The sequence below is a fragment of the Lynx rufus genome, unplaced genomic scaffold (assembly GCF_022079265.1).
Source record: "Lynx rufus isolate CCGP_SWC_20201006 ecotype Redwood Valley unplaced genomic scaffold, mLynRuf1.p SCAF_5, whole genome shotgun sequence".
In the NCBI taxonomy this organism is placed as follows: Eukaryota; Metazoa; Chordata; class Mammalia; order Carnivora; family Felidae; genus Lynx; species Lynx rufus.
In genome coordinates, this window is record NW_025814867.1 from 36,113,873 (window position 1) to 36,185,961 (window position 72,089).

Consider the following 72,089-nt stretch of genomic DNA (forward strand, 5'->3'; position numbering starts at 1 on the left):
GCCACTAGCCCCAACATCTCACCCACCCAGCATGGTGAGACATGGTGGGGAGACAGGGATTGTGACATAAGCAAATGGCCTCAGGCTGATATAGGTAAATGCCAACCCAGGAGCTTCCTAGTAGGGACGCCGCCTGTAAAGGTCTCATGACAGCCAACCTCTTGCAACCTCCAAGCTGAGGACCTCATCAGAAGGAGGAGGGACTCCTGCCTGGGAGCCCACAGGATTCTGGTAGAGAAGGCGTCAAGAGCTCTGGGCAGCCAGTAGCCATCATGTAGGCACCATGGAGACTGCCATGTGTGTTTGCTCTCCATGTTGTACATGGCAGAGATGTTGTCCTCAACTATGCTCCTGTCTGTGCTGCAAGTTCCTCTTCACCTCAGAGCGGAACTGCACCTGCTTCCCCTGCCCTTACAAAGATGAGCGCAATTGCCAGTGCTGCCACTGCACCTGCTCTGAGAACCCCAACTGCCACTGGTGCTGCTGCTCCTGGGCCAATGACCCCAACTGCAAGTGCTGCTGCACGACCAGCAGCAACCTCCAGTGCTACTACTACGAGAGCCGCTGCTGCCGCAATGCCACCATCACGTTCCACAAGGGCCGCCTCAGGAGCATCCGCACCTCGTAAGTGCCGGGCGCCCGACGGGGCCCTTGCCAGCTGTGGGCTCCATACGTACCCCCGCCCCAAGTCCCTTTCTCCCTCTGAAAAAAGGAGGCCAAGAACTTTGTAGCAATTAAGGCCTGTCCTAAACAGCCAGTGACCACATCTAGCCCTGAGTCCCACATCCACGCCCCACCAGCTGTGTGAATAGGCACTGGGCTCTCTCACCTGCACTAAATAGTAGTGGCTAATACTCAGCGTGTAAGCCACTTGCCAGGCACTGTGTGCACCCCAGCAACCCTCACAGCACGCCCACCACACCAACGAGGAAACGGAGCCTTTGGAAGGTGAAGTTGCCCAGGATCACACAGCTAGTAAGACGCAGCCAGATTTTGAACCCGGAATCTGTGTCTTAATTTAAAAATGTTGCACTGCAAAATGGAGAGTATAGGATCTGTTGTGATTCGGTGGGTTTGGGGATTAACGTATGCACCTTGTAATCTGTTACGGGATTTAAAAATATAAGTTGCCCTTTCTCTTCCTCCTCTGAACTTTTGATACCTTCAACACTTATTGGAAAAGTAGTAACTTCCACAGGCCACTTTTGACCCCTATGTCCTTTATAAGTACCCCGGACCAACTCCTGCCAGCCTTCTCATTCTTCCCACCTGGAAGTCATGCATCTCAGGGTCTCAGTTACTCACGTGGGGCATGAATGCTCTGTGACAAGCAATTGCATATTCTCTTCCTGCTCTGACCAAGGCAGTCCTTTTATGTCACATGTGAGGGGAGTTTGGAGTAGCAAGGGCAGACTTCTTAGAGAAGGAAAGATCACAGCTCAGAACCATAAGAGGAGAGCTTTTGGAGAGGCAGAAAAATGAGACGCAGGTTTGAAGCCTTTCAGGCTGGAAAAACAATTCTGTGAGTAAAGTTTCAGTGAATTCAGGAGAAGGATATGATCCATCTTGCAGTTCAGCACTTAGGAGATGCTTAACAGACACTACTCTCCATTCAGGGAGCTCTTGTGGTGTTTGCATGAGTAGAGGATCCAGGGGTTCTGGATGCAAGTCCAGAGGTTCTCAGGTGCAGAAAGTAGCATCCACATTCCTCTCTCCTGACTCAACGCCCCATTTCCTGCATATCAGCCATGGAGAGTCACTGGCCACAGTTCAACGGAGGAGGGATGACATTGGTGTTGTGGGAAGATGCCTTAGGTCAGTAACTCCCAAACTTTGCTTTACAGGAATCACCTGGGGGTCTTTACAAAGGTCCTCACTGCCAAACATTCTGATTTCATTGGTCTGGGGGATCACCTGGACATCAGAATTGTAAAAGCTACCCCAAGTGATACTAAAATGCAGATGGCCTGGAGGGATCAGAGGGAAGCCAGGAGACCTTCTGGGTGACACAGTGAGAACCCAGGTGCTAGGGGAACAGGCCTGAATTGAAGGGAGGGTGTGTGCAGAGGAGGAGAGGCCAGATATCTCAGCAAGAAGGCAAGGCTGCTGGGTCTGGTGGCTGTTTGGGCATGGAGCCACAGCCACTGAATGCCCGGGTCCAAGCCTGAGGCTTTCAGAGGATAGTCAGAGATGCTATTGCAAGTGTCAGGAGGTGGGCAGTGGGAACACTGAGGCTTGTCTTCCATCTGGCCTCTCTCCTGGTTTCTGAATCCCTGCCTCCCCCTGCTCCTCATCACCACTTCCTGCTCAACACCTTGCTCATCCAGCCCACTCTGGTCTCAAGCATCTCTTTCTCACTTTCTCATTTCTTTCCCACTTCCTTTTTGACCTCCACCCAAACTCCCTGGGCTGCCTTTCAGCCCTGCTGTTTCTTCTACCAATGTCACCTTCCCTCCCGCTTTATATTACACCATGCCATCTCCCTTTTTATATTACACCATGATTCTCAGAGTCCTACCTTCTCGAACTAAAGAGGTTCATCCAGCTACCACGTGTACAACTCACTGTCGCTCCAGTGACCCCTTTAGGGCCCAGGCAGGAGACTGAGAAAGCAGAGAGGGAATGGGCTGAGAACATCGAGGCCAGCAGGCCTAGGACCCAGCATCCAAATCCTTAAGGGATGAACTTTTCAGGAGCCTGAGTGCCACAAAAGGCATTCTCTGCCACCACAGGGCCATTCCCATTCAGTATGCTTTGGCAACACCTTTGACTGTCTGGGCTCTGAGACATAGGTCCATGGGGAAGGAGATAGGAGCATACAGGAACCTCAAGAAGTCAGAAGCAGAAGAAAATACAGCCACAATGTCAAGATCAACACCCAAATATCACTAATGTGAACAGAAAATAAGAGACAGGATCAGTCACAAATTGTATATCTGTTTACCTCCATCCCCACAGCTAATTCATTTATTTTCATAAACTGCTTTTGCCCTGATTGTAGCTTCTTAAAATATGCATTTGAATTTTACAAGTATGCTTTTACCTCATCCATGGTTCCTACAATTAAATACATGAAATCCACCTCAGACAAATAAAGAATCAACACACACACACACACACACACACACACACACACACACACACACATACAAATAATAGAACCATATACTTCTCATGGGCGTGACCACTCTTTTCCTCTACTGTGGACATTAGCTGGCCAGTACCAGAGGGGACTAATTGCCGAGGCCACATTTATTGAGTCCTTACTATGTATCAGCAGTTAGTCACTTTATCATGTCTTTATCATATCACTTTATCGGTCTGCTGGTTCTAGGCTTGGTTCTAGGGACTGACCTCCTGGTGTCCTGAGGACACTTTACCCAGCCTCTTCTGTGTTCTACCCTATATACCGTAATACTGATGATGCCAATGCCTGCCAAGCAAGAACATGCTTGTAGGTGGACAAGATTGGATTTACTGAGTCACTGCACCAAGTGAGAACATACACCATGGTGAAGAGTAAGGTGTCTCAGTAAGAAGGCATCTGCAAGTTATTATGAAATTTAGGCTCATTTCAGGTGAGGAAGTGGGGGTAAATCTCCTATCAGATATCTTAATAAAAATCTGGTTTACAAGTTGGGAAGGTCACAGGGCACCAAATGCTGCAATCGGTGAAAAAGCAGCAGTCGCTCCCATGAACCAGGATAGGCGAGAGATCTGGTCGTTTTGTGGTTTGGACGATGTTCTTGTCTTGCCTGCGTTCAAACAGGAGGAAGTGGTCTTATTTCTGCTTTGCTCCATCACAGTCCCAGAATGGCTTTGTCGGGTGTTGGTGTTCTGTACCTTTGCTGATGGGCAACAGAGCACTGAGGCCCCACTGATGGTGCCAGACCAGTCTGTCCTGCTTTCTCTTCAAAATTCACAATGTGCAGTCGTTCAACACTTACTGTGTTCCCGGGACTGCTCTCAGTCAAGCTTTGTAGGTATTAAATGTAGTTTTAGTCCCCTCAAGAAACTATAATGTGACTACTAATTTTATAACAAGGCAAAAGGCAGAGAGAGGTCAATTAACTGCCCTGAGGTCACCCAGCTAAAGGATGTTGGAGGCAGGCTTAGAACCCCAGTGCCCTGGCACAGAGCCTGTGCTCCCCACCATCACACTGGCCTGCCTGGCAGTGACCCCCAGTTCTTCCAGAGGCCAGAAATGGGGTGAGCTCTGGAGCCGACCTCCTGAAGTCCTCCCGTGTCCGCTTCTCCTTCCAGCTCCAAGACCGCGCTGCGCATCGGCAGCAGCGACACCCAGGTCGATGAGGTGAAGACGATGCCCGCCAACAGCAACCTGGTGCACCATCTCTCCTGCCCCCTGTGTAACCGGCTGCACCTGCACTCGTTCATGCTGCCCTGCAACCACAGCCTGTGCGAGAAGTGCCTGCGGCAGCTGCAGAAGCACGCCGAGGTCACCGAGAACTTCTTCATCCTCGTCTGCCCCGTGTGCAGCCGCTCGCACTGCATGCCCTACAGCCACAAGATGCAGCTGCCCGAGAACTACCTGCGCGGGCGCCTCACCAAGCGCTACATGCAGCAGCACGGCTACCTCAAGTGGCGCTTCGACCGCTCCACCGGGCCCACCCTTTGCCAGGTGTGCCGCAGTCGGCGCATCGCCTACAAGCGCTGCATCACGTGCCGCCTCAACCTCTGCAACGACTGCCTCAAGGCCTTCCACTCGGACGTGGCCATGCAGGACCACGTCTTCGTGGACACCAGCTCCGAGGACCAGGACGAGAAGATCTGCATCCACCACCCGTCCAGCCGCATCGTCGAGTACTGCAGCCAGGACAACCAGCTGCTCTGCACCTTCTGCAAGACGGCATTCCACAACGGCCACGACACCGTCAACCTCATCGACGCCTGCTCCGAGAGGGCGGCCGCCCTCTTCAGCGCCATCGCCAAGTTCAAAGCAGGTCCTGGTCCCCTCCCCTCCCCTGCACAGTCACCCCTAGTTCAGGTACTGATGGGGAGAACGGCTCCAGGCAGTCCACTTGGTGAGAGCCTCCCCCACCCGGTGGGCCAGTCCAAGCACTGGGAAACACTGAGCCAGGCTGCCAGGCACTGGCCGGGTGTGCACGCCGGGCAACCATCACCAGCCTCCTAACCTCCCTGGGCCTTGGCTTTCTCATCTATAAAATGGGCATAGCGGTAGTAACTCCACTGGGTGATTGTGAGGATTAAATGGGTTATTCTATGTGAAGCAGGCAAAAAAGTATCTGGCACATAATCAGTGCAGAAAGATTCTATAATCTTGGTTATAATCTTCATGACCTTGGGCCTCATTTCCTCCTTTGGAAAATGATGAGTTTGATCTTCCAGTATCCTGAAGTTCTGCGGGCCTTTCTAAAGGGTTTTGTCACAAAAGTTGAGTAGCCTCGGTGTTTTCCCAATTTGCAGAGGGAAAAAATTAAATCAATGTTGAGAATTATTTCAATTTAAAATTTTCCCCGACAGCGTTTTCCCCAAAACTTGCAAACACCAAAGTAAACAAACTGGTAACAAACACATAATAACAGAAAAACTCAGAAATAGCCAATAACATTCTGGTCAACGGCTGGCTTTTCCTCTGCATGCCTGCTCAAGGTTATTTTATATTGGTTACCTATAAAATAGTACATTTTGGTTAAGGGAAACTGAGCCTAGTTTCCATGCTGGAACCCAGAACAACAATATCTTGCAGGGTTCAGTAAAAAGCCTCATAATTTCTGGGTGTGGATCCACTTGATTAGACATGAGGATCTCCGGCATCCTTTTAGGGCTCTTAGCCCCTGGGAATAGCTTCCTTGAATAGAGGCCTACTTTGCCCAGGCCCTTTACAAGAAGTATGCCTGGTCTCCTCACTCCTCCTGCAGTACAGGAACTGAAATTCCCTCCATGAATAAGACAATGGGGATTCCACTAATTCACTGGCACAAGGCAACTTGTAAATGGCAGACCCAATCTATCTGACTCCAACATCCATGTTAAATCCATAACATTCCTTTGACAACCTTCTCTGTGCTAAACAGCGACCAGAATCTAAAGACTGGAGGACTGGAACACAACAGAAACCACCACCACCACTACCACCCTCACAATCTGTGGTCTATCTCATTTCCTTAAGGACCGGCCTGCATCAAGTGACCAAAGTGCCCCAGATCACCCCAGCCCTTTCCCTTTGTGTCCATGTGTAAATATGCCTGAACATATGAGTGGGACAGTTTTTCTCTGAGCTGCACATAAAGGTCCTATTGGATGTAGAGATGGGTCAGAGATGGACTTTGCTAACTCTGTCACCTAGGACCTCTCACCAGCATGGGTGTTTCAGGAATACCTTCATTTCTCAATTGCTTATACTAGGAAACATTGTTTGTCGATTGATATTTATTCTGTTTTGGAACCACCATCAGGGAAGTCTCTATATTAAAGAAACTCTATAGGAGCCACATTACCAAGCAAATGGGTAGTCCCACTGGTTCCCAGAGGGTTTCTTAAGGTGGACTCACTGCCTGGGCTCGGCTGGATTCTCTGGGGCCTCGGCATGGGAAGGGGTTGCTGCCTATAGTCTGCTGTGGCCCCCATGCAACTATAAGAGGCCTGGGCCTTTAACACAGGAGAAACCTAGGATAGTTTTCTCAGAGTCCAGAGCACCTAGAAGCCAGACAATGAAATTCAATTCAATATGAGGGGACATCAGTTCAAATTCCAAAGAGCCCAGCAATTGGAAGGACACAGGGGTTACCTTCATGGCATATCCATTTATTTATTTTTTTAATTTACATCCAAATTAGTTAGCATATAGTGCAACAATGATTTCGGGAGTAGATTCCTTAATGCCCTTACCCATTTAGCCCATCCCCCCCCCAACACCTCCAGTAACCCTCTGTTTGTTCTCCATATTTAAGAGTCTCTTCTGTTTTGTCCCCCTCCCTGTTTTTATATTATTTTTGCTTCCTTTCCCTTATGTTCATCTGTTCTGTGTCTTAAAGTCCTCATATGAGTGAAGTTATATGATGTTTGTCTTTCTCTGACTAATTTCGCTTAGCATAATACCCTCTAGTTCCATCCACGTAGTTGCAAATGGCAAGATTTCATTCTTTTTGATTGCCGAGTAACACTCCATTGTGTACATATATACCACATCTTCTTTATCCATTCATCCATCAGTGGACATGTGGGCTCTCTCCATACTTTGGCTATTGTAGATAGTGCTGCTATAAACATGGGGGTGCATGTGTCCCTTCGAAACAGCATACCTGTATCCCCTGGATAAATACCTAGTAGTGCAATTACTGGGTCCTTAGGTAGTTCTATTTTTTATTTTTTGAAGAACCTCCATACTGTTTTCCAGAGTGGCAGCACCAGCTTTCATTGCCACCAGCAGCGCAAAAGAGATCCTCTTTATCTGCATCCTTGCCAACATCTATTGTTGCCTGAGTTGTTAATGTTAGCCATTCTGACAGGTGTAATGTGGTATCTCATTGTGGTTTTGATTTGTATTTCCCTGATGATGAGTGAAGTGAAGCATTTTTTCATGTGTCTGTTGGCCATCTGGATGTCTTCTTTGGAGAAGTGTCTGTTCATGTCTTTTGCCCATTTCTTCGCTGGATTATTTGTTTTTTGGGTGTTGAGTTGGTAAGTTCTTTATAGATTTTGGATACTAACCCTTTATCTGATATGTCATTTGCAAATTCTGTCAGTTGCCTTTAATTTTGCTGATTATTTCCTTTGCTGTGCAGAACCTTTTTATTTTGATGAGGTCCCAATAGTTCATTTTTGGTTTTGTTTCCCTCGTATGGAATATCCATTTATATGTAGGTAGAGAATTTACCCTGTCCATCCTTTCTGAGGGAACCCCCTCACCCACCCCTCAAATTTTTTTAATTTAAAAAAATTTTTTTAAATGTTTATTTATTTTTGAGATAGAGAGGGAGAGAAACAGAGCATGAGCGGGGGGCAGGGTGGGGGGAGGGAGGGCAGAGAAAGAGGGATGCACAGATTCCAAAGCAGGATCCAGGCTCTGAGCTGTCAGCACTGAGTCCAATGCGGGACTCGAATTCACACACCATCAGATCATGACCTGAGCTGAAGTCAGACTCTGAACTGACTGAAAGGTGCCTCCACCCCTCAAAATTTTTTAACCAGAGTTCAAACTTGCTTTTAAGGACTCAACTTATTTTGGGGGAAGGTGCCATAAATCTACATTTTAAATAAATCTTCAAGTAATTCAAAATCAGGTGATCTGACAATACACTGAGAAACTCTGGGTCCTGGAGGAAAGATCTAGTTTGGGTCGATTGAAGCTGTGGTGTCGATCCCCAGGTGCACAATGGAACCCCCTGGAGAGCTTTACTAACTAGGGCCAGCAGCAATGACACCATCCAGGAGCCCGGTAGGCTTGCAGAACCTCAGGCCTCACCCATACCGATTTTGTGGGAATCTGCACTTTTAACAAGATCCCCAGAAGATTCCCGGCAGCTGCTAACTGCCTCACCTGGATTCCTGAGCCCCAACTCAGGCCAATTCATAATCTCAGCAAGTGAGGCCAAGAGGAGAGTTTTCTTTAAAGTTCTCCCAGAAGATTCTAGTGCTCACAGAGGACTGAGAACCATGACTGGAACAATTAAGAACATAGGCTTTGGACTCAGATAAATAGAATTAGAGACAGGCCTTGGTTTCTCCCATATACTTGCTGTGTGACACTGGACAGTAACTTAATCTCCCTGAGCCTTAGTTTCCTTATCTATCAATAGGAACAATATCTTCCTCATAGGAAGATACATGTAATGTATTATAATAGAGAGATATGATCCATAATATGTGAATTATATAGATCTGGCCCATAATATTTAATAAATAATAGCTACTTTTAGTGTATTTCCTGAGAGAGATATGGACTTAACTTTGCTCTAGGACCAGCTCTTGCAAAGCTGCCATATTTGTAAGATGGGAGGAGGGGTGCTTCTGGCCTCCTCTTTCTTTTCTCGTGGTGCTGCCTCTTTCCCCCTCACCTGAGGAATTTTTATGCTACCTCTCGGGACTTTACATAAACTTAATTAATCTCTAATGAAGCAAGGAATTTCCTATGCAAGATTCTTTGGCAGTGAATAACTATTGAATAGCCAAAGAAATTAATGAACAAAGTGGAATTTCAGCTGCCATAAGCCACAGTAGGGCTTGCACTGGGGAGGGCAGGAAGCATTTCTCAGCTCCTCTGCAATCACCCTGATAGTTTCCTGTTCAGCCCCTGTCTGCATTGCTTCCTCATCCCTCGTGTGCCAGCCTGAGGGAGGAGGTGGGCAGAGGAAATAGCAGCTTCACAAAATAGGCCGGAGAGTAACACTTACCCCAATGATGTCAGAAAACAGGACAGAATGGCTTTCACTCAATAAATACCTTTCAAGCCCTTCTACACACCCTAGTCATAGTGATAACTAAGAGAGCCATGCTCCCTATTCTCATGGTCTGATAGGACTCCTGGGTTTCTCTTACTCAAATGCACATCATTGTTAAAATGGCCACAACCCACAAAGGTCCAGCTGACTGTGCACCTGGGAATATGTTAAGAACAAAGTACAGAAAAATCTTGGGCACGCCTACTCCTGAGTAAAATCTGATGAGGATTATAGCCCATCAATTCACTACCAAGTTGGCCTATCAAGGGAGGACCTTACCTTTAGACTAGGCCACAGAAGGTTGACATGTCTTCACATCACTGTCACTGCCTGATGCCTAAATCACTGTAAAGCCAACAAAGGTACTCATTTCAGAGAGATGTACCACATACTCCCAATCATAGCATCCTCTACACTATAGTATCCTTGGATTTATGAGTGTCTTGAGCATCGGTGCCCTCTCATATTCATATCTGTATCCCTAGTACCTTGGAAGGCATGTGACATAGGTATCCAGTAAATGTTTGTTGAATGACTGAGTGAACTTAAAATCCAAAAACCATGTAAGAGGATCCAGAACAAACTGGGTTCTCTTTGAAGTGCAATAGCAGACTCTTTTTTAGAAAGAAATGAGGAAAAGGCAAGAGAGGAAGCCCAGCTGATTTCCTACTGTTGTCTAGGGCTGGGTTTTGGTGAATGAGGCCAGGCAGCATTTAGAAGAAGTCATCAGAAATTTAGTTCTTTCTCTTGCCCCTGCAGAAGCTTAGCTTTCACACAGGGAAAACCAGTCACTTTGAGACATCACCTCTTCTCAAGTCCAACATGCTGACACGTGATGTCTGAAACTCATATCAAGGGTGGCCTTGAACTTTCAATTCCAACCCAGAGCCGCAGGGGTTACTATAGCTATAACTATGCCAAGGAAAGAAAGGCTGGGACTCCTGAGGGAAGTATTAGACAAGGAGGCGGCGGTGGGGGGGGAGGGGGGGATCCTGAGGGAGGCCAGATGCATCTCATAAACCTGTTCAGGCCTATTGCAGTTCAACTACAAGTGCCCTCCCTCCCTCTCCACCCACTTTCATGGAATCTGAGGGAATTCCCTGCAGTCAGCTTTGACACCTGGGGAGATGAAAATTTTAACCAAAGTAACTAACCTGGTTGTTTTGCAGTCCGCTATGAGATTGATAATGACCTAATGGAGTTCAACATTTTAAAAAACAGCTTTAAAGCGGACAAGGAGATGAAGCGAAAAGAGATTCGAAATGGATTTCTCAAGCTGCGCAACATTCTACAGGAGAAGGAGAAGTACATCATGGAGCAGATAGAGAATCTAGAGGTGTCCAGGCAGAAGGAGATTGAAAAATACGTGTACGTCACAACCATGAAAGTGAACGAAATGGATGGTCTGATCGCCTATTCCAAGGAAGCACTGAAGGAGACAGGCCAGGTGGCATTCCTGCAGTCGGCCAAAATTCTGGTGGACCAGATCGAGGATGGCATCCAGAGCACTTTTAGGCCTGACCCACAACTCCGGCTACACTCCTTGCACTGCATGCCCTTGGACTTCGCTGAGCTCTCCAATGCCATCCACCAGCTCTTCCCCACAGGGCCCAGGAAGGTATGCTCCTCAGGGGAGTCCCTGCCCTCCCCTTATCCCACGCACTCAGAAATGATGATCTCCAGGAAGGTCACTTTCAGCACTCACAGCTTTGGCAACCAGCAGATATACCAGCGAAGTTCCTCCTTGCTGTCCTTCAACACCACCAGTGGTGAGAAGGCCAAAATGGGTCTGGAAGCCTATGGGCGAGCCCAGTCAGCCACACCTGCCAAACCCACAGATGGCCTCTGTACCTACTGGAGCGCAGGGGCAGAAAACCAGCCTGTGCAGAACAGCAGCAGCTTCCACAACTGGTACTCATTCAATGATGATTCTGTGAAGACCCCAGGCCCAATTGTCATCTACCAGACTCTGGTGTATCCTAGAGCTGCCAAGGTAAGGAAGGCTCTGGGCCCATGAGGAAGGCAGGAGGATGGGCGGTATGGAATGGAGGTGGGTAGTCAGAAAAGGTTGCACTTACCTCTTTGACCTCTGGGGTTCAGTCACTCAAATCTGCTCCTAAATTCCTAAAATCTTAAGTAGCACAATATTGGCTTAAACCAAATAATGTATTTAACTCATAGTCAAAAATCTATCTGAAGGCCCCAACCCCATTTCAAATGCAACCCAATTTGGGAACCAAAGTAATTTGAAGAGACTGCTTGGAGGGTGTAATGTTTCCCAGGGGCAAAGCCTGTAATTGTAGAGAGAACACAGAAAATCCAATTAGAAATATAGGCTCCATTATCTATCAGCAGTGATTCCTCTAAATTGCTACCTTTCCTAAAGAAAGTATTCATACTCTCTATGATTTGGAAAGAATAGAAGGATAATCCCCAATGGAATTCCAATTCTAATCTCATAAGATTCAGTTTTAGAGGGAGGGAGTGTTGATCTCTCACAGACCTCTACAACTGCCATCATCTGACTTCAGGAGACATGACTCCTCCTTGACCCTCTTGACCTAACACAGACAAATAACCTTTCCCTTAACATTCCATTCAAATCCAGCTGAACCTAAATCAAACTGTTTATAGAATATGTTATTAAAGTTCAAGGAAGGAAAAAGATTAACTTGCAATTAGAGATCCTGTTGGAGCATAACTTGCCTCTCTTGGGGTTCCCTACAGGGACATCTCCCAGGCCAGCCCATGGCCTGCTTTCATGTGGCAGAGCCCATCTTTTGCCCTCATAATCTGAAAACATTCCCAAAGACTTTTAGCATCCTTGAAGTCTAAACCATTGGTTCTCAAACATTAATGTGCACCTGGAGGTCTTGTTAAAATGCAGATTCTGTTTTAGTGGGTCTCAGGGGGCCCTGAAATTCTGTTTCTAACAACCTTCCAGGTGCTGCCATTGCTGCCAGTCTGCACACCACACTTTAGTATCAAGGGTCTAAAAACAAGAAAATGAAAGCCAGACACTGACCAAGCTTTACTTTGCTGTTCTCCTGAGACATCATAATCTATGTTTTAGAGTCTATAATCAACAGCAAGAATGACCTTACTCTGAAAAGTAGAATATACCTTCCCATGGGCTATCAGACACAGCAAAGTATCTCTACCCTTCATATAAGAGACACCTACAACTGAGTAACCAAACCTTCATTTCCAAATGATACCTGATCAGCAAAGCCTCCAGTGTATGTGACATTAGCTCAGTGATGGCATTAGGTCTCTCCATGCAACTTAGACCTGGGAGATTGGCAGTTTCTCGCTCTGGTGATGTCTGCCCCATAATTGGGCTTGGAAAACAGTCACCCCATGCCACTGGTTAGTGGTCCCTGCAAGAGCCCAAGAAAGGGGCCTAGGAAAGTCAAGTCATTGCCTGTCAAGAGAGGACACCTAAATCTACGGCCAAATAGTGGTATTTGATGTGAAGATATCAGTGATCCCTATTAGGATCATGGAATGGAAATCATACAGGAATCCTAGTGTTTAGTGATGCCGAAGATGAAATCTGTGCTGACTTCTGTCTCAAATGATGGTTGACTAATAGCCCACTTTAGGCTTTTGGCATAGAAAACATTCTCAAAGTTAGTCTTATAACTTGTCAAATACGTATCTTAAAAATCCTAAGGATTTTTTCCTAAAAACTCAATTTTATTTCTAGAAAACTTTCCCATAGAAATGATTAAAAATTCAGGTGAAGATTCATGCCCCCAAAGTCCTCATTGCATCATTATTTATTGGAGTGTAAAATTAGAAACAACCTAAATGTTCGACTACTGAAAGATTAAATCACTTATGGGACAGCTGTTAAAATGGTGCTTTACTAAGTTTTTAATAATATAGGGAAATGTATAAAATATAAAAAATGAAAGGAAGCAGGAATCAAAGCAATATAATCCAAACTGTATGCATTTCTGTATTTGTGAATGTTCTAAAATTGGAAGGAAATGAATTTTGAACTGAATTTTGGGATTATAAGTGATGTTTATTTTTGTCCCTTGTATTTTTTCTGCATTTTCCAAGTCTTTTATAATGAGTATGTTTGTTTTGATACTCAGAAAAAAATAAGTTAATTTTTACTGACAAGTTATACAAATTTATAAAAAGTTTTAAAAGTATAAATATATAAAAATAACTACAAATTAATTATAAATTCACAAAACTTTATGCACTTAGGAGTAATTTTATTTTTATTTTATTTTTTTTTCAACGTTTATTTATTTTTGGGACAGAGAGAGACAGAGCATGAACGGGGGAGGGGCAGAGAGAGAGGGAGACACAGAATCAGAAACAGGCTCCAGGCTCTGAGCCATCAGCCCAGAGCCTGATGCGGGGCTTGAACTCATGGACCGCGAGATCGTGACCTGGCTGAAGTCGGACGCTTAACCGACTGCGCCACCCAGGCGCCCCTAGGAGTAATTTTAAATTAACTTTATAAACATAATAACATTTAAATTTGTTAAAGCTTAAAGAATACAATATCTGTTTTGAAATATAATCATTTTAAAATATTTATGTGCCAGACACAATCTGCTAATTGATATTTGTTAATATATCTCTTTCCGAAAGCTGATATATTATGTTTTGAGTGTGAATATATATTCTTCATGCCTTGGGTAAGCCATTGCACCTCTCTGGTACTCTACTTCCTTATGTGTAAAATACAGGCTTGGAACAGATACACTTTTCATTGTCTAGTAGTCTGTGGTTCTATTGGAATTTGCTAAATGTAACCTTTCTGAGCCTCAACTGTAAAATAGGATAATAAAATCTCCCTTCCAGGGAGTTGTGATGACTAGGTGAGTTAGGCAATGTCTGACACAGAATCTGACGCATAGAAGGTATTCAATAAATGGCAGCTACCTTGGTTAATGGTGTCAAGAGAACAATGGTCACTGCCATGTTGACTGATGGTAACAGAACCCAGAGGAGCATTCTTCTGTTCTTGAAATGCATTATGAGCATCATGTCAGGTCTTATCAGGTAGCCTTTAAAGACTGCTGCACATAGTCCACATTGAAGTCCTCAGCAGCTAGAGGGGATGGGGTCAGCTTAAATCCGCCCCACTGATAGTTAATGACACAAATCTTTATGGGAAAGAAAACTGAATGGTGTATATTAGTACCACACCCATATGTTCATTGCTTCATAGGTTTATTGGACATGCCCAACAGAAGATGTGGACTCTTTTGAGATGGAATTTTATGAACTCGTTACTACCCCTCCTAACAATGTACAGACAGAGCTCTGTGGGCAAATTCGGGATATAATGCAGCAGAATCTGGAGCTGCACAACCTGACCCCCAACACTGAGTATCTGTTTAAAGTTAGAGCCATCAACAATAATGGTCCTGGACAATGGAGTGACATCTGCAAGGTACTGTGCACATTTTTTTTCTCAGGCTTTCTTTGTAAGCTCTGGATGCAGCTCTGTCAGGATGATCACAAGATCACAGAACCCACAGTGTGACTGCCCCCTCTAATCCCAGAAAACTTGTTAACTCAGAGTCAAAGAGAGGGCTGCTGGCCTCAACCAACTTGGCAAATGAGGCCTAAGAATTGTTAGTTCAGTTTGATTCAAAAAACATTTAGGCCAGGCATTCTGTTAGGATGTAGAGATTCTGAGGAAAATAAGGCATAATCCTTACCTTCAAGGAGCTCAGGGTCTATTAAACAAATAATTGTGATATGAGAAGGACAAAAAAAGAGTTCATTGTTAATCCCAGTGGTGATTCAAAGCAAGCGTAGGGTGCCAGATTTAACAGACATAAATAGAGGGCACATACAACAAATAATTTTTAATGTAAGTATGTCCCATGCAATATTTTATTTGTTGTTTATCTGAAAGTCAAGGAGTAACCACTGAGCATGTCAGAATGGTATCCCCCAGAAAAAGGGACATGATTATTCCTATCTTTCTTTGTGATTTGAAGCTGACTCTTCTTTATATCTCTGGGGGATATATGTTCATGAGTATAATTTTATTGATACTCAAAGGAGAAAAGGAAGAAAAATACCAAGGGCTATCGTACTGTAGAACCATAATGATGTTCTTTGGGATACCAGTAGATTATGGCTTAATCAGGAATTCTTTAGAGGAAAGACAGTAAGTTCATTCATTTCAGCTTTTGAAAAGGGAAACGTATGGTACAGAGAAAGAGGAGTCTCATGAGACCACTTCCAGCCAGGACAAACATCTAATCCTCAAGGGAACTAGAAAGCCATCAGTTTCTTTCCCTTCCTCTGTCCATCTCTCTGTCGCGGTCTCTGTCTCTCTGTCCTCCCTCTGCCCACACTTCCACGTCTGCTTCTGTCTGAATCTGCACCACTTTCAGCTAGTTTGTAGTATTTCCTCCCCTAAATTCAGCTTGCTTGTGGCTTTGGATTGTCCTGGCCCAACTTCTGTGTGACCAACACAGTATAACTAGCAACCCTCCCTTTGTCTCAGGACAAATGTTTGCAGAAGAGAATCTGATTGGTTGCTACTTCTAGTGATGAGGGAAGCACAAGGTAGGGTGGGGGCAGGATTATGCTGTAGGTCATTGTACCAGTAGCAAATCAGCTGAAGGCAGAGGCTCTCTAGTCCGTCTGGACTGCTTCTGGAGCCAGCACCCACATGAACCCCTTCCCACTCTCATGGAGGCCAGATACTCACCTGGGCAGGAGGCAGAAGGAGAAAGTCGGCCTGCCTGCTCCTCTCACTCTACCCCAGCCAGCTACCCTGTCAATTGCCCAATTCTTGTTGCCACCCTTCTTTCCCAAGCATGGAACACCCACAGCTGCTACCATATTTTGCAGCATGTCCTTTCGACTATGGATTTTTCCTTCATCTAATTCCATCTGCCTTCTCATTTTTTAGAAATTCCTCAGGGGCGCCTGGGTGGCTCAGTCGGTTGAGAGTCCGACTTCAGCCAGGTCACGATCTCGCGGTCCGTGAGTTCGAGCCCCGCGTCGGGCTCTGGGCCGATGGCTCGGAGCCTGGAGCCTGCTTCCGATTCTGTGTCTCCCTCTCTCTCTGCCCCTCCCCCATTCATGCTCTGTCTCTCTCTGTCTCAAAAATAAATAAACGTTAAAAAAAAAAATTAAAAAAAAAAAAAATTCCTCAGACATGTCTTGCCCATGAAAGGCACTCAGTGCTGTTACTAATATTTTTAAATGTATCTCCTGTCGTTTTTACATGCTAGGCACAAGGACAGGGAGTGGAGAGACTGAAGTGTGTCGGCCCGTCTTAAGTAGATGTTTTGTCCTCCCTCTTAAGCTCTGAACTCCCTGAGAACAAACTTCACATCTAATTCATCTCTCTTTCTCCCACAATGCTTACCACAGCAATGTGCATATCATAGGTTCTTAATGGTTATTGAATGAATACATGACTGAAAATGTGATCAAACAAATGAATATATGAATGAATGTCTAAATTAAAGAGTGAAGAAATAAATGGATGAATAAAATTAATAATTACAAAGTACCATAAGAAGCCCAAAAGCTAAGTGTTTTATGCAATCAGTCAAGAAGTAACATTCCCCCTAAAATTGTGTTTATGCGATTAATTTGTACTCCCTATATGGGAAGGAAACTCATTCCAGTTTCTTTGCTTTTTAACACAATTTCTAAATGAGCAGAGCACTAATTAATGAGGTTTTCTGGAAGCTTCATTTTTATCTGACTTGCAGAGCTGCAATATAGATTTTTCCTTCAGAAGTAATTCTTCCTCCCTCTTTGTGATTATATTAGCATTCTAGGGGAAACACTGGTTTCCTTAACATTTGTCATGATTTGCATAAGTAAAGGCTTCAATAGCAAATGAAAATAAGATGGTGTGTTTGAATGACATTTATAAAGCTTCATAAAAGTAATGACTTCAGTTCTTTCCCATAAAATCGAAATACTTTTCCTTTGGCATCGGTCCTATGCAGGTATTCCTGAAAGGTTTCATTTAAAATGCTGTAATGAGGTAGCAGAATCATTTCTTATCCAAAATACAATATTTCCATCATACATACTTTTGAAAAGGAAGCGAAATAACACCTTTCATATTTGATTTTCATAGTCTGTGACTTGCTGATTTTTTTAAGGGATTTTATTTGAAGTATAATATACAAAGCATGAAAATTAACGTGAATGCATTTTAAAGGTCCCATTTATTGAAGGCCGACTCCCTGTCAGATACTGTGTATTCGTTACCACTGATCATGCCAACCACTGGAGGTGGGGAATTATTGCCTCTATTTTACAGATGAGGAAACTTAGGCTCAAGAGGGAAAGTGCTCTCATGTAACTGAAGAAAGAGTTGAGTGGGAACTCAGTTCTCATCCAAGGCTGGAGCTCTTTGTTCTCCTGCACCACAGTCAGATTCAGCTAAATCTGGGCCAGTGGGCCCCACCCTGGGGACCTGGCACCTCATTCTGGGAGAATATTGTCAAAGCCAACAGCTGTGAGAGCAGGAGTTTTTTTCTGAGAGGCAAGATTGAGCGTTGGACTTGACCTGGTGTGCCATGGCCCAAGGCCCAACTCCACTAGGCTGTAAGCCCAAGGTGGACAGGTGCCTTGCTGGCCTTCCTCACTCCTCTCGGCCCACAACCTTCAGCCAAGAGTCTCTTACATCCAAGAGCCTGATAGTTTTGAAGGAATGAAGAAATGTGTTTTTAGGCAAGTCATATATCCTTTATCCTCAGTTTCTCTTCCTGTTCTTCCTCTAATCCGCAGGGTACCTCCTGACCACCATCCACGTTTCTGAAAAGAGCCTCCTTACTTTGTCTCCCTCTGACTTCAAATCTCTGCTAACTTCCAGGAAGTCTTCCCATGACAAACCTAACTTTCTATCTGTGCATTGGTTTCCCATTGCCACCATAACAAATCAGCAGCTTAAGCAATACAAACTTACTTATTATCTTACAATTCTAGAGATCAGAACTTCAAAATGGGTGTCACCCAGTAAAATCAAGGTGTGAGCAGGGCTGTGTTCCTTCTGAAGACTCGGAAAAGTTTATTTTCTTGCCTTCTCCAGCTGCTAGCATCAGCCCACATTCCTGGGCTCATGGCCCCTTCCTGCATTTTCCAAGGTAGCAACATCAGGTTGAGTCCTTCTTACACCTTCATCTCTCTGGCTCTCTTCTGGCTCCCTCTTTCTTTGAAGGACTCTTGTGATAACATTGGACCAACCTGATGATTCAGCATAATCTCTGTCTTAAAGCCAGCTGACTAGGAACTTTAATTCCCCTTTACTGTGACACATAACACATCCACATGTTCCCAAGATCACAACGTGGATATCTTTGGGGGCCAAAATTCTGCCTACCTCAGTCTATAAACCAGATATCCTCAGCTACATCACATTTGGAGGTAAAAATTCAGGCCTAACAATAGTCACAAACTGCTACTTTTCTGGGCTTTTCCTGATTACCTCTTCAGGAAATGCACCCATTCCTGCCCGCACTCATCCCCGCAAATTCCTCCCCAGTCTGTATTGGGGGTCACCTCTGGTGTCTCCCATGTGCTCAGGAAACAGCCCTGCCAACTACTCTCAGTCTCTGCAGTGCTGACCCCTTCCTGCCCAGGCTAGAACTCTAGGCACAGAGCCAGGCTGCCTGGCCTTCCTGGGCATCTTACCTGGGTTTCATGAAATCCCCCTACTGGTTTTACCTCTGTCTCTACTTCAGACCTCCTGTCCAGGCTGAGATATGCATCTTCAGGAGGTGGGGTTGCAGGGCAATCTGAGAGACCAACACTATCCCACACTATCATACACTCAGAATAACTGCCCCAAACCTACCTCACCCACCCACATACTCACAGCCACCCCCTGCCCTGAAATGAGAGAAAAATGGTTTGCACTCCCTATCTCCTTAGGATTTATTCTTTTCCAAATTGCTGCTTGATCCTTCATGCAAATAGAGAATCCTATCACCTGCTCTCTACTTGCTCTGCAGAAAGACATGAACCCTGGAGTGAGGATAATTTAGATCAAGCTGGACCTATTACTTTTAACTTCATACACAGAGGGTTGAATTAATCATACACTTCAGTTCATGGTCCATTTTCAACAATGGCCTATGCAAGGCCCTTTTCTTGTCTATGTATGTATTCCCTTCTGCAGCCATTCCTTCCCAGACATCCATTCTAATACGTTTCATGTATATCTTATTGCTTTTATGAGTTCTTACATGGTATGTATTGTTTTGAATGTGCTGGTAATTTGCACAAATAGTGTTGTGCTACTTAACCCTACTTTGTTTCTCACCTTTTCTCCCAGAACACTGTGTTTTTTATGCTGTAGCAATGTAGTTATACACATTTAGTCCCTTACTCCTAATGTGGCCTCATCTTTCACAATGTGCATTTGGGCACCATATTTCACCTGTTCACTTAGCCAAGACAGACACCCAGATGATCTCCAGTAATGATGCAGTGAACAGCCTCATTCGTGGCACTTTGTGGGCAGGATAGGGGTATGAGAATTTCTCTGGAACATTGTATTTGTTTGCTAGGACTGCCATACTAAAATGCTACAGGTTGGCTGGCTTACACAACAGAAACTTATTTTCTCACAGTTCTGGAAACCAGAAGTCCAAAATCATGATGTTGGCAGGTCTGGTTTCTTCTGAGGCCTCTCTCCTTGGCTGGAGACACTTGCCTTTTCCCTGAGTCCCTCACATGGCCTTTTCTCTATGCCAGTGCACCTTTGGCAGGTCTCTGTGTGTCCACATTTCCTCCTTTTATAAGGACACCAGTCAGATTGGATTAGGGCCCTCCCTAATGACCCCATTTTAACTTAATCACTTCTTTAAAGGGCCTCTCTCCAAATACAGTTGACCCTTGAACAACATAGGTTTGAACTGTGTGGGTTTACTTATACACTGACTTTTTACAGTACAGTACTATATTTTCTCTTCCTTATGATTTTCTTAATAACATTTTATTTTACTATCTTACTTTATAGTAAGAATACAGTGTATAATAAATACATAAAATATGTTAACTGACCATGTTAATGGACCAATTGACCAAGTCATCAGTATGGCTTCTGGTCAGCAGTAGGCTAATAATAGTTAAGTTCTGGGGGAGTCAAAAGTTATACATGGATCTTTGACTGCATGGGGGTCAGTGCCCCTAAGCCCTGCATTGTTCAATGGTCAACTATACAGGCACATTCTGAAGTACTTGGTGTAGGACTTCAACATATGAATTTTGGGAGGACATAATTCAGCCCTTATTAGAATATACCATGAGTGAAATTGCTGGATCACAGAGTATGTGCATACTTGATTTAAATGTGTGCATGAATGTGTCCATAAGGAATGAATGAGGGACCCTATAGCCTAAGCCCCACCTGTATGTGGCATGGTCCAGCTTTCTACTATTTTGTTAATCCAGTGGGTACAAAGTGAGATAATCTCCTTACTGTTTGAAATTTCATTTCACATGCTTGTTAGTTTTCAGGATTTCCTCTTCTGTAAATAGCCTGCTAAATATCTTTCACCCATTTTTCTATTGCATTTGTTCTTTTTCTAGGTGATTTGCAGTATGTTCTTAAATATTCCAGATAATGCTTTTAGACATTGCTAATATCTTCTCTGTTCTGACATTTGCCTATTAACTTTGTTCATAGTGTATTTCATGAAACAACAGAAAACTTCCATTTTGATATGACTGAAGTCATCAATTGTTTTTTTCTTCTGGTTTGACCTTTTGAAGTTTTATTTAAGAAAGTCCTTCCATAGGCTTAGTTCACAAAGATAATCTTCCTCATATTCTTTTATTATTCTTTTATTAACTTTCACTTTACCTGTCAAACTTAGGACTTTAATCCATCCAGAGTCCACCTTTGTGTGTAGTGCCAAGTAATGATGCACATTTTTGACCATCTAGTGAGGCAGTTTTTCCAATAGCATCTACCAAGCAATGTCTTTTCCATTAGTATATGGTAAATGTGCCACTGCGATCTTATATTAAAGTGCCATATATTCAAAAGTTGTCTCTGAGCTCTCTATAGTCTCCTGTTGGTCTATTTGTCTGTTTTTATGTCAATACCACACTGGTTTTATTGTTTAACCTTAGCTTTCTGCTTTGTCTTGATGAACTGCTAAGGTAAGTCTACCCATTACCCTTCTTTCTATTTTAAGGTTTATTTATCTAATCATAGGAATTTGTTCCTTCATATAAATTTTGGAGCGAGTAATTGAATTCCTAAAAAAAAAAAAAAATCCAGATAGAATTTGATTAGGATAGCATTGAGTCTCTAAGTTAATTTGGAGACATTTGATATTTTTGTAATAGGTCTGACATTTATTAAATCATCTTCAATGTGCTTTACTAGGGCTTTTAAATTCTTCTCATAGAGGTACTATATGTTCCTGGTTAACCAGATAGTTGACAGACTTTGTAGATATTATGAATGTTATCTTATATTTGATTATATTTTCTAATGTATTGCTGGTTTAGAATAAAAGCCATTGGTGTTTGGAGGTTAATCTTGATTCTAGAAATCCTGATAAACTCTCTTATTATTCTGAGAGTCTATCTGTTGATTTTGCTTGCTTTTCCAGGCTATGGTCCTATCATTTATGAATAATGATAGTTATATCTCTTTCTTACAATCCTTGAACCTCTATTTCTTTTCTTTCCCTATACCTTTGGCCAGGGCCATGAGTCCTACAGAAAATAGAGGCTGAACTACTTGATATCCTTGTCTTATTCCTAATCTTAATGTTTCTCCATTGAGTTATGATGATTTTTAATTTAGTTTTTGTGGTGTATAATTCTCATTGAGTTAAGGAAATTTCCTTCCACTTCTTAATTGCTGAGAGCTTGTACAACCTTATGCAATTTTTTTTGTATTATTTGAGACAATCATATGATTCTTCTCCTTTAGGCATTAATGAAATGAATTACATTGATTTTCTGATGTTAATCTTGACTTGCATTCATGGAATTAACCCCATGTGATCATGCTGTGATTATTTAATATACTTGGTTTTACTCAGCTCATATTTTATTTTGGATTATTGTATCTATGATCATAAGTGAACTAGCCCTATAATGTCTTGCCTATATTGTTTTTATCTGGCTTCAGAATCAATATCTTATTAGCTTAATAAAATGAGGTAGGAAGCTTTTGCTCTTTTCCTGCTTTCTAGAACAAACTTTTCTTAAAAGTGTCTTAGAATTCATTTGGAAAACCATCTGAGCATTTTGGGTAAGGAAGGGGATGTCAATTATTTCAATTACTTCAGTATCTCATAGACTGTTCTCTGTTTCTTTTGTCCTTTTTCATATGATCCCCTTGTTCATAGACACGCCCCAATCCTTACTGCTCCATCCACACATCACACATGATCTTTGTCTCTGGAGACCCTGACTATGACAAAATTCAACTCCCCTATGTTGTATGAGTCAATTCCCAACTCTGCCACAACACTGTTATTCCTTCATTATCACCCACCCCCATTGCTCAGTGTGTTTCTTTAACACTATTTTTATTACCCTTACCAGGGCTGTCTCTTTGTGTTATCTCAATTTTTATCCAGCAATGGGTAACATAAAGACTTACTAGCTTTGTATATAGGGACATTGTACAAACATCGCTCTTTGCCACCCAAACCACACCTCCACCCCATCTGCCCTGTGAGTCCTGATTCATCTAGACAGAGCCTACTGATCCAGTGGGCTCTCATTCCTGGATCTCAGCCTCACTCCCTAACCGCCTCTTCAGTCAATGTGTACAGGGAAGGAACGGGAATGCTGCCAGACCAGAGGCATGGAGAAACCTAGCACCTTCAAAGAAAAGCAGGGAGATCCACGTGTAACGCTGAGTCGGTTAGACTTGTAAGAAACTTGCTCAGTGCAGTCTCCCCTTTCCAGGTAGTTCTGACCACTCACTGCGATCACAGACAGTGTGAACCATCAGAGGGAGGCAACTGGCAGATATACATATTGTGGTTCTATTCACCTTTCATCCACTTCTCTAAGAAGCTTCTCTTTACCATAGCCAATGTTGGGATTACAGAGATGAAAGATGGTCACTTCCCCCACACCCCAGTCAGAATGCTCAGTCTGTTAAGAGTCAAACACATTTGATGGAATTTACAAATGATAAGAGCTACGACAGAAGCAATCTCCAGGGGCTGGGGGTCACCTGGAGAGCTATTCTATGGTGAAGCCCACCTGGGGTCACAGCATGCAGTTAAATGAGGTGTCTTTTAAGGAAATGGAACCTGGTCTGTGAAATCCCAGTCTCACCACATATTAGGTATGTGACTTTAGAAAAGTGAGAAGTTACCCAGTCCTTCTGAGCCTCAGTTTCCTCTCACTCATACAGTGGGGTCAGTGGCACCTGCTTCATGAAGACTTAATGAGATGTTGTGTGTAGGGTCTGGTGCACAGCAGTGGCCAAGCTCCTGGAAGCTGCTGTTTCCCTTGTGACTGGTGCCATGGTTCTCTGCTTCTGATTGCAGGTGGTAACCCCAGATGGGCGTGGGAAGAACCGAGCTAAGTGGGGCCTGCTGAAGAACATCCAGACTGCCCTCCAGAAGCGCTTCTGAGCTCCTCGCAGAGCAGGAAGCAACCTCAGCAATGTACCACAGATAGACATATATACACACATACGTACGTATTTTTCTCAACACATGCTTCAGTGAGGCTATCACTGTAGGCAATGTTCCCAGGACCTCTGAGTCTTCTAAGAGCTAATAAAAGGAAATGCCTGATGTCATGGCTTGCTGTTTGCTGATTACTTTGAAACTAAGATGGAAAACAGTCCACAAGTCTCTATGCCTCCAGTAGCTCTGAGCCTAACCCTTGGCTCAGAATTCTGTGGTGTTGTGTACATGGCAGCCACCGGGCCTCGGGGTGGTAAAAGGGGTGGTCTTTTTGCAGTCAGTTCCTGTGGGTATACATTCTGACCCTAGTCTAACTAGATTTTAGTGTTTGAGCAAGTCAATGGTTGATGAGAAGCTCATTACCTCACCCTGTTGTCTATTTGAACAATAAGCAGCCAACATTGTTAGAATGCTCTTCCTAACTATGGAGTCTGGACTTGCCTTCCCATAACTTTCCCCATGCTCTGAAGCTTGCCCCTGACCCATAAAGAATGAGAGCACTCCCTCCCCTCCATATTTCTGCTGGTCCCCAGAGCAAAGAACAGTAGAATGCTTGGTTGGAGGCTCCTCTATGGTCCTTGAAAGCAAGGTAAGAAAGAATGGCAGAGTCACAAGTCAGCTCCAGCCTGTCAGAACTTGCCCTGGCCCTTCAGACAATAAGAGGCCACCAGGGTCTCTTGACTGACAAGGCCCTATCTGCCTAGAATGACCTTCTCCTGAACCCCACCTCATTTCTGCTGGTAAAACACCACCAGTCTTTAAAGACCCAGTTCAACCATTTCTGGGAAGCCTTTGCTGATTTTCTAGGTAGGGATGACACCTCCTTCCTCCCCTGGATCCTCACTAAACAAATTCTCCTCCCCCACTCTCATCCCCCACAGAGATATCTATTCCAGCCCTTGAAACTCAGGCACTTGCATTTGTCCCCAGTCTGTAGGGCAGAGATGGGACCTCATTAATTCTGTTCTCAGTGCCTGGCTTGGTGAGGCTCACATTGCACATCAGTACTGGGGAGGGAAAGAGTATGGCTAGAAGGCAGGCACATAGAATAACCCTCCTCTGAACCTCCCCACGTCAATCTGCATGACGAGGGTCTACACACAGAAGTGGGAGTGGGTGTGGAAAGGCACATGCAGTCACTGGTCTCCACCTTCTCTAATCCCATCCTTTTCATGAGCTGCTCCATAAAACAGGTGTGGCCATCCCATCTAGCTTCACCCATAGGACCACTGCTTTGCAATCCTTTATTTTGCCCTGAGACTCAGCATCAAAGGCAGAAAAGGCCCTTTCCCACAAGAGGTGCCCTGTGAGGATCTTCTAATAATGTAGGATAAAGTCGAGCAGATTCCTGCCCCGCTCCATAACAGTATTACAAGAAGAAATTCCCCAGGGAGCTTCGTTATGATCCTATTACTGTAAATGATGGCTTGAATCCACCATCAGATTTGGTATTACCATATAATCATTTCTGTAAAAGGCTTCAGAATCATCATTAGCACAGGGAGCAAATTAAATGACATGCCAGCAGGGATTTTACTACTGATAAACTAAAATGAAATTAAACTTAAAAAAACAGAGTGGTATGAATATTGCATTACAATGATCACACCTACACACAGAAAAGCAAGTACAGCCAGAATTGGATAAGCCACGGCACCCAGACCTTCCTTCTCTAGAGGACACATAGCCTTGCCTTCAGTGACCGCAAGAGTTGGCTGGATTCTCTGAGAGGTCCACCTAACCAGTAGCCAAACCATTCTACCAAATGCAAGGTAGGATTTCTAAATGGCATCGAACCCCTTACACGTCATGCAGAGGCCCCCTTCCCAGGACCCTTCCTGAGGTACAAAAACGGAGGCAAGGATCTGGTTTTAACACCAGCTCTTCCTGAACTTGAGGAACTTGAGGAAGTCTCGCTCTCACACTGGGTGTCAGCTTCTTTGTCTGTACAATGATGCGGTTTGATGTGAGATTTTACAAGTGATCTTTAATAAAATGAGAATAATGCTCCTTTCCCTGACTCCTAGGATTGTTGTTGGATTCAAATGAGCAATATAGCTGACAGCATATTACAAAGTGGAAAATGCTGGTAAGAGGAAGAGGTTTTATAAGATGAAACGATGTATATGCACCGAAGTATATATACATAAACATGTATGCCACTTATAAGCAAGAAATTCACAGGTATATGCCACTGTGTTGAGCCATAATCTCTCTGTATATCTACCTATTTCAACATCCCTATTAGTCTTTCCTCAGAGAAGAGTTTAGGGCTACACGAACAGATAATTAGTGGTCACATCTATTCTAAAACAGCTTGTAGCTGTACAGTTGCTAGCTAAGTAAGCCGTGGTTTATTTACACCTCTCCTCTTTTTCCTTTTTTTCTTTTCTCTTCTTTTTTTCCTTTGATATCCACTCTACATTTATTCATTCATTAGGCACATCTGTACTGAGACCTGGGTGCAAGGCATGGGAATACAGTGGTGAATTAAGCAGACACAGTCCCTGCCCCATGTATTTTACACTATAATGAGGGAGGACAGATAAAGATATAGATATGTTGATGACTGGAAATAATGACAATTACTACGAAGGAAAGCAGTATGGAGCCTGGGAAGTACCAACTCTAAAGAGGGTCCAGTGGACTAAGTATTTGTGCCCCCCTCCAAATTCATATGTTGAAACCCTAATCCCAAGGTAATCGTATTTCAAGGTGGGGCCTCTATTAGGTTGTGAGGGTAGAGCCTTCATGAACAGGATTAGTGCCCTTTACAAGAGAGCTAGCTCACTGTCTTTCTACCATGTAAGGGTATAAGAAGCCAGCAGTCTGCAAGCCAGAAGAGGGCCTTGCCTGGATCCTGACCATGCTGGCACCCTGACCTTGGATTTCTAGCCTCTAGAGGCTAGAAATACATTTCTATTGTTTATAAGACACCCAGTCTATGACACTTTGTTATGGCAGCCCTCGCTGTTAAAACAAAGGATGTCAGTGAATGGTTCCCCAGGAGGTAAATTTAAAGTTATTTCCTTAAGAATGGGGAAGAGCCAGCCATATGACAAACAGAGGAGAAAAGCATTCCAGATAGAAGGCAGTAGATGCCAAGGTCCTAAGGCAGAAAAGAGCTTGGCATGTTCAAGAAACAGGAACACAGCTGGGGAAGCTGGTGTGTAGGAAAGGAGGAAAGAGAGACAGGAAAGTGGCCTTGGCAGGATCTATGGGTCATCACAGAAGGTATGTGCCTCAGGAGGCTGTTGAAAGCTACTAAGCTACACAATATAACATCCTATTTATGTTTCAAAAGTAGTAGTACTTTTGATTCTGGGTAGGAAATGAGTTGTGAGGGGCCAAGAGAAAAGGCAAGAGGACTGTTAGTACAAGCATGGATACCTGGGCTGGGGGAGATTCAAGGTGGAATCATAGCCCCTTCTAACCAATGGAAGGGCGGAGATGGGGTAGGTGCAGGTGAGCAGGAGAGAGGAATGAAGGATGGTGCCCAAGATTCTGGATTAAGCACTGAACGGATGGCAGATCCAGGCAGCGGAAATTGGACAAGCTCTGGAGAATATCACAGTTCTGACTTGAATGGGTGAAGATCTTGAAGGACTGGTGAATCAAAGAGCAGCAGCTATGTGTTGTTATCAGTTGGGTTCAGCTTGGAAAACAAACACCACACCAGTCCTTTTAACAGAAAAACTGAACATAGTGGCTAGTTGAACAGACTGGAGGACTGATGATAGGAAAGGGACACTGAAAAGACACAGGCCAAAGAAAAGGCTACCATGAGGATGGCCTGCAGAAGAGCAAGAAGGAATGGCCCCTAATAGGTACAGAGAAAGCGCTCACTGGTTTGGGTTGTTAGACTCTGAATTTGCCATTTATGTATTTCCCTCTTTTTGTTTTGAGAAATAATAAGAAACAGGGTATGTGGGGAAATGTTGATATAATTTAAATCGCTGATATCATTTCAACAGCTGCTCTACCCCAAAGTAAATACGGAGGTATATGCAGAAAACAAAGACAGATAATACGACTACCAACGTGCTGGGAGAACACCTACATACAAGTGTCCCTAATTCTGCCTACTGCCATGACTTCCTAGTACAAGCTATCACCAGTACCCAGCCCCACATACTCAGCTATGCCACATACACACACACTCAGACACACGAGCACATATGTACATATATATCAACATACACATGCACACACACACACACATACACACATATGCTTGTATACATATATCTGTGTGGACACACATATGCTCATGCACACACACACTAGTATGCACACATACACTTGTATGGACACGTATACACAGGTGTGCGTGTGTGTGCATACACACAGACACATTCCACATTCATTGCCTCTGAGCCACATCATCCAATCTGAGGTCAGTGAAAACTTCCTGAACTAATAGGGACTTGCCTTGAGGCCTGAAGGACTAGAAGATCAAATAGACATGGTTCTGAGAGAACACTTCAATATCTGCTACGGGAAGTAGGACAGGGAGGAAGGGTAGGTGACAAGAAGGAAGGGGGTAAGGTGAGACATTTCCGCGGTCACCCTGGTCTCCAAATGATCCGTGACGACATTCTGGTTTGACATCAAAGGGTTTCTTTGCCAGCAAATGACCAGAAGAATCCAGTTTTGTAGAGGTTCTCAGAAAAACTAATACAGTCCAAGGCAAATAATTTACTGAAACCAGGAAAAAATGCAATTTGGGGAAAAGCCCAAGGGACACGTGTTACTGCAAAGCTGAAGTGGGCCCAGAAGCTTGAATTTTTTATACCAAGTTGTAGAAGTGAGCAAAATAGGGTCCAAAACAGAGTTCTTCAGATGCTGTGAATCTATGCATGACTTCATTTCCATTCCCTTAATTCCACCAGGAGCCACAATTTCTAAATTTTCCTTCAGGAAAAAAATCATTTAGCTCAGAAATAATGCTTTCTATATAAAACTGTAGCAGTTTCAGGGTTTATTTCTTTGATTTTGTTTCCTTCCAAGAAAATAAGAATAAAAGGAGTATTTCATCTTAATAAAGAGAGACGTGGGAAGTTTCTCTCTGAGCACCGACGCAGACAACAAATTCACTCAGGAAAACATGACCAAGTGCTGCGCCCATCTGGCCGTGGGCACATGGAGTAGACAGGTGTGCCCTCCATGGGTTTCCACACATGAAACCGCAGGAGAAAATCAAGTCCTACCCCTACGTGGACTTTGGTGTCCAGGCCAGGTTTCACAGAAGGAGGGGGCCCTTCATGATGTCCCTGGGGTGATGAAGATTAAAGGGAATTGAAGTAGCAGAGAATGAAAAGTAGGCATAGTAGGTAGAGGAACAGTGTGAATAAAGGTGCAGAGGCTGGACTAGCATGTCAGATATATGAACGTGAGACAGTAAGAAATATATATCGGTCTCTGCCCTGGGTTCTTGACACAGGGCTCCTAAACCCCTATAGTTTCCTAAGCAATAAGAGCACTAGGAACACCTTTTGTTCTAATATTTGGTCTTGGACCCTGGTTCCTGACACAGGGCTCCTAAATCTCTTGGAATATGCTGGGTGATAGGAATGTCTTTTGTTCTAATGAGATAGTTCAGTGGGCTCCTGGTTGGGGGCTGACCACCAGAAAGACCAAGCTATGATTCAGAGTTTGGAATTCAGTCCCACCCCTCATTCTCCAGAGTTAATAACTGGTCATGCCTATATGGTGAAGCCCCCATAAAAATCCCAATAGTATGAGGCTCAAGGAGCTTCTGGGTTGGTAGACACATCTGCATGCTGGAAGGGTGGCACACGCCAACTCCATAGAACCAGAAGTTCCTATGCTTAGGACCTTCCCAGACCTTGCCCTGTATACCTCTTCACCTGGCTATTCTTTTGTATCTTTTATCATATCCTTTATTATATCATAAACTGGTAAATATAAGTATTTTCCTGAGTCCTGTGAGCTATTCTAGCAAATGACTGAACCCAAGGAGGAGTTGTAGGAACCCTGATTTATAGCCGGTAGGTCAGAGTACATGTGACCTAGGATGTGTGAATGGTGTCTGAAGTGGGGCGGGCTTGTGGGACTGAGCCCTTAAGGCTGTGGGATCTGACGCTGATTCCAAGCTGATCACGTCAGAATTGAAGCAAGTGACAGGACACCAGCTGATGTCACAGAGAATCACTTGGTGTGAGAACTGCCCCACACATGTGGCATCAGAAGTGAAGCGTGGCAGCAGTGTGAGAGAGAAGGAGAAATACACAAGAACATGTTTTTCCTCTTCAAAAGTGATAAGCCTAGATAGGATTTGAGGCACATTATAGGAGTCAATGAAAAATAGATTTTGAGTTTATCCTATCACTAATGAGAAGCATACATAGGTTGTTGGGTTGGAAATGAATAGTAATTATAGTAGTAATGGCTAACATTTATGACAACATTACAGGCACTGTACAAAGCATGTCACATGTACTGGCTATGTAGTTCGCACAAAAGCCCTCTGAGGTAGGCACTATTAGGATCGCCATTTCACTGATGAAAATGAGGCCCAGAGGGGTCAAGTAATTTGCCTGGGGTCACACAACTTCTTAGTGGCACAGAGAGGCTGAGGTAGAATGCAGCCCCTGTCCTGGAGGCTGTGATGGGTGATGGTCCCACTGTACCTTCCCTCTGTGCCCTGTCTCACAGAGAGCTTGTCTGAGGATGAGGCTGAAACACGAGAGAAGCTGAGGTGAGAGGTGGCGGGGGTGGGGGTTGGCGATCCGGGGTCTGGATCAGGATCAGGATGCACCCCTGCCTTCTTGAATCCTCTCTTGTGTCTTAAGCTAATTGGAGTAGGGGTTCTGCCACTTACAATATGCCTTCCCTTCACCTTTTATAAGTACCAGATTGGGGCTTGTCTGTACCTTCTTCAGCAGCACCCTACTAAGTACTTGCTAAGTGCTGGGGACACTAAGATAAGGGAGACAGTGCCCCACCCTCAGGATGGAAACCATGTAGAAAGGGGCACAGCATTCAGGTCAGGGTGGGTCACAGCGGGACCAGGAGGGCCCAAGATGCTCCAGCGAGTCAACGAAGTCTCCTAGGGGAAGCAACATGTGGCAGCACAGAGGGTGCATGGAGTTTGCCGGGTGGCACAGGGTAAAGACGCTGGAAGAGAGACCCAAGTGCTCACCTAGGCTGAGGGACACCCAGCAAGATCCTGTGACAAAGTCCAGACAGCCCCTTCCCTTGCATGGTTGCCTCATGTCAGTAGAGGCTTTTGGGGCCCATCTCCCCACAAAGAATAGTAACAGAAAGGCCACTGATATCCAAGTGCCAGACACTCAGTGTCCCTAACTAAATTGTTTCCCAGTTAAAAAAAAAAAAAAGAAAAAAAAGCTGCAGGTCTTATGCAGTTAAAAGTGAATGGCTATAGTTTAGAGAACTACATAAGCTTCTTTCTGCACCAGCCCAGAACCTCTGTAGGTTTAAAGGCAAGACTCTACCTGTCAGGTTGGAGGGACCTCACCTCAGGCCTCACCTGTGAATACTGGGTTTTCTCAGTGGATATCAGCTCTAACTATGAAAACAAGGTCTTCCCCCTGGCCCCAGCTCTCCAGGAATAGCCAGGAAGGGAAAGTGAAGTCCCTGATGCATTTGCAGCATTGCCAGGAGGACACCTCCTTTGAGCAACTGTCACCTTCCCAAGGTGATACCCCAAGAGAGCACCAGCATCAAGGAAACCAGACCTGGGCCCATGTCCCTTCTCTACCTCTCTGTTCCTATATGACTCTGTCCAGGTATTTACACTCTCTGGGCCCCAGGACTTCACTCTGTAAAAGGGGATATGAACTCCCACTGGGAAGGATAGTCATGAAGACTACAGGGGTGTAAAATGAGAATATATCCCTACAGTCTCAAGCATAGTGCCTGGCCTGTGACAGATGCTCAGCAATTGAGATTTGTTGCTACAATTGCAGTGATAATCCACACGATTGCCATTATTCCGTTCAACTGTGTCTTGATGCAGCCTGCCTCTTTTTTTTTAAGTTTATTTATTTTTGAGACAGAGAGAGACAGAGCATGAACGGGGGAGGCTCAGAGAGAGAGGGAGACACAGAATCGGAAGCAGGCTCCAGGCTCTGAGCCATCAGCCCAGAGCCTGACGCGGGGCGTGAACCCACAGACCGCGAGATCGTGACCTTAGCCGAAGTCAGACGCTTAACCGACTGAGCCACCCAGGCGCCCCAGCCTGCCTCTTTTAAAGCAGAGCAGTTCTAACTTTTTCCAAATTACTGGTTTCCTTTTGAGGATCTGCAGAAATGACAGACCCTAACGAAAGCACGAACACACGAGATTTTGCACAGGATTTCAGTGAAGTCAAGAAGCCCCAAATTCTAAATATTTAAAAAAGAAAAAAAAAATTAACAAGCCCCAAATTCCACATCCATGCCTCACCCTGCAGGAGTCCAGGGCCACAAGTTCTGAGGCCCCACATCTGGAGACCTAGCCTATCTCTGATCTGATTTATTTTGCACTGAGATAAAAGTGAGATGGACTCTGCACTTTCCCAGAGCAGTGCTGGGCGATCGGTTGTTCATCTGCCATGAACAGCTCACAGAGATCTCCTGGCCCAGAGAGGCCCAGCATTGGGCCACCGAGCAAACAAGGAGCTCCAGGAATCGGCATGTACACCAAGCACTGTTTGCAGCCTGTGAAAAATAGCAGCGCCTATCCCATGCATGAACTTGCTTGCGTTTTTCAAATGTGGGAAGCTGCTGCGGCAATGAACAAAGAGTTACTACAAGCACAAGCACCAACCTGTGGAGGTACCAGAAATATTTTGCCATTTATGAAGACCCTCAAACTTGACAAGGTCAGAAATCCCTGCTGTGGTCCAACTGCCCTTCCCCAGCCCCCAGTCCCTGTCAGCATCCATGACAGAAGGTTGCCTAGGCAATGCCTGCACGGTTGGCCTGCTGTGCCAACTAATATGATTAAAGTAGAAATCTTTTCCAGCACAGTTTAAACAGAAGTGAATCATGCTACAACCAAGGGCCCCTTTATTTAGCTTCTGCAAATAAACCCCATTTCCAGGGTCCCTGGGTCACGGTGTCTGCTCAGAGCCACTTGGCCAGTTCTCCACATCTAGCCTCTCACACACAAAGAGAAGGTTTAGGTTGAGTTGTTTGTCTTTGTTTTTTCTTCTATATTGCTCTCTTAAAGTGACAGAAACTAAAGTTAGATAAAAAGAGTAGTTTTGCCTGATTCTCAAATTCAAGAAGCCTGTGTTCCACTTTGCTCCCAACTGCTACTCAATCAAAATAGCAGGTTTAAACTGTCTTCCACCTACTATGCTTTAGCTGATGAAAACATGTTTTTACAACTGTAACAAGTACAGATGCCTTACGGCAAGAGAGGTGAATGAATAAAACTCTTTCAAAGCCCCTCCATCACATCTGTGTTCTTCCTCTGATCCCAAGCCTATGCTTCTTCCCTCCTCCCCCACCCCTCTTCCTCTTACTTAATATCCAAAGGCTTTTGTCTTGAAATAAAGTTGAACAAATCTATCATTCCCTTTCCTTCATTTCTTCCTTTGAAATGATTGGTCACCTGTATAACCTGCAATTCAAGAAGGCTCCACCAGGGGATGATACTCCATTATTACAGACTCAGCAATAACATTTGTCTAAGTCAGAGTCAAAACACCAACATTTAGGTGGTAGGATTATGAGGTAAATATGTTTCTACACCTCCGTGCTTTCCCTCTACTTTTGAAAAAGAATATATTTCTTTGATAATCAGGGGAGAAGTTTATTTAAAACATTTTAAAGTTATTACAATGTAATAGTATTATTCAAATACAAAGAGCAAAATGAATGCTGGGGCATTACCTTTTGCTACCATTAAATATAATGGTGTGCATATGATGAATTCAGGTACTCTGATGCAACCACAGTCTATAGCCTGCCCACCCTATTAAGAGGCTATTTATTATTTGAATGCTCATCCTTGTCACCCCTGCACTCAGCATGTTAATTTGCCTCTGAAGAAAGACACCAAATGCTGCTATTGCAAAGAATGTGAATCCCAGAAACTCCAATGACTGGTGTCACCTTTGGCCTTAAGAAATCTTTTCAATCTGTCACTGTTGGTCAGTGTGTGCACAGCAAAATTAAGAGAAAGGAAAAGGGACAACTGAGATGTCTCTCTTGTCTTTATCTTCTTAACTCTTCTCAGATTTATCATTGGGATTTTCCATTTTCCCATCAGAATTGCGAGTCTGAAAATATTCTAAAGAATAATAATGCTTCTGGCAATAGCAGTTGTAAAGAAATGTTATATGAACATGTTGTGTTGAGTTTTAATTTCTCCACACAAAACTAAAAGACCTTTTTCTGGAGTTTATTGCTAACCCAGCAATCCTGCTTTTAGCAATATATTCTATGGAAATAAAACAAATATATAAAGATGCCTGTCAAGGAGGCTTGTTTGCAAAGAAGTTCAAAATAACAAAATAAATAAGTAAAAGCAACCAAATGTCTACCATTTAAGAGCTTGGTTATTTAAATATATCTTTATACTTGGAAACACTATAAAGTCATTAAAAGGAGTGAAAGTAGCATTTATGTGCTGGCATGGAAAGATGTCCACTGATAGGTATAAGGGGGAAAAACAAAAGGAGCTAATATGAGAGGAACTATAGCATCATCCAGTAGAAAGAGACTAGTTAATTGGACTTTTCCATTGGTTGATGTAAGCTCCAAAGCTGAGAACAAAAGGTGATACATATACATCCATTCTAAAGAGAATTCCTAGACACATCCATACAGGCCTTCCTGAAAGGCAGTAAAGCCAGTCCAGAAACAAATATTCCATCCTGGTTATAAATGAGAAGATGAGGGGCACCTGGGTGGCTCAGTTGGTTGAACGTCCGACTTCAGCTCAGGTCATGGTCTTGCAGTTTGTGAGTTCGAGCCCTGCATCGGGCTCTGTGCTAACAAACAGCTCAGAGCCTGGAGCCTGGTTTGGATTCTGTATCTCTCTCTCTCTCCCCCTCCCCTGCTCATGCTCTGCCTCTCTCTGTCTCTCAAAAATAAATAAATGTTTAAAAGTAAATAAATAAATAATAAATAAATAAATGAGAAGATGAGTCATTCAGATAGAGTTCATTGAACATGAAGTAGGATTAGTGAGTTGGTTTCCTCTCTTCATCTGTAGTGGAGAGGGTGTCCCCAGGAAGAGAACTGTTTGAAGAGACTGGGAGTGCTTGTGAGAAGCAGGGCTACTCATTTGCTTACCACCTAGAAACTGAGTTGTAAAAATGGAGTCCCATCTCAGTGATTGTGGTAAAGGAGATCTCTACTGAGCAAATATTCCCTCCAATCAACCACCTACATGGGAGTGTTCTTTCCCATCCCAAGTGTTGGGCTTGGTCATGTGATTTGCTTTGGCCCCCAGGTGAGCAGAGTATATGTACCGTTAGACTTTGCACTCAGTCATGGGACTTGCTCAGGCCAACGAGATACACAGAGGTTTGACAGGTACATACATGGTTTAGTTTGTTCCCTTACCCTTCTGTCATCTTCTGGGTATAGCTCCCCTAGATAGCTGCTTCTTCTTTAGCTTTGGCCTAGAAGAAACACACATGGAACAAACCTAGGCCAACCAGCAACAAGGAGCCAAGGCCAGCAAGAACCACCACTTAAAGCCAAGCTTCCCAGAAAAGGCCAACTTGTCAATCAGCTGAATTGCAGCCCAATGAGGATGAGAATAAGAACTTATTCTTCCACACCACTGAGTTTAGGGGTGGTTTGTTATATAGTGCTATTGCACCAAGAGCTAAGCAGTACAACAGTGGGTTCTTCAGACCTTTGATAATTGAAGAGTTTGTGACTTAGTAAACCTACAGACTCATGTTTGATTCCTGCCTGGAAACGTATGAGGACAGAATCTAGCAGAAGTTGCCCATAATGTCCATACAAGAAGAGTTGGGACAGAGTTGGACAAGAACAAGGTTGTATGTCCAGGGTAACACCCAGGGTGTCAAATGGACACAGAGGTTAGTGGGTTTGAGCCATCCTGATGGAATTTTACTCAAAAGTAGAGTCTACCAGGTGGGGAAATCCAATGAGAAGAGGCTGTGGGTATATCTTTGAGGGGCAAGAGTAGAGGGCACAACAGGCAGCAATCAGGGATGTGGAAACACAACAAGGAAGAGCAGAAAGGTCATCATTCCCCCTTTTCCACTGTAGATCCCAAGCCTGGGTCATTGTAAACTGGACAAACAAGTGAAATGGGAGATAACGGCTTTTATTTAGATTTGGCTAGACCTTTTAATACCTGAAAACAGAATTCTTGTAACAGAATGACCAGATAGCTATGGAATTTTGAAGTTACATTATGGGGAAAGAAACAAATCTGACAGACCATATGAGATGACAGTGACGGGAACTTTATTCAATAAAATGGTGACACCCACTATATAAATTATGTAATACATATAATATATTAAGCATGTCAATAGACAGATTTATATTTTTATTTCTATTTTGGTAAAACAAATGGCCAGGGGTGGGTCTGAGCCAGGGCTGTTTGTCAGGTAGGGGGCTTCTGCAGTGGAAACAGACTGCAGGCTTCTTCTCTCCTTAGTTCCCTTGGCTCTAACAATACAGCTCATTCCTCAGCAAATTTCCCTTCAAATGTTCAGCCTGTGGCAATGAGATATTTTTATAGCTTTTTATTTAACATCCCCCTGAGAATTATCATTTGCTTTTGCAGTATTATCAAGAAACAAAAGCAACAAAAACGCATTTTAATTGTTCAAACTATTTGGCTCTTCTTTCAGACAATGGACAAATCAGAACCCTGTAGGGCAGAGAACTAAACCCCAGAGGCAGAAGACAGGGATTCTTGTCAGGTCGGTGGCCTGAACTCCCCCATGGGACCTAAAGCAAGGCTCTCAACTTTCTGGGCTTCATTTTCCTCTCATGTAGATCCTCTGCAAGATATGCCCCCAAATCCTATGTGTCAGGGTATCTTTTGTTATGGAAAAATCTGAAGCTACATTAATTAGAACATCTGTGTTCTAGTCCTTCCTATTTTGCCAAGGTGCACTATGATCTAAGCAAAGGATTTAGTGTCATTGAGCATCCGTTTCTTATCTTTAAAACAAAAAAATAAGTTATGCCCTCCTTCTCTCCTTCCCTCCCTCCCTCCCTCCCTCCCAGGTTTTACTGTTGTTTTTATGGTTTGGTTATCTAGTGCTGTGTTAACATACTACCACAAAAGATAGTGGCTAAAAACAACCATCTATTTTGCTCATGATTATATGGGTCAAAGATCTGGGGAAGGATGCAGCTGGATGGTTTATCTTAGCTTTGCATGGAATCGGCTGGGGCTTCTGGGGCTGGAGGATTCAGTTCCAGAATTCTGCTTCATTCATGTATCTAGCACACTTCTTGATCTCTCTCTCTCTCTCTCTGTCTCTCTCTGTCTCTCTCTGTCTCTCTCTCTCTATCTATCTCCCCTCTCCCCTGCCTCCACATGGTATCCCAGAGCCTAAACACAGCAGTCAGGAAGCAGAAACTTCCAGCCAATTAATAGCTACTCCCAGAACTAGCACAACATAATTTCCACTGTATTTATTCTATTGGTCCAAGTATTCACAGTCCCACCTAGAATCCAGGATGGAGAAATCAACTTCATCTCTTGATGGAGGAACAAGAGCATCACATTGCAGAAGAGCAAATGGGATGATAAATATTGGAAAATAGAATTTGTCACATATTGTTTTTGTTATTATTCTGAACAAAAATTATGATATAGAAACTCTGAAAAATAAACCTCTGTGCATCTATCAAGTGCCATTATGATCCCTACTTCAATTTTCCATTTTTAATCTACTCTGGTTAGTGTTACTGTGAGGTAAGTAATAGATCCATTCCAAATCTGGCCACAGTGGCCACCAAAGCATTATCTGTCCCAAAACCAAAGCCAATTAGAGACCCAGGTAATTCCTTCAATAGGAGACACAGGGTTCCTTTGGTTGAACAGAGACATGACAGATATGCCAGATTATGATCTAGTAACTAACAACCCCAAAATCGATGTCTTAAGATAAGAAAGTATAACTCTCTCTTGCTGCATACCTGTCACAGGTCCTCTGGGGTTCTGGGGTTCTGAGACACGGCTGATAGAGCATGTCCTATCTGAGCCTTGTTGGGCACCTCAGCAAAGGGACGGAGCGTGGCTTCCACAAAGTAAGACATGTCACTTCCACTCATATTTCATTGGCCAGTGCAAGTCACATGACCACATGTGACCTCAAAGGGGCAGGTGTGTAAAACCTTGCCATGACTCAGAAGGAGGAAAACCAAGATTACTGGAGAACTGCATTCCTAATGACCACATCTGGATTAGAGTTTTTCAGGATTCTATTCAAGGACATTTTCAGAGCCCTTTCTTAATGCACAAGCACCTATATGAAGATGAAGAGAGAAAATGCATGGTGTTATTCTATATTCTTCTGCTCTAATATGTTGTATTTTTTTTTTGCCAAGCTTTTCGTTGCTCCTTCTTGTAAGGACATTTCCCAGGGAAGTGACAGTGGTTGAAATCCTGACCTTGCCTAGAGATTCACAGAGAACAAAACGCTCCCCAGGGTATTCACAATCATATCCATCTGCTAGCTCCATAGAACACATGGAGATGCCACATGTGACCCATATCAGTAAGTTTCTACCCAGAGGTTCATTGTCTTGGCTTAGACTATGGTGTGTTAGTAAGAGTCAGCACAGCAGAGTGGAAAGAGCAGCGTAGTGGGTATCACAGTGTGTGGGTTGAAAACTATCACTTCTAGCATGTGACTATGAACAACTTTTTCAACTTCTTTGAGCCTCAGTTTCCTCAGCTGTAAAATGACAATAGTAATAGTATGTCAGAGACTGTCGTGAGAATCAAAAGACATAATATGTGTAAAACACTTAGAACAGTGCCTAGGACTTTTTACATTGCTCTTCTTGCTGTTGTTGGTGTTGTCATTTGGCCTGGCTCTGCAAGCCTCTCTGCCTGCTGTTCAATCTCGTGCAGGAACTAATGGTCATACTCATATTGCCAGGTGCTCGGTGCTCACAAAGGAGCACACGGCCAGTAAGTGCTATAAGAACAAAATGAAAAAAGGTGTGAACATCAGAGATCCCCTGCATTTGTGATAGGATGAGACAGTTTTGTGCATGGAACAAGGTGGTAGTTACCCTTCTTACCCAAAATATCTCCCCTGCCAAGCTGCCAAGATGCCTGATATTTTGTCATTAGAAATTAATTCCCTTGGTTTAACCATTATCTGGTCTAAGTGCATTACAAACATCACTAAGTGTAGGAGGCTTAGAGGGAAAGGGCATAAAGGGACTAGCCAAGGTATTTCTAACATAGAGTTGGTGAAAAGGGTTAGAAAGTTCTCCTTCATAGTAATTTCCTAGTTACCCAACAAGAGTAACTAAGATTTCACCATGTGTGATGACATGTTAAATTCTTATTAAATGATTTTTTTAACTGTATCACTGAAATCATTTCTGAACCAGCACGCTTATTTCCAATCAACCTCCTCTAATTATAGCCTCTAAATTACTGCTAGGGTGGGAGAGGGGAAAGTGGGTGATGGGCATTGAGGAGGGGACCTATTAGGATGAGCACTGGGTATTGTATGGAACCAATTTGAAAATTAATTAATTAATTAATTAATTACTGCCAGGATAATCTCTACAAATAGATGTGATCATGTTGTATTGGGTTTTGGTGAGGCATGGGAGGTTTCAATCATCACACTCTTGGCCCCCACTTTAGCCTTGTATTTCACTGCTACCACTACCCCCAACTCTTTCATACCAATCAACATTCTAACCCATACACACAGACTGACTCACCTGGAAGCATCACATTCTTACTTTACCTGTCACCTTTATCAAAGTTATCCTCTTTGCTTCCATCACATTAAATGGAAATTGCAGTCTGGAGGGTACTTTCCTCCCTCAGCATTATCACGTGATTCCTGTGGGACCTATGATCATAAGACTCATTCCTTCTAGATACAGGAATGGGCATGTGACTCGGGCTCAGTCAATCAGAGAAGTACATTTCCCCCTGGAAATAACATTGGGCCAGGTATAGCCAAGTGATCCAAATAAGGAAAATCAGATCCTTGCCTTTTGATGTTATTAAATGAAGAGAAGTATGTCTTATCTCTTCGGTCAGATAGAATAATGTACACCAAGGGCTGCCAAAAGCCATCCTTTCCCCCCTGCCTCCAAGGTGGAGTGATCGTTAGCTGGAGAAACTAAAGTGGAAAAGTTAGCAGGAGAGAGAGAGAGAGAGAGAGAGAGAGAGAGAGAGAGAGATAAGGAATGACAGACCTCATTTTCATCCCTAGATCTGGTGAATTTAGAATATGTTAACAAATTATCTGACACTTCTCCCTTCAACAGGTGGAGCCCAACTCCCCTCTCCTTGTGTATGAGCCAGATTTAGTGTCTTGTTTCTGATGAATCAACTGAATGGGATCGAAATTACAGAACATGACTTTGAGCATAGGTCTTAAAGGCATTGGTGGCTTCTATCCTGCTCCCTTTTGGATCATTTGCTGTGGGAGAAGCCAGCTGCAATATCAGAAGACATTCAAGCACCCCTCTAGGAAGGCCCACATGGTGAGAAATTGAGGCCTCCTGCCAACAGCCAGAGAGGAACTGAAGGCCTTTGCCCATAGCATGAGAGTGAGAGGGATCCATCTTGGAAGTGGATCTTGCAGCTGTAGTCAAGCCTTCAGATGCCCCAGCCAACGTCTTATCTGCAACCTCATGAGAGGCTCTGAGCCAAAACCACACAGCTAAGCTGTTCCCAAAATCCTAACCCTCAGAAACTGTGAGACAATAAATGTTTGTTGTTTTAAGTCACAAAGTGTTGTGGTAATTTCTTTCTCAACACTAGGTAATTAATACATGAAGCATCTCCAGCTCTACCTTAGACATCCTATACCATACTTTTTTCTGTAGTTGGGATTCTATCTTTCACATCTCAAATCTCCCTATTTACAGTATCATCTTTCTCTGCCCTCGCAACTTCTTCACCAGGCTGAGTCCCTACTATGTTCAGATCCTTACTGAGTATCACCTCCTCTGGGAAACCTTACCTATCCTGCTCCCCATGCTCTACCTCTCCAAGCTAGGTGAGGATTCCTTCTCTGAGTCCCCCATGCTTCCTTCCATTCAACACAGCCATTGTCATCTATGTGGGTATCCCCAAGTAGATTCTGGGCTCCTGGAGGCAGAAACTACTGCATTCCCATTACCAAGAAGAGTTTTCCCACATCAATATCCTCAGTCAATGTGGTAGACACTGTCACTGCCCCACTCAGGTACCTTTACTGCCCAGTATGGTGCACAACTTGTGCCAGACTTCCCAAGACTTTCCAGGTTTTGGCACCAAGAATCCCACATCTGGGAAACTCCTCAATTCTGGGCAAATCAAAATGGCTGGTCACCCTCAAGTGTCATTTACACCAGCTTCAAGAGCTGGTACCAAAAGCTTACTTATGTGACCATCTCCAGTGAATGGCCTTTGGCTGACAGCAGCTGCTTTGCCCAGAGGTACTAGGAGATTACACCACATGCAGGGGCACAGTAACTGGCTGATACAGGGGTATGAACACAGAGCTCTCTTGCCTCAAGATAGGGCAACTCTGTGAAGCTGTTTATGTTCCAGAGCCCCCAAAGTGTTTTAGGCCAAGGCAAGACTACACCTGACACACCACATCATTGCTCATTCCTTTCCTCTGCCTATCCTGCTTCCCCCACTTCCTTGTATGATTCTCCTGAGAGCATTCCCTCAATACATCACATATGCCCAATCCCTGCATCAGGCTCTGCTTCAAGGAACACAAACTAAGACGGTAATGGTTGTTGAATGAATAAAGAGAATCTTAGTCACTTAACATCTCTGACCCTCAGTTTCCTGACCTATAAACAGAGATAGTAATACTCAACTTACAGACCTACCATGAGAAGTAAAGGAAGGTCTCTTTGCAAAGTACTTGGAGCTGTGCCTGCCCTCATGAAGAGTTATTCAATAGCAAATCTTAAGCAACCTTCCCCATGTGAAAGTCCACTGCATGGGTGGTCCCCCCACTCTTCCCTTTGTTAAGCCAGTCCCTTCCTTTTGCCCACAGTGAACTACAGCTTTCCTGAGTCTAACCCAATCCACAGGAGATTGAGGTTGTTCCTGAATTTAAAGGAGGTGCTGTCTCTGAAAAAAGCTAGACAGGTAGACAGGGAGTGACTGTCAGGCCATCTGATAGCAGGTTTAGGTTGAAAGCTGTTTTGGTTGAAACACATCTCATTTGTTCCTTGAAGATAAAGTGAGCCTGCCAAGAACCTACTAGCAGGGAAGTGTAAGTTCCATCTTGGAGAGAGGAGATGCCCAGACTTTTCCCACTTTAAACTTCTCCAAGTTTATTGCCTCTGTTGGTAAAGAGACATGGGATGTACCCAGGATCCTGGTGACAGCAGCAGGCTGCACGTAGAGTAGTGGATGGAACCCAGCCCCCACCCGGCTGCCCCAGAGGCACCTGCCTGCCAGACTATGGACCTGTGGTTTGCCTCCCTGGGAAAACCCATTCTGATTGGATGTTTAACAGAGGAAGACCCCTGCCCTTGCTCTGGACCACAGGACTCCGAAGAGATGGACAATGGGCTCTGGTTATGGCCCTTCAGGGGAAATTGCCACTCCTCCACCACCTGAAAGTGTGTGGCAGGTCTCTGGTGCTAACTCATGAGATGGGGGAAAAAGTAACTCCAGAAAAATGCTTAGGTCCCAGATAAAAGAGACCCCACTCAGAATCAAGCAGAAATGGACACAAACCTGGCCCTGTTCTATTGGCTCTCTGACCTTGGGTGAAGTCACATCTCCATATCTCTGAGCCTTTGTTTACTCATCTATAAAGTGGGTACAATCAACTCTGCTTCAAAGGCTGTGGTGAAGATGAGCAAACACCACAGCTATGGAGCGCTGGGCTCACCAAAGGCACTCATGATGCAGAAGCCATGCCCTCCTTGAGCCTGACAGCTGAGCCAGGGCATTCAGGCTGCATTTTCAATCCACATGATCTAATTTCACAATCCCCCAAACTATCCCCCTGTCCATCCCCTTCCCTCATCCACATGTGCAAGGCTTCAGGCAACAATGGACCCTAACCCCAGTAAAACCTGAGATAATATGGACCTCATATTTTAAAAGGGGAATCCAGATAGCTTAATATCTAACCCAAGGAAATAAATTTGTCCATGATGGAATTTCCACACAATAATAAATGTTGGATCTTGATGGTTACCATTATTTATTACTGCTTAACAAACAAATGCAAAACATAAGTGCTTAAAACAAAACTCCCTATATATGTATGTGTGTGTATATATATATGTGTATATATATATATATATACACATATATATAATATATTGTAATATATACTATATATATAATTATCTTCTTGGTTCTAAGGGTTGACTGCAGGGGCGCCTGGGTGGCTCAGTCGGTTGGGTGGCCGACTTTGGCTCAGGTCATGATCTCGCGGTCAGTGAGTTCGAGCCCCACGTCGGGCTCTGTGCTGATGGCTCAGAGCCTGGAGCCTGTTTCCAATTCTGTGTCTCCCTCTCTCTGACCCTCCCCCGTTCATGCTCTGTCTCTCTCTGTCTCAAAAATAAATAAACGTTAAGGGTTGACTGCATAGCTCTCACTTGGGGTCTCTCACACAGTGGCTAGGGTGAGAGCCATCTGAAGGCTTGACTATGCCAGATGTACAAGATAACTCATTCACATGGCTGACAGTTGATGCTGGCTTTGCCTAGGAGTTCAGCTGGAGCTGTCATCTGGAGCAACTACATATATATCCTCTCCATATAATGATGGCAGCTGGGTTCTGAGAGCCTGCAACCCAAGAGCAAGCCCTTCAGGAGGCCCAAGGGAAGCCGCAAGTCTCTGGCTTCTGGTAACCTAGCCTTAGAAATCACACGGTATCACTTCCACTGCACTCTGCTAGTCAAGTGCCAGTCACACCCAGCCCAGATTCTAGATGTGGATGTCAGGAGGTCTTACTCATGGGAAGCCATCTTTGAAGACCAATTACCACGGAAATAAATGTTAAGGATGAGAAGAGGAAGATCTGCATTTATGAAGTGCCTGCTGTGTGCTAGGCCTTTAAACGATAGCACCTTATGTAGTCCTCACAACAATCCAGAAAGGTGATCTTGCCCCCATTTTAAAGAAAAGGCAACAGAGGTTCAGAGAGGTTATTTGTTTATCCAGGGTCACAAAACCACAGGGTGGCCAGGCCAGAGTTTGAACTCAAGTCTGTGGGCTTCCAAGCCTGTGGCTCTCCTCAGATCAGCCTGGGCTATGGAGATGGCCCAGGCAACCATTTCTGGCCTTCTGCCTCAAGAAACTGAAGATTTCACATGCAGATAATTCTCCTTTCCACATGAACAAGTTGCCCTTTCATTGGAAGGGAAAATGACTTCTGGCTTCATCTGGGAAAGCCCCCAGCTCCATGCTCTGTCCATGGAGACAGAGAGGCCCATCCATCATTGAGACCTGACTCGCCTGGCCCCTTATTGCTGCATTAGCTCAGACCCCGAGGTCAGCCAGGAGGACAGACAGCCCTGCTGCTGGCTCCTCCCCAACTTTCCTCCTCCCCCTCCCACTCTGAGTCCCCATTTTTCCGTGGATCTCCCAGTCTTCTCTGCTGACTGGCTTCACTAAGGTTCCCTGACTTTCATAGACATAAACCAGAGCTGGGTCATTAAGCCTGAATCTTTTGAAATCCCAGAGATTCATAATCCAATATTATGTCTGTCGTGGGTAAGGAGGGAAGTATACATGACCTGGCATTATAGATTCAAAGCCTCTGGGAATATGAAACCCCCTGGGAGGATGGGGTAAACTCCAAGGGACCCCAGAGTCTGAAGACCAGAATATGCTGTAACTCTTTGCCAAGTATTCCTGTGTAACTGGCTATAAGTAAGGCCTGTGGGGGACCCAAGAGAAGAGTCAAGAGCCCTGCCTCCAAGATCTTTGAGTTCAGCAGAGTCCGAACATACAGATATCCATTGATAAGTGCATGAAAGAATGAATGAGTGAATGAACCTTATATAGCACAATAGCAGATTTTAAAGGAGCATAGGAGAGGCGCCTGGATGGCTCAGTCAGTTGAGTGTCCGACTTTGACTCACGTCATGATCTCACAGTTCGTGATTTTGAGCCCTGCATCAAGCTCTCTGCTGTCAGCACAGAGCCTGCTTCAGATCCTCTCTCCCCCATTCCCTCCACCATTCCCCAACTCATGTGTGTGCTCTCTCTCTCAAAAATAAACATTTTAAAAAATAAAAATATTTAAAAAAAATAAATAAAGGAATATAGGAAACACCCCTGGGACGTATTATGGTAGGGGAAAAAAAAACTAATTCTATTCATTTCAATTCGAGCAGCTATTTTATGTCTCCACCATTAGAATGTTCTTACCGACTTAATGGTCCGAAGTGCAGAAAAGATCGTGGTGGCCAGAAGCTGAGCAAGCCAGCTCTGCCCAAGTGAGCTTGCACATGGGCCACGGGCAGAGAGGGACCCACTGCCTTTGGACACAGGATGTGACAGAGAAGCATGCCTACAGGCCCTCTAAGACATGGTGGCCCTGACCCTACTAACATGACCCCTCTGACCCAGGTGCTAATTAATCACACTAGCAGAGGAAATCAAAGCAGGATGGAGAGTGGGTTTGAAATGTCCCTCCTCAATACCTCCCTAATAGGCAAAGGCTGAAATATGAGAAGAATGTGAGAGCTTTCCCTATCCCCTGTGCACAGAAGTGACAGCCAAACCAGGAAGTACCGCAATGCCAAGGACTATTCACAAAGGCACCTCTCCTTGGGTAGAGACCGTGGGGCATGTGCCTGAGCTAAATGGTCTACCTGTGGGTGTAAAGTCATCAGTATCCTCAAGCAGTGTTCCCCTCCTTGGGTTTGAGTCCATGTTCCTAGAGCCCATAGGAAAGGCCTAATGGAGAAGAAAGGATGCACATCCTTCCATGGGCTCATTTGTAATTCTGGTTCCAGGAATTACTCTGTTTTCCCCAAATTAGGACACTAATGCCCTTGCCTCTTGCCCTGGATGGCAGGGCCCTGGGAAAGTAAAATTACCCTTCCCAGCCTGTTTCTCCCAAGAACACAGAGCACCTTCCTAACTATAAGAACACATGTGCTCATATTATCCCTATTTTATGCTAAAATTAAGCTGTTCTCGTTCACTTGCCTCATCCTCTTGATGAGATATTGAGCTAAATAAAGGCTCCTCCCAGGCCTTAAAGCCATGATTTTTATGTCAGAGTGATGGAGTGAAGTTAAAATGGATTCACCCATAGAGAATTACCTATAATTTTTTCCATTAGTGCTATTCTCTGCTACTTCAATCCCAGGAATCATTATGCTTCACCAGTACTGGTCTCAGTCCCTGCTCCTCCACTGTGTCACCTTGGGCAAGTTGCTTCACAGCTCTGAGGCTCCCCTCCTCAGGTGAACATGGGGCTGAAGTTAGCTGACTCATGATGTCACTACAAAGATCAAATGAGATAATGTCTGCAAAGCACCTAGTTCACAATGTACTCAGAAGATGCTCAGCAAATGTTAATTCTCTTCTAGTCCCTCCAGCATTCCCTGCTGGGATAGAAATCCCCACAGGAACATTCTCAACCTTGCTATAGGAGTAAGATTTCTTCTGTTCCATCCATGACTGGCTGTTCACATCTCTTCCCAACCCTGCATTCAATGACCTCATATGGGCAGTCTGAGATCGGCCGTAGCAGGAGGATTTATACTACAGTAGTCAGCAATGCCAAAAATCAAAGCCCCATCCCCCTGGAGCCAGTTTAGCAGCACACCCCCGCTGGCAGGCTACACTTCTCCACCATCCTACCCATCCAGGTCCACCAGGGTGCACAGAGGCAAGAGGCTAGACATTATGGGGAACAATAGGCCTAAAGCACAGCTTCCTCTGTACTAAACAGTTTTTCAACAGCTTACATGGGGCACCCAGAGGCCCACTGATAGCCAGCTGCCATTGATTTTTCCAAAAAGAGGAAAAACCAGCAAAAAGAACATGTGCTCAGAGGCCAGTCAATCTTTTATCGGATCAGATGAACCCAAGTGAAAAAGAACTGCCAAAAAGCTTTTGACCAGGACAGCATAATAGGGACTGTTTCTGAAATAAAACCACTTTGTTGTTCAAATGTACTAAGTTGACAGGTTCTTTTCTCTCCGTGAACTGAAAAAAAATTTTTCTAAAGAAAATTTAAAAACAGGTAACTCGTGAGGAAATGGCAAAAAAATTCAAGGCCACAGATTGTTCATAATAATAACTCATACACATATATGGCCTTTATTGCTCACCAGGCCTTGTTTTTAGCACTTTACAAAAAATCCTCATTATAACCCTGTGAGATACGAGCATTATCCCCATTTTATAGATGAAGAAACTGAGGCAAAGAGAGAAACTGTGAATTCGAGATCTACAGCCTTTGACAAGGTAACCCCTGACAGGCTTTGCTGAGCCTTTTGTTGAAGGAAGGGGAGGTGGGATGAGAGGGGCGGCCCTAGCATGCTTGTGGCCTCCCTAAATCGTTCCCTTTCTGTAGCAATCTTCTCTGCCTGGACCACCATCCTCCCCTTCAGTCTGGCAAACGCCCATTCATCTTTGCTTTACATTTTGTGGGCTGTGGCATAAGGAGGTGTGCTTTCCCTCTTTTGGCCTTCTTTCCTTCCCACTTACTCCTTCCTGGAGAACAGATAAGTATCACAATATCCCGTCAAAGTAATGCTAGAAAATGCCACTGACACTAGGAAGAAAAAGGTTTGCTTGTCTTGTGGGGTTCCCTGGAAGGCCCTGAATGCTCTGTATTTCCTGCAAGTCGCACAACTCAAAGTTTTCCAGCAGCACTTCCAGGAAGGGTGCGATGCTATAGAAGATGGCAAAAAAGAAGGAAAGTCTGAGGCAGGAGGGAACCCCTGAACACCCACTGTGACAAACCTGAGAGACTCATCAGTGACTCCATAAGGACAATGGGGACAGATTTTGCATCAATGCCCTCAAATCCTGAGTGTGAGCTTCATCTGCTAACACAAAGACTCATGGGTGTTGTGACACAGCTGAGCGGTTACAAACAAATCCATCCAAACCAGATGTAAAGTGAAATGTGAAAATCAAGAATGTATTAAAGATTATTTATGTAAAAAGAAAAAAAAAACTATGGAAGGATCAAGGAATATTAAAGAATATAAAACTTTAATAAGTCACCCAAGCATTGATTTTTACGTGAATAGGGAAATTAATCTAAAAGAATAAGAAAATGGAAAAATCAATATTCAATGATCATGCCTAAAAGCTATATTTTAAATACTGAGCCATAAATCAAGAAAAAATGGAATGAATAATCTCATTTGGGCTTTTACTTGATGACTATGCTATTTTCATGAAATCAGTAATATCACTTAAGAATCAAATTTTGGAACAATTATATATCAAAATTGTATTGGGATTGTTCCTATAAAAATATATGTCTCTGCTACTTCTTTTCACTTTTTTTTCACATTAAAAAATACAGTATTCTTTCATTTGAAAAAAATTAAGTCCCTATTTAATCTTGCCCTGGTTCCCAGGAGAATTATAGGACTTTCAGGCTCATTTCTTCATTCACATACACATAGTGTTTTCCACATAATAGGAATCATACTCTATATATTATTCTGTGACTTAATGTCTTAAAAAATCTCCCTGTCAATACGCACAGATTGACAGAAGTTTTATTCGCCATTACATTGCATTCCATGATGCAATCATTCCCTATTGAAGAACCACTAAATGGCTTCCAATTCTCTAGTAACATAAACTATTGCAATGAACCTTGTGCTCATTTAAGTATTGCCAGAGATTTTCCTAAACATGGAATTGCTAGGTCAAAAGGTGTGATATGGTAGATACTGCCAAATCTCTTTCCAATAATGAGGTTGCAACAAATCTCACACTAACAGTGAATGTGGATTATTGAATCTGTAAAATAATTTGAGGAGAATTGTCACCTTTAAGATATCATGTCCTCTCATCTAGAAACATGGTATGTATGTTGGTTATTTCAAACCTCTGTCACATAGTCTTTTGATGGGTTTATTCCTCAGCATTCAGACTTCCTAACTTGCTACCAGTTCTAACAGTTTCTCAATTGACTTCACTACATTTTATGTTAAAAATACCCACTTTTAGGAGTGCCTGGGTGGCTCAGCCAGTTAAGCTTCTGACTTTGGCTCAAGTCATGATCTCATGGTTTGTGGGTTTGAGCCTCGCAGGGGGCTTGGGCTCTGTGCTGACAGCTCAGAGCCTGGAGCCTGCTTTGGATTCTGTGTCTCCCTCTTTCTCTGCCCCTCCCCCACTCTCACTCTGTCTCTGCCTCTCAAAACAATGAAAAAACATTTAAAAAAAAATTGAAAGACTTCCAGCCAGCAGCATTTAGAGCAGCCGAAGCAAGATGGGTCAAAGTCAGAGTGGTGATCATGGCCCTGGAGGTGGCAAGAAGGATGACAAGGACAAGAAAAAGAAATACAAACCTCCTGCACCAACTAGAGTGGGGAAAAAGAAGAAAACAAAGGGACCAGATGCTGCCAGCAAGCTGCCACTGGTGACACCTCACAGTCAGTGCCTGTTAAAATTACCAAAGTTAGAGAGAATTAAAGACTATCTTCTCGTGGAGGAAGAATTCATTAGAAACCAGGAACAAATGAAGCCTTTAGAAGAAAAGCAAGAGGAGGAAAGATCAAAGGTGGATGATCCGAGGGGGACCCCAATGTCAGTAGGAATGTTGGAAGAGATCATTGATGACAATCATGCCATTATGTCCACACCTGTGGGCTCAGAACTCTACATCAGCATTTTTTCCTTTGTAGACAAGGATCTGCTGGAACCAGGCTGCTCAGTCCTGCTCAGACACAAGGTTCATGCTGTCATAGAGGTGTTCAGGGATGACACAGAGCCCTTGGTCACAGCAATGAAGGTAGAGAAGACCTCCCAGGAAATCTATGCAGATATGGGGGGTTGGACAACCAAATTCAGGAAATTAAGGAATCTGTGGAGCTTCTTCTCACTCATCCTGAATATTATGAAAACATGGGTATAAAGCTCCAAAGGGGTCATTCTCTATGGTCCACTTGGCACAGGTAAAACCTTATTAGCCAAAGCAGTAGCAAACCAAACCACAGCCAGTTTCTTGTTTTTAAAGAATTTTTTTAATGTTTATTAATTGAGAGAGGGGAGAGAGAAAGAGAGCACGAGAAGGGGAGGGACAGAGAAAGAGAGGGAAACACAGAATCCAAAGCAGTCTCCCACAGCCCAGTGAAGAGAAATTCTGTATGGCTCTCTAAAGCCAACCAACTTTGGAGCCACTCTAGAAAAATAACCCAGAAAACTACTAGACAATCAAGGCTACCGCCTAGTCAGTCAAATGCATACACTTTAGACCTGCATAAAGGAAGCCAACTCACAATACTCTCATGAAATCAGCAAAGTGCAAAGAAGTCCCTGAGGACTCAGCCTGCCTTGTCACACCTGCCTACTCTCCCCAGGTGCTCAGATTTCTCACATTTCAATCCTTTTGTTCTTCTCTACCATGGCAATAGACTCTCAGGAGAAAGGGCTATCAGGAATTTACTCTGTCAAAGGTTTGAAACCTTAACTTAGTTTTTAATAGTAAGATGAAAGACTTCTCCTCTGCAGAAGGAATTTCCAGCATCAGAGAAAAACGGGGGGCTTCCTACAGCTCATGCAAGCAAATAGTGAGGCCCTTTTCTCTTTTTTCTCACAAAGGAAATGTTCAGTGTCAACCAGAGATTTCTTTTCCCAGAAATGTATTTCCATTTCAGGCATCTTCAGCTGAATGAAGATTCTGCTAAAGATTTGTCTTCCCCCCTCCATCTCTTGTTGCTGCCAACACCTGCTATGCTTGCTTAACAACCCATGGCATCTGGGACTCCAGCTGTAGGAGTGGCAGCCTTGGGGAGCCAAGGTAAAGAGGACAGGTGTAAAGCAAGGTCCGAAAGACTTTGTGATCCAAATCCAAAATCTGGACTCTCCTTGCCTTACAGGGGCCCCGTCAGTGGCTTTCTGCCTGCCTGTTGGCCTCATCCCCAGCCATGAAGGCAGGAGGGAAGAGCCAAAGCTCACCCAACCCCCTGCCACTTCCAGGCACCCATCCTCCTTCCATATGGCTCTTAACTCATTCCTTGACAGGTTTGATAGATCATGGACAATGTTGAGAGACTGCAAAACACTTTAAATTCAAGGAAAATAAGAACTAATAGCAATATTTGGGAGACCAAAACAGGCCAGAGAGGGAAATAATTCAGGGCAGGGAAGTCTCCCAGGTGACCTCTAAATCATACCAAATAGGCAATGATATCTCTTCTTTGTATGTGTTCTACTGGGCAAATACATTGTCCTTCAAGCCTTGTCTGTTTTTACTGAAGGACAATTGAGGGATTCACTTCAATCAAGGTTCCCAAGATACACTGCTTCTGGCCACCCACCAGATGACTCCTCCAGGCACATTGCTCTCCATGCCCTTGAGCCCTTCCAGAGTCAGATCTGTGTAGCTATGCATGGCCTAAGGATATGAGTCGTTAGGAGTCTCATAAGGACTGTGGGACTTGGCACCTATGGTAGGTGTTTGGGTTTTCCAAACCCAGCCAACCCTGCAAAGATTGGCTGGCAATAATTTAGAAACTTTAGCAGGTGACTTTATCTTCCTAAACCTTACTTTTCCCATGGGAAACCTGGGAATAATGCCTCTTAGAGATTTTGAAAAACTATTGAAATACATATGTAAAATGCATACCACAGTGACTATTATATATCAGGCACTCAATAAATGTACCTATTCCTATTGTTATTTACAGTAATATTAATACAAATTCATGCTGCTAATTTATAGATTATGATCTAAAATCATAATCTACAGCTATCTGAGAAGAGTAATGACCCACAAAACTCTCTTTTTATGTGTTGCTATTAAACATCTCCCAGCCCTTTGAATATGGAGCAACGTTTTACTTTGTTTGCTCTTCAACACTCACAAATATCTACCAAGTGCTTGCTGTGTGCAGGGAACACAACAAGCTCAAAGTATTGAGCTTGCCCTCAAAGGAATTACCACCTCAGTGAGGAGTCGAGAAACAACAGTACTGAAAAAGGTGGATCACACTCATATCCCTCAGTGCTCACTGGGTCAAAAGCATTTCCAGAATTCAGAGGTCTTTGTCCTTGGGACAGGAGATGGCACAAAAAAAAAACCTCCTGGCAACTGGACCTTGAAGAAAGGGTAAGTTATGAATATGTGGAGAAGGGTAGAGGTGTCCTACATCAAGACCATGGTGCAAACAGAAGAATTCTTGGGAATTTATGCAGGAGACATTTTCTCTATTTGTCCTTAGCTCCTTTTCTGTCAGACACCAAGATGGCACAGGGGCTGGGGTGCCTGGTGAGCTCCACAGTTCTGTAAATCGGCACCGCAGTGAGCTGTGTGAGAAGCTCAGTCTGCAAGCTGATTTGCCAATTTGTGCAGAAACTACTCCTTCCAACATGCCTAGCCCTTCTTAGCCAGCTGAGTGAAGGAAATGTCTTGGAATTTGCTTTCTGAAACAGATTTTCTCAATTCAAATTAGCTACAGTGGTGTTGTTAATCCCCTTGTTATGGGATTAGAATGTATTACTGCATTGAGATTAGAACCTGACAGATACGTTGGAGGAGTTTGGATTCAACTCAAAGTTCCAAGCATGTGGGCTCCCCAACAGGCTCTGTGGTCTTTGGCTGGAACAATGGCGCCACCTAGTGGCCAAAAGGGTCTCCATTTGGAAGGGTTTCTTTTTGGGCACGTTTCAACTCTTGAGGCCTTCTGTGTGCTGGGGCCAGAAATGCAAGGATGACTAAAGTAAGCTAACTCTTCCCTCAATGGGGCTTGCAGGTTGGGGCTCACTAGTCCAGATCCCATAGGCTCTATCAAATTCAGCCCCAGGGACTGCCTGGTGGGCAGCATGAGCTAGCCTGTCTGAACCCCAGAGCTGACTTTGAGGTAGATGTCTACAGAGTAGGACTTCAGCATTTAAAAAGTGGCCTCTTGGATCCACCTACTCTCTAGTGCCTTAATTCCTTTTCATAGTTGAGAAAACCTGTTTCTATGCCTACACATTTATTCAGCACATATTTGCCATTTGCTTCTATGAACCACACACTATACTTAGGACTAAGACATAGAAATGTTTAAAGACCAACCCCTACCTTTCACACATGGCCAAAGAGATAAAGACATGCCCTCCCACTATCCCCTGCAAGAAACTTGGAGCCCTCTTCCAGGCTACCAAAGCCCTGCATCACCTTAGCCCTGCATCACTTTCCATCCCACGTCACCAAAACAACACTGCCTCTGCCCCACTCTTTGCTGTTCCTTTCTGGGCCCAGCCCTACCACCATGCCTTTTCATGGCTCTCCACCTGGAGGAAATTATCTTTCCTCTCTCTTCAAGGATGGTTGTGCTGAAGGCTCTGGGCAGGGAAGACCAACCTACCACAGTCAGAAAAAAATGACTTCCAACAGCACATACTGACATGAGCAGCTGCAAATAGGCTGCAACTCCAGGTGGACCTGTGGAGAACAAAGACAGTAGCCCCAGAGACAGAGATAGAGAAGCAGGTGTCCCACAGACTAAGGCTCCAGTTCCACTCAGGGACTATAGAGGGGTTGGGAATAACAAGAGGGTTTGCATCCAGCAGCTACTAACCATGAGAAAATGGGAGGACCGTGTGTTTTACTCTGAAACTCAAGAGGGGATAGGAAAGGGAGAGAGGGGCAGATGGTAAGGGGTGAGGGGACTCTGTGGGGTGAAGAATGAGTGGAAATGTCCCTGGATATGATGACCACAGACAGTTTAAGTGTAGGAGTGGCTAATGTCAAACCCTACACTATCTGTGTCACTGGATGGAAACCCAACTTCTACGTACCTCCAAATCCTCCAGGAAGGCAACTACATTCACATTAGTGTGAAAAGGTTTGATTTAAAGTCTGACATTACCTAAGAAATGTGTTTCCATGTCCATGTCAATGTTGTGCCACATGGAGAAAGTATCCAGAGGCCCAAGAACCTGAGTGACAAGGAGACAATGGGCACATAAGCCCCCTGGAAATGCACAACATCCTGAGGAGGGCTATGAGCTCCCACAAGGCCTGGAACACATTCTAAGCCAATCCAAGGTCCTAGAAGCCAAGAATCCTAGAAGATATCAGATTCACCCATATTATTTGTACAACCTTTCTCAGATGCAGACATTCTGGGCCCGTTTTCTTGTCTATCATTTCTGCTTTATCCTTGCTGACAACCTCATCTCGAGATGTGTTGCTATGTGAAGGGACTAGCGTGGTGTTATGAAATCAATAAAGGCTTTAGAACAAGAAATATGGGGATGCCAGTCCTGTTTCCATTCATCCTGTCTACATGGCCTTAGCAAATTGCTCAACCTGTATGAGCCTCAATTCCACTTCTGTAAGATGGGGTTGCTAGAAGGCTGAGAGGTAATATACAGAAGCAATGTTTTTGATGGACAGCAGTTTCATCATTGTGGCTGGAAGCTCCTGGTTTATGGTGAATACTACCTAGTGAGGATCCAGTCCAAGGAGGGAAAAGGGGACTGGGTTTGGAGGAAGAGGTGATGTCCCCAAAATTAAATCAACAGTACAAGGTCTAAGAATGAGGTGGCAAGCATCTAGGTAGGTCTGGTCACAGCTCCACATGGAATCAGAAATACATGATCTCTGTCCGTCATAATCCCCTTTTCATAAGTAGGTATTTACGGGTTTCATTGTCAGAATTTGAATTTCAACATGGCAGAAGTCACTGAGCTTGTTATCCATTTATGGCATGAATCTGAGCTCTCCCTAGCAATGTAATGCCTTTCTAGAAATTGAGACTTCCTCCGCCACCCATATGGTTGCAGCAGAAGTTTGGTGTGATGATACAAACCACCCCCTACCTACCATGGACTGGTCTAGGGAAGGGCATTGCATTTGGGGAAGAAGTCAGACTCTTTCTGGGTATCTGATGGTGGTGACCATGAGACCACCATGAGAACTGGGAAAGAAGAAGGCTGGGCCACAGCAAGACAGAAGAACGAAGAGCAACATGAATAAATGACACAAAGTAAAGATTCCCAGCTCAGGATAACACTCCAGGCCAGCTCTGGTCCCACTTCCTGGCTTTATCTCTAACACTGAATTCAGCAACACATCCTGAAATTCTTGCAAATTCTTTCTCACTTGAAGTAGATGGAGTGAGTTTCCACAGCCAACATCCAGAAGAGGCCCAACTCACATGCAAAGCAAGGTTTCATTTAGAGGAGAGGTGGGACAATGATGTTGAATGTGTGTCCCCCCAGATGATGAAAAGCTGCCCCCAAGCTCGGCAGTTTGAGAAAACCCACTCTGGGTATTGTACACCTGCAAAGCTGATGCTTCCCCCGGATGATAATTTCACTCAGGCACAGCAGTAACATTTTACTATTTAATGGGCTGCTTGTAGAGATTTCCTTCCACAATGAGAACGTTTCCTATTACAGGAACAAAACGAAAAAGGAGTCATTCATTCCACATGAAAAACAGGGACTTTAAAAAATGGAAACACTGTCAATCATGCTGAATCACAAGCTGTGATTAGAGCCCCTAGACTTTTTCCCATTAGTGTGAACACATTTGATTTTAGCCTAACACTGAGCCTGTATTATAGAACATCTGATATATTCAGCTTTGAACATAATGCCAAACATGTCTTAAATGTAAAATACTTATCACCCAAGTTCAAGCAAATTTAGGTCTTTTATTCATGAAACAGTCACAGCACCTCATTTACAACCTTAACTCAAAACTAGGTCTTCCTAATCAGGGAAACGAAGATAAAGCTGGAGTCTATTATTGTTCTGCTGGTGCCTGAAGTATTGTCTGTGAAAGAGAAGCCAGACACTTCTGGAAAAGGCAAGTTTCTCTTCCCAGCCCACACTTCTGTGGCCAGCGATGGATTCATCTTGCCGTACCATTTCAAACAATGACAGAGCCCCTTGGGCTAGGTGCTGGAAATATAAGTAAGACATGGTCCCTGCCCTCAGGTATTCACCCCCTCGTGAAGGATGACCCTTAAAGAGAGGGTCATTAACTTTAACCACGAGGCTGTGAGCACACAGAGGAGAGGCATGGGATGGGAGGGGCTGCCAAGGAAAGCCTCCAAGGGTGAGTAACAATAGTCCTCAGAAGAGGGGGAAGGTCTTCCAGGCCCAAGAGCAGCATGAGCAAGGGCACAAGAGTGAGGAGCCTAGCACACTGTGCATGTCTAGCGGCACCTGCCCACACTTACCCAGGGGCATGCAGTGACCTGCACCCAGCACTTGTGAGACCCAGTGACTAAGGGGGCATTTCTGCCCTGAGAGGCAGGGGTGTCCTGAAGGGCAGGCAAGGCTGAAGACAAGAGAAGCAGACAAGAGCCTCGTGCTTCCTTAGTGATCTGATGAGCTTTCAGATATGCTTCTGGTCCAACTGGTGGGACAGCTAAAGAGGAGGTCAGAGGATATTCGTCCAATGTTCAGAAGAATTGAAGGGAGTGACCAGGTAATGTCTCAGCTCAAAACCTATCAGTTTTGACCCCTATGCAGCAGGTACCACTGCTGATTTCAGAGACAGCAGAATCACTACTTCCTACGAGATCACGGCATCTTCCCTGAATCCATTCCTCCTTTTGTACCCCTCCCCTAACATTCATCAGCAATTCATCTCACCTCTACCTCCAAAGTGTTCCCCACCTTTGCCCACGTGTGTCTCCCATTCCAGGCTCCCTTTGCCTCCCATTCCAGGCTACCATCAGCTTTCATTCGGACAACTGCATCAAATGGACATTGTATTCCGTTATAAACAAAATCACAATGTTCCCCTCCTCAACACCCCACCTCCAAAGATTTTTCTTCCCACTCAGAATAAGTCTAAGCTCTTTTCTGTGGCCTACAGGCCCTACCTGTTCAGGGCCCCAGCCCACCACAGTCCAGGCTCACCATAGAACACCCTGACATGCTCTCCAGGCTCAACCCCATCACTCTCCTTTCTGCACCCATCTGCCCTAGCTCTTTCCTCTGCCTAGAACATACTCATCACCTAACATTAGTGCCTCAAGAAGCCAACACAATGCCTCACTGTCTTCACACAACTTACCTCCATTTCCTTACTGTCTATTCTCCCAACCATGATACACCAAAGGCCCCATTAGAGGAGGGTCTTGTAAACCTGCATCCTTCATGACTGTATTCCTAGAACAAGATTCATCTCATAAAGGGTGTTCAATGCACATTTGCTGAATGAACAATTCCATGCCTCTACCAGTACCCCTCAAAGCTTGGGGACTTGTGAAAACCATGTTTCCTGGAATGTGCCAGGCCAGGGAAGTGTTGTTCTTGTGGGGCCTGATCTGACACCAGGAAGGGGTTCATGTGCCCGAAGGACTCCCATGCAATGAGATCAAAGGCCATCTTTCCTGTCTTAGCAGAGCCTTTGTGATAGCGCACTCAGACCTCTGCCACCATGCTGATCACTCTACTCCATAACTGTGCTATATTAGTCAGGGCTCTCCAGAGAAACAAAATCAACAGGATAGCGCTCTCTCTCTCTCTCTCTGAATGTCAGCTATTGTTGCCACTGGCTTTAGGAAACTCCAAGGAGGACAACCAAACCCTTCTCCAAGGGTTTACTCCACCAACCCACCCAAATCTCAGAGCTCATCCTCTCCCTCACTCACATACTCATTCAATGTATTTATTGAGCATCTGCTATGTATGCGGTCCTGTATAGGGCAAAACAACATAATCTGTGACCTCATATAGTTTATAGTTCAGTGGGAACATCAACTCTAAACAGATAAAGGTATGAAAATTTTCACTCAACCGTGGTACGTACTGGGGAAAAACATAGGGTATCTATTCATTTGTCCTCTAGATATTGACTGAGCACTAAAATAGGCAAAACCTTATCCTAGGATAAGGTTACTGGAACATATACCAAGACAAAAGCAGGGAGGTAGGAGATGGTCCCCTGAGGAAATGTCACTCAAGCCGATACCTAAAGGACATGTAGGAGTTCACCTGACAAGAATATGGGGAGAGCATGCTAGTCAGAGGAACACCATACTGGGGTCCTGGAGCAGGACATGGCTGCAAGAAGGGAAAATGAGTACAGTGGGCCTGGAGCATGGGGTGGCATTGGAGGGCTGGAGCACGGTGCGGTGCAGCTGGACCAGGGGGCAGCCCCAAGGCTCACCAGGCTCTGTAGGCTCCACTGAGAGCTGCCGCTTGATCCTAAGGGCAGGAAGAAACTTCTGAGAAGCTTTAACCTGAGAGGTACTGTTCCCATCATTAACACTGCATGTTGCATTCTCCTCTTTATGAAAGTCTTAGAACAGGTCAAATTTCAGCATGCCATCGTTGAAGACAATGTCAGGTAAATTCATATTTGAGGTAATGATGCACTGCATTCCTCTGTGCCTTTTAACACGCTGTTCCCCCTGCTTTGTGTTTTGTTCTTTTCTTCCTTGTAAACCCCTATTCACACTTCAAAATTCAGTCTGGCCATTGCCTCATCTGTAAAGCAATCTGATTTCCCGAGGTTTAGATAGCAACTTTTGCTCACCTCCAAATAACAATCGACTCAGAGTATCGGTCTTGACCAGGGACAGTCCCAAACTGTTTGTTACCCATAAACATGAGGCAAGTACAGAAAGTGAGAATAAACATTTAGAAACTTTCAGAGCAATTACACACAACAATTTTATGGCTGTTAAATCTAATAAAAAAAATAGGGCTTGGATTTTGTGTCTTTTATTTCATTTTTTCTAATGATTCATTTTTATTATATTTTATAAAAGTATCGATCCATGAAGGATTGAAATTTATTAAAAATGGGGGGAGAGGAGCTTGACCACAGTTTGAGAAACACTTTCCAGAGTGCCTGCTGCTGAAGGCCATCCTCTTCACCCTCGTTCCTCTTCCCCATGTACCTGACCACTGCAAAATAATTCCTTCATTTAAGCCACACAACAGCCTTACAAGGAAAGCAAGTCCTAGCTTGCCTTCCCTTCCCTTCCCTTTGGAAACGAGCTAACTGAAGCTAAGAGGGGGAAAGCAACATGCTGGTATGAGCCTCCTGTTGCTGCTGTAACAAAGTACCTCAAACTTTCTGGCTTCAAACTACACAAATGTATTCTCTTACGGTTCTGGAGGTCAGAGAGTCTAAATGGGTTTCACTGGGCTAAAATCAAGATGTCGGCAGACTCACATTCATTCAGAGGTTCTAAGAGGGAAATCCACTTCCTTGCCTTTTCCAGCAGCTCCAGGCCTCTTGCATTCCTTGGCTCCTGACTCCTTTGTCCATCTGCAGAGCCAGCAGCATAACATTTTCCAGTATTCTCATTCTCTATCTCCCTCCCTGCCTCACCTCTGCTTTCATCATTCCATCTCCTTCTCATCTCTCCTTGTAAGGACCCTTATGATTACATTGCACCCACCCAATCCAAGATCATCTCCCCATCTCACAATTCTTCGTGCAGTCCCATCAGCTAAGTGCTTTCTGCCATTTGAGATAGCGTATTCAAAGATTCCAGGAATTAGGACACGCATTCTTCAAGGGCCATTCCTCTATCTACCACAACGGCCAAATCACACTATTACCAGGGCAAATATTCCCGGGATTCAAACCCAGGTCTTGGTCTCAAAATCCATGTTTCCTCTTTTGTTTTGTTTCCCTGACCAGTCCCCTCCACCTTCATATATATATATATATATATATATATATATATATATATACACACACACACGTATATATGTATACGTATATATGTATATACATGTATATACATGTATACATATGTATATATGTATAGGTAGAAATACTTTGTTTTAAAGCATTAGGAAATTGAGAGCAAGCCGTCATCCTGCAGACAGACAGAGGATCCATACAATCGCATCTCCCTCAGCTGTGGAGGTAGCTGAGTCCCTGCGGACAGTCCTGGCAAACACCAGGGGCTGTCCCATTGAAACTCCCACCCAGACAGAGCGTCGGGGCCCAGGAAGACCCGTGATAAGTCACCCGGAGGGCACACGCATATATCTGAGAAAAGACAGGATTTTCTCCAGCAAGGACGATGTTCCTTGGCAGTGTTGAATTTTTGTTCCCAGGCAGATAGATAAATAGATATGCGATTCTTATTAGCAAGAAGAATAACCTGCACAGAGTTTCTCCAGGAAGACATTAAGATAATCCAGCAGTGGCAATCCACTGCCAGCCCCAATCAATTCTTTGTAGTAAACTTGTATAAATCAAACACAGAAGACTCAGAATCCCTCAAGAGCTTGTTCTGTGATGTGTTGGCTGATGCAAATGCTGACACAATACACTGTGTGGGGTTGTTAAATCACAGTGTTTTCCTTGCCCCATCAATTCCAGCTTCTCTCACCTCCAGCCCCAAAACCATCAGCCCCTCCCAGATGCCGTGACCACCTCCCAGGGCAGCACACTGGGGGAGGAGAGCCGAGATGGCTGCTGGAAGCACAGGACCTGCAGTCCCTCTTTGCTCTGCTCCTTAGGCCAGGAGCTGAGCTGTCATCCCTGCCCTGCCGTGCCATGCCCTGACCTGACAATTGGGGTTGGGGTCCTGGGGCCTGAGCAGAAGCAGATGTGCCACACTTCCTATCTGTGTGGTGCAAGGAGCCGAGGGGCTGCCAAGGGACTGCTAAGCCAAACCCAGGCCTCACCCCAACAAGCCAGGCAAGGCACAGGACCCAAACACAAAGGCAGATGGGGCCAAGTAAGGGCTAGTAGTTGGAGGAGACAGGAGATGGCCACTCCTGACTGTCAGGAAGCCGAAAGCCCTGGGCTTGGGCAGTCCTGGAGCATTTAAAGAGGCCCTCTGGAGCCTCCTCACTGCCACATTCTGCCTCTTACGGCAGCGCTCACTTCTGTCATAATGGATCCTGTTTTTTATATTAAAATGGCCTTACTTGTCTGCTATTCATGACGTTCAGACTGTGCACTACAAGGGCACCACATCCTTGCCATTGCAATCTAGACATCTACTCACTTATCTGCTCACTGTGTAGACTGCCACCTCCTAGCCACTGTGTGTGCTGGGACAGTAGCCATGAGCCGCCTCCAACATACACCTGCTATGGGCACAGCCAGTCTTGTACACACTTCCCTGGCTCACCCACATTTGTGCAGCTGTTCCCTGTTCCTGATCGCACTTCAGGCCTTTCCTTACATCACTTCTCTTGCCTATCCATTGCTCTGGGAGATGCAATTCTACTCCCAGAACCCCTATTCAGACTCTGATCCTGACTCAGTTGCTTCCTAAGGGATAGGGGACAGGCAGGGATCTTGGTATCCAGGGTGGTAGGTGGGTGTGGGTGTGTCTGCAGCCACAGGTGCCAGAAAGTTCCCCCAGGTGGAGACACAGCTGCTGGACAGCACCATTCAGGTGGAACAGTGTATACACTTACTGATTTTTCTTTTTTAAAGAAAAAAAAACACGCCTTTTTCTTCATAAAGCAGAAACACTTTTTAAGTTTTCAGAAAGGTGCCTTATGCTGCAGCAGTGACCTTGTTTGTCTCCCTGCCCCCTAAGTCGACTGTGAGTTCATGGAGTTTGGATTAGGTACTACTTACTGCCTCTAACTACCAGCAGGTGACTGGCTCTTAGATTGACTTATGAGCAGAAGGAGGGAAGAAAAGAAAGAGAGAGGAAAGTAGGTAGGGATGGAGGAAAGAAGGGAGGGAGGAGGATGGATAGATGGATGAATTTCCTAAACCCATTAGACACAGAGATTCAGCCTCCTCTCCCCTGGTCCTTCTGTTCTGACCATTTCTGGTCACCCCTACCACTCTGCCCTTCTCTCCTGCCTCTCTCACACCCTCTGGGATATCCCCTGAATCCACATCTTCTAGACTGAATCATTGCTGGGGTCTGTGAACGGCCCCTCCATACATGTGGCCTGGACTATCTCCCTACTCTGCTAAGGGATCCCAGCCCTGGGAGCTAGATCCTCTGTCCACAGCACTCATTCCCAGCAAGTCAGTGAGTCTTCCTCTCCCATAATCCCTGGGCAGCATGGTACCCCAGGAGGATCTTGCTGCTACTACCTCCCTCCTGGAATAGAGAACTTCCTTTTCTGCCCAGCCCAGTCTACCCAAACCCTACCTGCACCCTCAGCTGGTTCTTTCATTGGGGAGATTTATTTCCCTGAACATTCTTAGTGCCTAGTGCTGTGAGTCTTTCTTATGTACCCTGTTCCAGAGAACACTGAGCATTTTCAAGGCTCAAAGATGTTGACTGCAAAATTAATTCCCTCAAGGGGCTCCCAATGGGCACTTGACAGTCTGAAGCTGGGGAAGGTATTTTTTGAACCCCTAATCTGTGTCAGACATTGTCCTATGCCCTGGGAACTGCAGTGGATAAGAGAGATCCCAATTCTCCTTGAATAAATAATGAATAAATATTGGCACGGGCCACATCATACAGGATGGACAGTGCTTGTGGTGAGGGCCAGGGAGGCTCTTGAACCCAGGTGGTCTCTGCAGAGATGACTTCAGACTTGAGACCTGAGTGATAAAGTGGAGGCATCGAGTGCAGAGGCAAGGGACAGGAGAGGAGGGAACAGACTTGGACACTTGGGAATAAATGGAGGCCAGTGTGGGCTGGGCACCACAAGCAAAAGAAAATGAGAGGGACAGAGGTGACAGGGGGACAGGCTGAACACAGTTACATTACTTACATTAATGACTATTCTGTATTGAGTGCTTGCTGTGTGCCCAACACTGTAAGGCCTTCACCAACGTGATGTCATTTAGTTGTCGCAACAACCTCAGAGATGGCAATGATTAGCCCGATTAACAGATACTAAGAATAATAATGTGCACTGAGTACCTATTATGGGCCATGCACTGAGTTGAATGCTTCATGTGCATCATCTCATTGATTCCTCATGACAACTTTACAATGTACAGGTACTCCTACTTCTCCCATTGCACAGGTGAGAAAACTGAGGCCTGAAGCATTTGAGCAACTTGTTAAAGGTCTCACCACTATGTTGGATTAGAGTGATATGGGCTTACAACTGTCTACAGCACATGGGTTCTCCCAGTCTATGTCACCGCCCTTTTGTCTGCTTATACTTCAGGTTAGCCTCGATGTTTGGCTTCGGAAAAACAAGTGGCATGATTCCCACGAGAGGAAAACATTGGGAGCATGTAAGGATTTGTCCAGCTGGGCTCTTTCTAGGGCCCTGAAATGGACACTGTAGAAAAAAGCCCAGAGAAGCCCATGGTGGGGGAGGCCCAGTGTCCTCTCCAGACAGCTATGGCTATAGGCCTTCCCAAAAGTGGGCTTGGAGGATTCAATCCAATCCACCACTACCTTTGAGACCTCTGCCACACTGGAGGACTAGTCTGCCTCTGGAGAAAAATCTCCAGAGCAACACCATTTTAATTCTTCTCTGTCACAACCCAGACCAAGCCCAATCGACTTTAAAGCGATTTGCCTCCCAGAACTCTTCCAGTCCTCCCCGACAGTGTTCAGACCAATAGATCATTTGAAATGTTTTTATAACATAAAAATCCAATCCTTTATAGCAGGCAATCATCAGTCTTAAAATAATTACCCATAACTAAAGAGAAACCAAAGTAAGATCAAATGAAATCTGATTAATGGGTGGTGAAGACCAATGTTCTTTAAATAATTCCTTAAAGTAAATTTCAATGGGATAATCTCCCCATGAAGATATTTCTTTAGGGGCTTAAGATAAATAGACTTTTTTTTTTTTCCAAAGCACCTCACAACTAAATTACATAACATTTTGGGGAGGTTCTGGTTATTTTTCCTAAGTAGAGAATTTTCTGTGTGCTTCTATTTTCCCTCAAGGTTATCACAGAAAGAGAATAAAATTTCATTTTCCTTCTGCAATTATGTAGCCGTATTATTTTTGTAATAAGCTTACAAAGAACAAGCTCCCAAAACACAATTCTCGATCTGAAGTTCACCAGGATGAAATTGAGAGATAAATCCTCTTTGCTTCTAAATGAACTTTTTTTAAGGTCAGTACTGATGACAATTCAGAAAACTCAACTTCTCCTTAGGTGCCAAGTTTCTAAGGCACACCTGGTAGAAATCTGGTGCAGGGCCAACCTGGTATGAGAGTGAGGTGGAGAGCTGGGAATGCTAATGCACCCCAGCCCTGGCCTTCACTGGCCTTGTGCCTTGAGCTCTGAAGTAATATAAGGTAGGGGTTGGGGACCTTAAAAATAGGGAAACTGAGAAGGAGTCTGGAGCTAATGAGAAGATGAGGGGTTGATGGTGATCAAAGGACCCTTCCAAGAGGTCGAGAATGAATGGTGTTGTTCAGGTAAAGGGAACAGAATATGCAAACACCAGAAGAGGAAACTGAGACCCAGCTGGAGCAAGTGGCCCTATACCACTTTTTCCCCATGAGACCAGAGGGAAAGTGACAAAGCTGGTGGTGATGCAGGTAGGTTTGGAAGGTGGAGCAAGAACCCCCTTCTGAGTATCTACTCTCCCATCTCAGTGGGAGGTCATGTCAGTCCCCAGTGGTGAAGGGAGAGGTATTGACAAAGAGGGTTTAAAGGGAGAGGATAAAGCGTGAATGAGAGAGAGCACTGCCAAGAAAACAAGATCTTCCTGTGTGGATTTGAGCACCTAACTCAAGTAATGGACCAGAAGTTTCTGGTGGCCCAATCTGCAAAATTGGGTGTACCCAACAGTGCTTGGCAGCCTATCAATGGAGTGGAGAAGGTAGAGAGCCAGACTGACCCAGTATGGAAGGTGCGCGCCGCATGGGTGGCACCAAAGGGCCAATTAGGTAAAGAGAGGGAATATATTGGCAGGTGAGACATTTAAGTGATGGTGGGGATAGACTGGGATAGAGGTGACCAAATGTTGAAAGCAGTAACCACAATTCAGGACATCAGAGTGGAGGAGATCCAAGGGAGAACCAGGGCATGGCTATGAGAACAGGTAGCCAAAATAGAGAGAAGACGAAATCTTCTTGTATTATGGAGACCAAGACCCTGAGGGGGGGCAAAGCAAGGAATGGACCACCCATGAGCAGACTGAAGTCCCCAAGAATGACAGCAGGATGGCAAAGGGAGAAAACTCTGCCCAGTGCACTGGTGGAATCTTGGGACAATCCAATCCACTTTGAGGAGCAGAGACCCACCCTCCTCCCACCCCCAATTCAAACAGGCATTTTTGTAACAGAACTTTCTCCCTTTGATCAACAAACTATATCATAGGGGCACCTGGGTGGCTCAGTCAGTTAAGCGTCTGACTCTTGATTTCGGCTCAGGTCATGATCTCACGGTTCGTAAGATCCAGCTCCAAGTCAGGCTCTGTGCTGATAGCATGGAGCCTGCTTAGTGTTCTCTCTCTCTCCCTCTCTCTCTGCCCCTCCCCCACCCACACATGTGCACACATGCGTACTCTCCCTCAAAATAAATAATTAAAACTTTTTAAAAATGTTTTGGGGTGCCTGGGTGGTTCAGTCAGTTGGGCGTTCGACTTCGGCTCAGGTCATGATCTCACAGTCCATGGGTTCGAGCTCCGCATCAGGCTCTGTGTTGACAGCTCAGAGCCTAGAGCCTCATTTGGATTCTGTGTCTCCCTCTCTCTGTCTCAAGAATAAATGCCCCTCCCCTGTTTACGCTCTGTCTCTGTCTCAAGAATAAATAAAAACATCAAAAAAATTTTTTTAATGTTTTAAAACTCTATCATAAATTACCTGAAGCCTCTAGGCCTTAAACTAAAAGCAAGAGCACACAATTAGATTAACAAGGTAGGAGACTCGAATTTAAAACAAAGTGCTATGTTTGAAATGTTACCTCCTAAATATGTCTTAAACCTCCCAGCTTCTCCCAATCTGCACATCCCCTGGTCCCTGGTCCGAGCTACCACCACCTTCTGTTCTTCCAATGGCTTCTCACTGGCCCTCCTACTCTGGCACCCTCACCCAAAAAATCCTTCTCTACACTTCAGTGCGCTCAGTCTTAAAATGCAGGTCTGGTCATCTACCACATTGGTGGTTCCCTAACACCCCCTACCCTGCTGGCATCTTATATGGAACTTACCTAAATAGCATAAGAATGTGAAATGTCTTGGTTGACAAGGGATAGGGACTTTAGAGACCTCTGCATAAATAGCCCCACCTTCCCTTGCCCATCCACATCCCCATGAGCCTTTATGCTTATTTTTATGTTCACATGCATGAAACAAAGACCACATAAGAAGAATGGTATTAACACTCGACACAAAATAGTAGAGGAGATACCATCATTTTACAGTATGGGCAGTGCTTCAGAGGTTTGGGATACAGGCACTGGGTTTGAGGTGTGTGATCCTCCCAAGTGACCTAATCTCTTAGTTCCCCATTTTGCACTATAGTTAAATGACAATAAAAACAGTACTTAATAAGTTAATAACTTACACCTACCAACCTTGCTAAACATTCTCAGGCCTTCCTTCCCAGCAATGTCAAAAAGATATTGGCAGCTCTGCTACCTTTGCAGAATGGGATGTGCATGCCAAGAGGGACCTGGTTTGCTGGTCCTTCTCCAGGGTCCCATGATGGTTCAGAGGGTTAACCCTATCTTCTGGACTTTTCAGAGGCCCCAGACACCCAGAACCACCATGAATACATAAGATGGAGGAAGCCTACACTCAGATCAATGGAACAGAATAGAGAACCCAGAAATGGACCCACAAACGTATGGCCAACTAATCTTTGATAAAGCAGGAATAAAGACAGTCTCCTCAGCAAGTGGTGCTGGGAAAACTGGACACTGACATGCAGAAGAATGAACCTGGACCAATTTCTTACACCAGACAAAAATAAACTCAAAATGGATGAAAGACCTAAATGTGAGACAGGGAGCCATCAAATTCCTCAAGGAGAAAGCAGGCAAAAACCTCTTTGATCTTGGCTGCAGCAACTTCTTACTCAACACGTCTCTAGAGCCAAGGGAAACAAAAGCAAAAATGAACTACCGGACCTCATCAAAATAAAAAGCTTCTGCACAGCGAAGGAAACAATCACCAAAACTAAAAGGCAACCGACAGAATGGGAAAAGATATTTGCAAATGACATATCAGATAAAGGGTTAGTATCCAAAATCTATAAAGAACTTATCAAACTCAACACCCAAAAAACAAACAATCCAGTGAAGAAATGGGCAAAAGACATGAATAGACACTTCTCCAAGGAAGACATCCAGATGGCGAACATACACATGAAAAAATGCTCAACATCATTCATCATCAGGGAAATACAAATCAAAACTACCACGAGATACCACCTTACACCTGTCAGAATGGCTAACATTAACAACTCAGGCAACAACAGATGTTGGCGAGGATGCAGAGAAAGAGGATCTCTTTTGTATTGGTGGTGGGAATGCAAGCTGGTGCAGCCACTCTAGAAAACAGTAGGGAGGTTCCTCAAAAAACTAAAAATAGAACTACCCTACAACCCAGCAATTGCACTACTAGGCATTTATCCAAGGGATACAGGTGTGCTGTTTCGAAGGGACACATGCACCCCCATGTTTATAGCAGCACTATCGACAATAGCCAAAGTATGGAAAGAGCCCAAATGTCCATCGATGGATGAATGGATAAAGAAGATGTGGTATATGTATACAATGGAGTATTACTTGGCAATCAAAAAGAATGAAATCTTGCCATTTGCAACTACGTGGATGGACCCAAAGGGTATTAAGCTAAGTGAAATTAGTCAGAGAAAGACAAAAATCATATGACTTCACTCATATGAGGACTTTAAGAGACAAAACAGATGAACATAAGGGAAGGGAAACAAAAATAATATAAAAACAGGGAGGGGGACAAAACAGAAGAGACTCATAAATATGGAGAACAAACTGGGGGTTACTTGGAGGGGTTGTGGAAGGGAGGATGGGCTCAATGCATAAGGGGCACTAAGGAATCTACTACTGAAGTCATTGCTGCACTATATGCTAATTTGGATGCAAATTTTAAAAAATAAAAAATAAAATTAAAAAAAAAGATAGAAGAAGGCTTGGAGACACATTTCTTGACCCTTCTGAGAGGCTTTTCTCTGACCCTCTCTCCCAAAGCCCAGTGTTGTCAAATCCTGATCACCTCACCCTGTGACCCATCATGACAGTTAACAGACCCACTGCTGTCCAAGGGCCGGGATTCACTCTCAGAATTTTTTATCTTTCCTATAATTTCATGGCTGACTATTCCTTTCTGTCTTGGCCCAGGCTGCTGTAACAACATGCCATAGTCTGGGTGGCTCTAACAACAAGCATTTATTTCACACAGTTCTATAGGCCAGTAAGTCCGAGATTGAGATGCTGGCAGTTTGGGTTTGTGGTGAGAGTCCTCTTTCTGGCTTTCAGATGGCTGTCTTCTTTCTGGGTCCACATATGGTAAAGAGAGAAAGAGCTCTGGCTTCTCTTCCCCTTCTTATAAGGACACTAATCCTATCATGGGGGCCCCGTCTTCATGCCCTCATCTAAACCCAATTATTCCCCAAAGGCCCCACCTCCAAGTATCATCACAAAGGGGATTAAAGCTTCAACATATTAATTTGGGAGAACATAAACATTACATTCAGTCCATAATACCTTTCCTTTACCTTCCTTTTCTCCCCAACTCCTCCATTGGGGGGGGGGGGGTTACCTCCGCAAAAGGACTCAATTACTAAACCCCAAATTCTGATGAAAACTAGCAAGAATACACAGAAACAAAAAGTGCATCTCATGGAGCGTAAACGTACGGTGGAAGAGCATGAACTAAAGATACAAGGCTGGGTTGGAGCCCAGCTCAGCCACTAGCTTGCCCTGGGTCTTTGGGTAAGTTTTTCATTGGGGCCCACTGTCTCACCTGTGATAGGACAATAAGAATACTTACTTCCTAGGATTTCTATAAGGATTTATAACTAAGTTAACATAAAATGCTTAGAACAGTGCCTGGCATACGATAAGTGCTAGATATATGTTTTCATCATGCTGAGGCTACGAGTGAGCAATGCAAATGTTGGTGAATCAACACAAAAAAGCAAGGAGCAAGTGGCCAAAGTTAGTCCAATCCCTGACTCCCAGAAGGGGCACTATCTAGAGAACTCAGTTCAGGAAGCTAAGCTTGCTACCTGTCCCAGTTTGGGTTGTCCCTAGGGGGTGGGGGGTGCATGCAGCAGGGGTAGGAAAGAGGGTGAGTGGTATGGGAGACAAGGACAATCCGTAAAGGCACACTATTAAGCCAACAACCACAATGTAAGATTAACACTTAACCCCATGTGGAAATTGAAACATGACACAAAAATATGACTCAGAATTATCTGGCCAGGGATCCAGGGGACTGGGAGACTCTTGCCTGAACATCCAGTGGTTAAGGATGACTCTTGCCAATGGTTAAGGGCTGACCCTAGGGGGAAGTTAATTCATAGGTATTTCCAGCTAGCTGTGCACAGGGATGAGGAGATTCTGGTAGCCTCAGGGCAAACACCAACAAAGATGTAGGTGCTGGCTGCCATAGGTGGAAATGGTGAAAGCATCTGAGTAGATAGAGGCAGGGCACCCACTGCAGCTACACCTGTCAAACTTGAATGGGCGTCCTCAATGGGATCGTAATTCTGGTGCAGCTGTCATAAGGTGCAAATGTTCTTAACTATCAGCTCAAACCCTGCCCTCTACTTCCCTCAAGACCCATGTGATTGAATTCAGTCAGTTTTTCCATGTAGTGCTCGCTCTGCCCCAGTTGTCGATACTGCTGAGAACACTCAGTGTGAAAACTCCAGGGGTTTCCATCAGTAAAGGTGAACGTGTGCGCAAAGAAGTCCTCCACACGGATGCACTGATACTGCGACTTGAGTGTTCAATGTCATATCCCTCACAATTCCAGTCAGGGGCAAGGTGGGGGAAGAACCAGCAGTAAGAGAAAGGGAATCATACTTGCTGAGCACCTACTATGTGCCAGTGCTGAGCTGGGTCTCCCCACTTCACTGAATCCACAGCCAGCCCGGCAAGTGGCGGTGAAGGGACACCCTTTCCCCCCCCACCCTTGCCAACCCTAGAGCCAGCCAACATGAAGGGTGACAATGGATTTATCTCAGTGCTGTTTTGATTTGAGTTTGTCTGCTTATAAATGAGGCTGAACAGCGTTTCAGGATTATTGTTCCCTGGCTTTTTAGTCTGTACATCATCGCCTTCCTCAGCATGCACATGCCACTTCCTCACCTGTTTGTAACAATGTTCTCCTGGGAAAACCAACTTCTGATCCAACATGCAGTTTTGAGGAGCCAGCTATATTTCAAGCCTGCTTGTGCTCACAAAAGAACCAATCCCAAAGGGCAGAAAAGGAGGTCAAGACAGCAGTTTCTGCAGTGCTTCAGAGATTGAGCCCCTGCAACCCCTGACACCGAACTTGAAGACTGAAGCCAAAGGCTGACCTGCCTGTGCTGATTATTCCCCACTTACAACTGCCCTCCCTGCGCTTTCTGCCCTGCCCTGTGCCCGGACGCTGGCCCAAGGGACACAAAGCTGCTCCTTCACTGGCTGGTTTCCAGGTGGGTCTGGCCAGTGAGAGGCACCATCATGAGAAGAAGGCAGGAGGACAGAGCTGAAGGAATTTTTCCATCATCTTTCACTGGTTCCCTAGGGTTGCCATAACAAATTACCATAGATTGGGATGGCTTAAATCAACAAAAATGTATTCTGCCACAGTTCTGGAGGATGGAAGTCCAAAATCAAGGTATCAGTGGGAACCAACCTGTACAGGAGAACCTGTTCTATGCTTCTCTCCTACTGTTGGAGGTTCCTGTTGTCCTTGGTGCTCCTTGTCTCGTAAATGGATCTAATCTCTGCCTCCATCTCCATGTGGCATTATACTCTCTGGGTCCGGGTCTCTCCTCTTCTTATAAGGACACCAGTCATACTGCATTAGAGCTTACTCTAATGAGCTCATCTTAACTTGGTTATATCTGCAGAGACCCTATTTCCAAATGAGGTCACATTCACAGGTGCTGAAGGTGAGGACTTCAACATAGTTTTTGATGGGGCGGGGGCACAATTCAACCCATACCATACCCCACCTGGCCACCACTCTGGCTCTGGCTCATTCCTCTGAGCCACCACATCTGTCCAGCAGCCTGTCTTTCATAAGTACACTGTTCCCACCCCTACCCCTTTGGGGCATGGTGCTGGCATCTAAGAGTCTTGCCATCTTTTGTCTTCACCCTGCCACACCTCTGTCCATAGGCCCTTCACTAAACCTTAGAGTCGCACTCTAAGGGCACACAGCCAAATTGTGAAATCAAGAAAATCCAAAATGGCATCACAGGAACCACTTGGGAAGGCTGACTTGCACCACTGGTGTCTGACAGGTACCAAGACAGGTACGACACCTAGGTCTAAAAATGTGTATGACAGACTTGGCTTCAAGCAGCCCTCCACCAACAGCGGAGCAGAAATGTGTGTTGCATTTCACCCTCTGGGCTTCATCATGGAAGTGGAATGGGTCATTATGAAAAGACCAAAACTGCCTTCTATCTCAGGACAAGGCAACCTCTGTAAGCAAAAACTTTCAGGTAAGCTTTCCTACCCCTTATCTTACATCCAACTCGGAAGGAGCAAGAGGCAGTCTGGGAAGGAGGGTAGGGGTGGTTAGAAGAGCAATTCAAGGATAAAGAGATGCTGGCCATAGATGCTGGCTGTACCCCTACACTGCAACCCCCAACAAGATTCCCATCCCAAAGCAGGCTCAAAGCTGAAGAAGTCTAACCTAGAAGAAAGTCCTGAATT

The 72,089-nt window shown here is 44.5% G+C and overlaps 1 protein-coding gene and 1 pseudogene across 1 annotated transcript; both read left to right on the top strand.

Moving 5' to 3' along the window:
- Nucleotides 1-283: 283 nt before the first annotated feature.
- On the top strand, nt 284-24,010 carry TRIM42 (tripartite motif containing 42). The gene is made up of 5 exons (XM_047098655.1): nt 284-624; nt 4,264-4,961; nt 10,592-11,415; nt 14,623-14,847; nt 23,924-24,010. Exons 1-5 carry the CDS (start codon nt 284-286, stop codon nt 24,008-24,010), a joined length of 2,175 nt encoding a protein of 724 aa, XP_046954611.1.
- Nucleotides 24,011-49,647: 25,637 nt separating this feature from the next.
- On the top strand, nt 49,648-51,313 carry LOC124527135 (26S proteasome regulatory subunit 4-like; annotated as a pseudogene).
- Nucleotides 51,314-72,089: the final 20,776 nt, after the last annotated feature.

Coding starts and splice junctions, on each gene's coding strand:
- TRIM42 (XM_047098655.1), top strand. CDS start 284: ATGGAGACTGCCATGTGTGTTTGCTCTCCATGTTGTACATGGCAGAGA. Junction 4,962..10,591: donor CATCGCCAAGTTCAAAGCAG/GTCCTGGTCCCC, acceptor GTTGTTTTGCAG/TCCGCTATGAGATTGATAAT. Junction 11,416..14,622: donor TGTATCCTAGAGCTGCCAAG/GTAAGGAAGGCT, acceptor ATTGCTTCATAG/GTTTATTGGACATGCCCAAC.